The sequence below is a fragment of the Alligator mississippiensis genome, chromosome 8 (genome assembly GCF_030867095.1).
Source record: "Alligator mississippiensis isolate rAllMis1 chromosome 8, rAllMis1, whole genome shotgun sequence".
NCBI classification, from domain to species: domain Eukaryota; kingdom Metazoa; phylum Chordata; order Crocodylia; family Alligatoridae; genus Alligator; species Alligator mississippiensis.
In genome coordinates, this window is record NC_081831.1 from 76,921,602 (window position 1) to 76,993,690 (window position 72,089).

The 72,089-nt window shown below is 41.6% G+C and overlaps 1 long non-coding RNA gene across 1 annotated transcript; it reads right to left on the bottom strand.

Moving 5' to 3' along the window:
* Positions 1-2,830: 2,830 nt before the first annotated feature.
* Positions 2,831-45,724, bottom strand: LOC106739298 (uncharacterized). The gene is made up of 4 exons (XR_002091864.2): positions 45,661-45,724; positions 26,473-26,580; positions 8,507-8,590; positions 2,831-3,046 (listed from the first exon to the last, which is right to left on the bottom strand). It is a non-coding gene; the product is annotated as an uncharacterized LOC106739298 (long non-coding RNA).
* Positions 45,725-72,089: the final 26,365 nt, after the last annotated feature.

Sequence of the window (72,089 nt, forward strand, 5' to 3'; positions counted from 1 at the left end):
ATTGGAACTTGGCTTCTTCCCTACTGTTGAGCTTTACTGCAAAAGCAGCAGAGGAAACCGTATTTCCAGAAAGACTTTTTTATTCTGGGGTTTTCCCAGAACGCCGGCAGTGCCTGATGGACATCCTTTGGGTTGGGTGAGGGACTTGAGAGCTCTCCTATTTCTACCTTCATATAGCAACAGTCTGTGCTTTTCACTTCGGAGAAAATGAAATGGGCACTATCAGTGACTTCCTCGGTTTTGGTTCCTTTGTTGCATTGCTTGATTTGCCCTGCTCTCCTCACCGCACACACTCCCTGACTGCCTACGATCGGAGCTCTGCAATGCCATTCAAGCATGGAAGAATCAAACCAGCAAATGTTTTTGCCCTCACTGGTCCTCCTGGGAGCAGTACAGATAGCTTTTGAAGTGGGCAGATTCGGTGACTTTTTCTTCACTGACACTGCCTGCTGCTTCTGGTCCCCTTGATGCCCATGAAAAATAAGTTGTCTATATTCCTCTGTTTGATTTGTGACGTTTTCAGGCTGGCTAAGCTTGCTATTAACACAGTCTGGCTCCTTAGAGCCTAGAGGAGGAAGGACAATTTCAGTAAATAACGTACTGAAATGCTGAAAAAAAAAATAAAAATTACCAGGTTTCCAGACTTGCCTTCAAAAAAGGAAACCCTGCTGGGAATTCTGAGTATACAGAGCTACAAGTCTTTCTGGCATTGCTCCACTATATCATGATTTGGGTGAGAAAAGAAAGTTCCTTGTATTTAGATGATCAAGAGGAGGTATTCAGCAACAGTACCGCTAAGCCACCATCATGACCACTTCTCCTTCAGCAGGAACGGAGCAGCTAAAGAAACACATGAACACAGACAGTGCAGAGGGTCCCAGTCTAATAAGAAAAATTTTTACATTGGTAGGTGGCACCTGCATAAAAATACTGTAAATACTAGCTCAGGAGAAAGCTAGACCCTGATCCTACAGTCATTTCCACGTATGCCAAAGGGCTGTTACTAATGCTAATTGAGCATCAGGTGGGCAAAAGGACCTAACGGCATAGGTCCAACAGCGTTATCAAAGTCAAGAAAAAAATCCAGTCTTCCTCCCAAAATTGCAGTGCTCTGCATGGAACCGTTAATCAACATGGGGAGAAGAACACAAAACACCGTGGACCTAAAGCTGCTTCATACTAAAACCACTTTGCCCTGTTATATTGATGTCAAGACCCTTTTACACAACTAAGGGTGTAAAGTGAGCAGCACTTAAATAAGAAAGTGTCCCCCCTTGTGCATGTAGTCTCCTCTAATGTGTTCAAGTCCTTAGCACAGACTTACTTATATCTTCTGTCTTAGGAGTCCTTGTGTGAAGGCCTGGAAACTGAGAAACAATAGTGTCTGGCTGAATGTGGGCTCTCTGTATATATATTGAAGCATGGACGAATCTGTATATATCTGCTGGGCCATGTAGCACCTAGAAATCTCTGGGTGTTTTAGCTCAGATATAGCATTATTTTCCCCAGTATATTTTTTCCAAAACAAGTATACTGAGGCTACATTCAGTAGTCATGCAGGACTGCTGATAATTACCAAATGCAGTTGTGACTGAACGTAAAAGCAATTTTAGCCGATGAGTATAATACGTTTGTTAAGAAAGAAAAGAATATACAAAAATAACCAGAAGTTCTTCTTTTTTGTTTGATATAGACAAGAGCAACAATTAGCATTTATGCTGGGAATAAAATAACAACAGATAAATGCCTGCAGTACTAGAGATTAGCTGAGCTTTGCAAAAGAAGTTTGAATAGTCATCTAATATATTCTAATGCACAAATGAAGCAGATGGTGCACTGTTTATACAGTGTATATTAATGGTTGCACAAGTCAAAGAAATTACCAACCACATATTAGAAAAATCTCTCCTCTCCTGTTATTTACTTCTGAGCAGTGCTGTACAAAACTAAAAAGTCAGAGAACAATGTAGATACTTTGGCACAGGGGGGCCCTTGGCTTTTTGTGTGTGTGTGGTTTTTTTGTTCTTTTGCATTTTGTTTGTACAGTTCACAGAACGATGGAGCTCTAGCTCACGGACTTCATTACTTCCAAGCCTCCTGTTCAAGGTGCACTCATTAGTCCCACCAGTTCAGAGCTTCTCTCAGCTTATCTGATGCTGCTTTGTGGGGCACCAGATGGTCTTTGATGGTCTTCCCTTTTAAAACCACAAATGAGAGCTTGTGGTCCTAAAGCTGCCCTTTGTGCCTTTGAAACTCTCCACTTTTGTTTCTGAGTTTCATCATTTTCAACACTGAGCCGCCTCCATTTTCCCTACCAACTTCCAGGATACAAATAGCAACCTGAAACCATCTTTTCTTTGCTACATGAATGTAGCTGCAAGCACAAATTAAGGACAAGGCAGAAAGCTTTCTAAACAGTAACCCCAAAAGATTACAATTTTCAAGACCCTTAATACATTGCTCCAAAGAGCTGTGGTTCAAGACAGTCTTTCCCAGGAGCCCACAATCTCCTTCAGCCACAGGAAAGAGGATATGGATAAAGAGAGATTTAATAGCCAAAGGACATTCATGTTTTCTGAAAAATGACTATCGTGTTGTTCACTGCCTAAGGAGATGCTTGCCTTGCTTTTTAACCAAATGTATAGCACTTCATTGGCATAAAGCTTCACTTCCATTTAGAGGACTTTTGCTAAATATTTGAATGGGCACAGCATCATCAATGGTCGGAGAAGAGAAACCATTTTGGAGACATTTTGTACAAGGTTTTGATACAATGATTTGTCTTAATATCCACATCTGAGAGAAGTTACTTATCCTATTACTCTAACTTTGATCCTATATATCTTACTTTTCGTGTTTCCATCAGATCAGGAATGAGCTTTAGCCACGTTGGTTGGTAGAAGTGGCAATTTTATATCCATTCTTGGTCTTATCTCAGGTTGCTTTGCCGGTCCTTGTTTCAAGGGAGTTTTTGGACTTGCAGGAGGTTGTAGAGATAACTCTGGAACTATCACGTGTTGTGTTCTTCTGTCTCTCTCTCCCTATCCTTAAAAATAAAGAGTCATCATAAGGCACTTAAAATAAAACATTGATTTTGCAAATTGCACCCTCTGGTCTGCATTGATTCCTAGCATGACTCATAAGAGCACAAAAACTGCCATTTAATGGTCAGTCCGTCTTGCCCAATACCCTTTGTTACACAGTGGGAGAGAGAGAATGATAAAAGGAAGAGTGAACAGGGTATGACCAGGGGTCCCCCTCCCCCATTCCTCTCCCATGTGTAGCATTTACGGTCTAGGAAACTTTGCTTCAGAGGCTGTACCCCTAACTCTCATGTTCAATAGCTATTGATGCCTCTTTCCTCCAAGAATTTGTCCAATCCCTTTTTGCATCTGGTTAAATGGTTAGCTTCCTCAATGTCTTGCAGCAACAAGTTCCACACTTTAATGACATGCTGTGTGAAAAGGAAATGATTTTGGTTAAACATACTACCTATTAGTTTCATTTTATGACCCCTATGAAATCAATTAATGGAGTGAATTTAGTTGACTAATTCTGAAATTGTTTGACCTAAGTCTATGATTACTCAAGGGGCCTACTTTTGGCCCAATCAAAAATAGGAGACAGAGACAAGCACTTAAATTTTGTACCTCTTGCAAATAAACGTAAGTTTTATCCACTTTGCACATTCAATTTATTTACATAACTCTTTCAAATTACATGCATTCTAGGCAGTTTATTCATTTTATAGTTTCATTATGGAGATTTTCTGGCTTTTTGAACCCATAAAACTGACTTAAAAGTCTCCGATGATCTGCTTTTAAGCAGGCTTAGTTAGTAAAATTATAAAAGGACTGGTAGTGCAGTAAGGGGTTAAGGAAATAAATACATCTCTTAGCTTAGTTTAGAAGTAAGATCTGCTGAGCCCTAGCTTAAAGAAAATTAGGTAATGAGACATTAATTTAGCCCAGAGATTGGCTACCGTATTAATTTTGTGTATATTTTAAGTTCCATTCTGGCTACAACATTTTGCATCTCATGGTACAGGACTGTTTCAGGCTTCCGATTTTCCTAAAGATAGCTAGGTGCCAGGAGCATCAGCAATGATGGGCTGCATTCAAAGTCCTTTTACTGGGTTGACATTTGGTTGAAAAGCAATGAAGCCATTAAGAGGAGGAACTGCCTGCATTTAGTTTATCTAGTCCAGTGCTGTACAGCTACATGAGTCATACTGCATTAACTTGGTAACTGTGGGTTTCTTGCACCTTAAGTGCAAAGCTAACAAGCTATCGTCATACATCTTGGAACTGGTGAAGAAAAGAGGGATTCTGGGAGGAGTTAGAACCATTCTGAGGACATAATACATTCATCACAAAGTGCATTTGTGATGACACCATGTAGTTAGCTATTTTTGAGCTATTTTCCAAAAAAAAAAAAAAAAGAATGAAGTTGGTGAATACATTTTCTTAAAGACAGTAATAATAATGGAACTGTTGCCAGAAAGATACAAGATGGTTTGACAATAATAATGGTGCTTTCCTGAAGTACAGGCAGGAAGTTGTGTGATTTATTATATATATTATGGACAAGAAATGAGGGGTTATAAAACCACTACTCTTTAATCCCCCATGTACTGGCTACTACATCAGCAGCCTGTGTGCTTTGCTGGGGTGGAAGTGGACTGCATAAGGAGTGGCAAAGTCATGAATCTGCCTCCCACATCATACTAATCAGCAGAGGTGAGCCGGCACAGCTGAAGATATGATCTTCTGTGGTTAAGGGGAACTGGAAGACTTGTTCCTGGGGCAATTCCCTCAGCACTGCTTTCCGAGGCTGAGCACCTAAATCTGGGTACTTAATAATAAAATACCCTTCCCATGTTGTAGTAAGAGCAAAGGGTGAAGGACATTTACCTAAAGGAAGTGGTGGGGGTTAGTATTAGCCCATGGTTCTAGGTATCTTCAGTGTTGGTCACTATAGGTGCTTCATAACAGCAGCATCATATGTATTGCTTATGTACACAAGGGCAAATATGGGGGGGGGAGGGACAGACTTCAGTGCAATGGCTCTAGATTTCCCTCAGGGTGAATGAGAAATAGAATAGACAATACTGTCCTAGTATTTTCATTATCAGTTCCATTACTGGACCAAATTATAAAAAAAAATCAGCAGCACTACCTTGATATTTAAGGTCTTGGTAAGGTATTACATTAAATCCTTTATTACTAAGTCTCCAAATTAGGTTGGTCTGCTTTTATATGAAAAAATGAGAACTCTCCTCATTCTTCTATGGCTGGACATTCAAACACATTATTGCAGACGATCAGTTTGCACCAACTCCCTTCTGTGTTATCTTTCATGCTTTTTTTCTCTTCAGATTCTCTCAAAGGCTGCTACTCTTTTCCCCCTTCCTCTTCTTTTCCCCTGTCCCCTGACTAGCTTCCCTTTCATAGTCCTTGCTTTCCCCTTTATTCTCTACTGATCTCCCCTCCACTCACCAATGCCAAAAAGAAAAAGAAAACTGTAGAATTAACATAACACTGGTGACATCATATTGCTCTGCTCACTCTGCTAGTGTGTTACACATCCCATTCCCCTATAAACTCCTCGGGGCAAGCACTGTTTCCTACTCTGTCGGCTTATCTATACAAGATGCTCAGTAACGTAGCTCATCCCTATGGTGAAGTAGCATCAGCAGTCACAAACCATGAAGCCAATGCTAGTGTGCAGTAGGGTTGGAAACAACCCGTGTGCCGCCGGGACTGCACGGTATTTACTAAATCGCTAAATGACTGCACAGTAACAACAGCACAGCTGGGCACACGTATAGACGATCCCTGTGAATAACAGGTGCCTAGCACAGTGGGATCCAAATCCTGGTTAATCTTTAGGCATTTGGGTAATAAAAATTACTATGTAGAAAAAGGAGAAGAAGCCACAGCTTTTTTTCTGTTTTGTATTCTGAATGAAAGAAATCATACAAAGCTTGTTTTTCCAGTCTAATAACATCCAAATGTTTCAGTCAGGATTATTAATTCCTAGAATTAATTAATTTTATCTCCATTCTCAAAAGTGAGAGTTCTGAGTTGAACTATATGAACTCTTATCAGGAAACTTTATAACATATTACTTGGAACAAAATTGTTACAAATAAAAAAAAAATTGGATTATTTCCAAATGGCTATCATTAGTTTGGAAAATGAAAATGGAAACAATGGGGACTCAAGTGTCATCTGTTTGGAACTCAGTTTTGAAATTAAGTAATAAATTAGAGGCCCAAGGTGACATGGTTGTTACATTAATGCAAGAAAATAAATCATTAAGAAGTAAACTAGTTTAGTTTAATAATAAAAAGGTGTGAGCATGAATTATATATGAGTTAGGGGTTGAAACAAAGTCTTCACCCTCTAGATAATTGGAATCTGAGTATCTTGTCTTGAGATTTTTTCAACAAATCCAGCTGCTAGGCTAGGGACAGAAGTTATGGGACTTACACCATAAACTGGTATAAGTAATTGAAAACTGGTTCAAATCTGCAACACAACAGAAGTTCCATGCACATAAACTGATCTTGGCCATTGTGAAAGTAATTTAAGATAAACCTGGAGGGATGTACTATCAGACCTAACTTATTTAGGTTCAATCTGTTTATTGAATTTCTGTTCCAGATCCCCTCCAGATTCAAGTTCAGTTTCAGTCCCCCAGCATCCCAGGATGCTTTTCACCTCCCCCAATACTCTCCCCTCCTCACAGGGTAGGCAAGCTAGCCTCAGCTCAAGCTGTCTGCTCCAGTGGAGCAGGGAGGCATGCTCTAGCACACCCCGCCTTCTGGCCTGAGCCACTGCAGGCATGCGGCTGCATTTCCAGAATCAAAAGTGAATGTCTGTTCACTTGCTTATTGGTTCAATCTACGCAACTGAGGTTAACTTGGAGAAATTGAATGAATTAAGCTTTGGGCTTTTTGACTGCCTGTACTTAGCCTATAAGTATACTTTTTTAGGACTTTGGATCCCTGAATTATTGAAAAACAATTTTAAATACATATGCATGCATTTAAACATCTAGTTTCATTCTTTTTCAGTTTCTGATGCCCCCTCTCCATGTTACACTTAGGATGTGATTAACCATTTAATCATGTCTTTACTTGTGACCTCACTATACACCAAACCAATTAAGAGCATGATAAAACAAGCAATAAGTTACAAAGTTATTCAGCAAAGACTGAGGAATAACTTTGTAGCTTGTTCTAATTGTACCATTAATTGAACGTGTGGCCCTGTGCCTGGGAGCCCCATCAACTGAGTGACTCCCAGACACAGGGGTGTACCGCCTGCTGTTAGCCGCATCTGATGAGGCTCATAGTGGGGGAAGAATAAGTATCTGATCCAGGTATACCTACTTTAGACCACAGTCTGTTACTCTTATTCAAAGTATGCAGGGATTTACTGAGTTCTGCTGGTTTCACTGGAACCACTCATGGATTGTAAGTGACGGTGACTACGTGGATCAGTTCCTGGCCTAGTGTGAGAAACAGCCTAGTGTGTCATTTCAGTGGGATTTTTCAGGAGCAAGAATAGCAGATTTTGACCCTGTCAAAGTAGTTTCATTGAAACCATGGTCAGATCCAAGCATGTTCCATGCAGCAAAATTATTTTCTCAGACTATCATTCAAAACCTATGGCCAAACATATATTGGATATTACACATCTGCCCTCTTTTCCTTCATTTCCTGCCTATTTGTTCTTCTTTGCATACCAACGTCCACTGGCCATCCTTGATAGTCATTTAAGAACAGTCAATAATCAGGTGTTTTGGGCACTCACTGAGATGTTGGAGCCACCCCCATCACCTCTTGTGCTCCCTTTGCCCAACAGTTTGGAGATATACTGTACATGTAATGATTCTCTACCTTAATAGATACAGATCTGTAATATGATGCAACATATTTTACTAAATCAAGAAAAAACGGGGGAGGGAGAAGATGGGGAAGTTTTGTTATGGCAGTTAACTTCAGGTGTAGAAAACAGAGATATGTCAATCGTGACTAGAGAAAACACCTCCCCACTGACATATTATTATTTGCTCTCTTAACATTGTTTTTTTTAATGGCTGACTTCTAAGAAATATGAAAACTGACAGAACATCATAATTTCAGGGTCACATTTCCAAGAGGTCCTCAACATAAGCCCTTATTTTGTGCATTATGTACATATAAATGCTGTGTGTTCAAACAGCTGAAAGCAAAGTCAAAGTTTTTAGAAATGACAAAGTAATAAGACACCACTGGCCGGTTTTTCAGTCCTGGTGTTACTGTCAGTAAGGGAGTATATGTGATATAGTGATGGTAGGGAAATCTCAGAAAACTCATGGAAGAGACCAGGGCAGGGGCTGAAAATACTTGGAAGCTTCTGGGGCATACAGACCCAAGCATCGGCTCAATGGTATCATGTGCCAGACTATCAATGGGCTCTGGAAATATAATCAGTAGAGAAATAAAAATCCACACCTTATAATATCCATGGATGTGGTGGATCAATCCTCTCTTGGTTACACTTCTGCACATGCATGTAACACTCAATGGGACACCCACCTGGAGGTAACAGAACAGAATTTCATTTGCCATGTGCAGTGGTCAATGGAAAGCCTCTATTGGATTTTATAAAACTTTAAACACCCCAATGTGAAGTGTGTGTGTGTGTGTGTGTGTGTGTGTGTACTCAAACAGTCTTCCCAAGCAAAGAAGTCTTTTGAACAAACCAAATCCTGTTACCTTGTCCCCTACACAAAGAGGGGAGCCCCCTTCTCTTCAGCCCCTCCTTGCAGCATGTTCTTCCACTCATAGCTTGCTTCTTCCTCCTCTGTTAAAGCTCCCAAAGGGACACTCCCTGCTTATCCAAACACCCTGCAGCTGGGCTTTCTAAACACAGCTGACTGCTCCTTCTTAAAAAAATAGACCACCCTGTTATGTTGTAATTCATTTAAACCTTTGTATTCTCCTAAAGTGTTGTTCTTTCCATCCAAGGAAAAGGGAGGATATCTACTGATTCTTTTATGCTGCAGAGAATTGTATACATTGTGAGTAGTCCCACTGAAATCATGTGCAAGGTTTGCAAGATCATGGTATAAATCAATGTATTCCCTCTGTTTTTGATCACAGGGCCAAAATCTGCATGGTGGTAAATGATCAAAGGGAACAGAGTGTGCGGAGTACTTCACAGAAGAGACTAGAACTTTTGCTCCATTGAACCCTGAGTTATTAGGTGTAATATCCTTCCTTTGGAAATATTTGCTGGCAGGAGATTAGAGGAACTGAGTGAGTGATTAAGAAATGCAGGCACCTCTGATTCGGATTTGCTAAGCTTGAGTGATAAATAATCAGGGTTGTACACAGGGTGACATACACATCGTGCTTGGATGGTTGGTAAGAAAAGTAGCAGGATGAACACTGAAACTTCTGTAAAACTCAGAGAATCGCTGTCAGTGTCTTTTTTCCAACATGAATAAGAAAAAGCAGGAAGCACACCAATGAAATGAAGGAGGAGGAGAAATAGCAGTAAGAGTGAAAACATACTGGGTGTCTACATATATGCTGAGAGGCTGCTCTGACACGCTGTAATTACAATGCATCAGAGCAGACTTGATTAATCAAGTTTGCTGGAGTGTGGTAATTACCGCACTCCAACAGACTCCAGCAGCATGTGTATCAGCATCCCTGCACTGAAAAATGGCAGCGGGGGCACTTTAACTAAAGCTTCTCAAACAAGCTTTAGTTAAAGTGACTCTGTCACTATTTTTCAGCACAGGGATGCTGATACACATCACACTTCAGGTGCTTTAATTAGCGTGGCTTTCGGAGCCATGCTAATTAAAGTGCATCCCTTCCCCCCCCACACTCCTGGAGCACATCTATAAATGTCCATTGTTAACAGTATTTGGCTCTTAATCTACCAGGCAGGATTTACAGAAACTCACATGTTCTTTACTGCATCCAGATTTTATGAACCTACGTCAAACTGCTGTGTCAAAAATATAGCATATCATAGGCACATAAACATTGGCTATTTTCTGGGTTCTGTTTGAGAAAAGGGGCATGCATAACTTCTCCTGCTCTAAATAATAAGTAGGTGGCAGCCATATTCATTTTCTGGGACAATTATTCTTCACTATACTTCTTCCTAAATTAGTCTTAAAGGCTATGTACAGACATTGAAAAAGCCCAGAGTGGAATTGATCTAAGTTACGTGGTTTTCTGTAAGCAGGGTAGTTTAGTTTAGTAGTGAACTGAACACACTTTTGCCTTTTGGTGGCCAGGAAAATCTTAGGCTGGGTTCTGCCATTTTTAAATCAGTCTATGTGTGTCAGACTTCTGTTCTGTTATGGGTATAGACTGGTTTCTGATCACTTTTACTGGTAAAGGTGTCGTGGGTGTATCTGATCAAAGTGAGTCTGTTCTGATAATGGGGGGAGGACGAAGGGCAGGGCAAAGAGTTTATAGGGACAAGCATTTTACATGATGTATTCTGATTGGTCAACTCGGCTCTTGTCATTAGCTGGGAACAGGGCCTCTACTGGAGTCTACTCTCTTCCTGCCAGCTTATCCAGAAATAGGTATGGCAGAGTTGGGAGTAACCTCTGTTGCCATTTGTCCCAGGATTTTTTTTTTGATGACCCTGACAACTCCAAGTAGCCACACAGAAGTGTGTCGTCTCTTGAGGTTTATCCAAAACTGGTTCAAGGTGGCTTACCTCTAGCTTAAATTTTCATCATAGGAAGGTGTGCATCAGAGGAAGAAATAACCCTTCACAAAGTCCTTGACAGTTCCATGGGGAACTCAGATAACACCTATTTTGCACTGAGTAACCCCACTGGGTGCATCACATGTGCACTTTGCTGTGGAGTGGACTAATTAGCTCTGCAGTAAAGTGTCACAATCTACATGTGTGCTTGTATTAGGGCGCAGTAAACTAATTAACTCCATCATATGATAGTACTGACAGAGACAATACTATCATATGGCACAGTAATGGAGTGCAAGCAAATGCATGTGTAGACGGTGACTGCTGGGCACAAATTGCACCCAGTCAGCCCAGCCAGCCAGAACCAGCCCCCTGGCTTCTGCCAGCTCCTCCACTACCAACACTGCCATCTGGAGGCTGGGCTGACCCCCTGTACCCCTTGCCAGCCTGGGTCTGTTGGGCCTCATGCAAATTGTTGCTGTCCTGGGCACACATGTAGGTGCTGCAACCAGGAACAGTATACTCTGGCTCAACTGGCTCTGGTGTTTATTGTGTCACGTAGATGCACCCACTGAGACTACTGGGATTGCTTGTGAAATAAGGTACTCCAGCCTGCATAGAGGTATTCCATTCCGCTCCTTTGGAAAATAACAACATGTTCTTTTTCCCTGGCACACATAAATGTAATTTAGCAAAGAAATTATAATGTAGTACCTAGACTTAGTCATCCTTTGACATCTGTTTTTAGATCAATACTTTTAAGTCAGCTTCCAGTAACTGAAACTATGTCAAAAGGGTGCTGCTTCATCTAAGAAGAGCTTGCAGCAGGCATGCCTGAGATCAGAATTGCCTTCATTAGTCACTATTGCATATACATTTATATTACCCACATTCTATTAAGGTTCATGTTTCCTTCCAGAACCAAAACATTCAGCACATACCAGTCTCTTTTCAAAACTGTCCTTGGGGAAAAATCATAGAAATCCCACATGAGCAGTTTTTCAATTATCTTAATTAATGGAAGAGGGAAAGCAGCATTCACAACAATGTGACACAATGTCCTGCCTAGTTAAAACTCCCACAAGGCCAAAGCCTAGTGAACCTTTTAACATCAGCATCCCAACTGATGGCCATGGAGCCAACACAATTAGGTCAACTTGTTGCAATGGACATTGTGTCTGTTTAAGGATCAGAAGTCAAAACAAAAGGCCTACTCCTGATAGAAGCTAAACATGTCTTGCATGGCACACACTGCCTACTACTTGTATCAAGTCCAGTCACATTTGCAAGCATTTTGGCCTTGATCTTGCACCCACTGAAGGCAGGCTCCTACCTTTCACTGAAGGATTAAATCCTTGGTCTGACCTTTCAAAGACCTGTTCAACACCTTGTCTATTTCTCAAGGGTAAGACCAATCCGAACCCTATTTTTAAAAGACTGTTTCTTTAATAACTAATAAAGTGGCCTAGGGTAATATATGAAATACATGGCAAAAGCTTGCTGGTGCGTTGCCCAACATTTCACAGTGGTACATTTGTTGTGTATGTTCATAAATAAATAGCCATTCATTTCCATCTCAGAAGGAGATTAGCTTTAATTAGGTTTCATTTGAAATTAAAGTACAAACAGCCTCAAAGCTATTTTAATCTTACAAGAATATTTTCTTGCCATATTTTTCATATACTATCCTCTGCAGCATTAATGAGATTGCTGCATGGTGAGAACATAAATAAGGCACAATTGGTAATAATAGACCAAAGAGAATCCAATCTTACATGGAAATATTATGAAACAAATAGTTAAAATTTTATGGACTTTACATGCATCTCTTCTCTTAAAAGAAGTGGATTTCTGTATAAATATGCACTGTAAGTAGGTTGTAAATGGCAACCTATTATATTTTCTTTGCTTATATGTCCAGACATTCTTTGTAAGATTCACTGTGCATTGAAATGATATGTAAATTTGTTATTTGGCCTTATCCGTGACTGTATATAATTAGAAAAAAATGTTTTGAGGTTTTGCCTGAAGTGGTAAAATACATCATGCTATCCTCTTAAGAATGTTCTCGTACTCTCAGCAGACATTGAGAGTAAAGCATTAGATGTCCTTGTTTTAAAAGTCTTACCGCATAAAAGACATCAACAAGAACCCCATTCAGCTATGGATGAAAAAAGGTAAAAACTATGCAGGAAACTCATCTTAACAATGACAGGTGGGATTTATGAGAGAGGCTTTTTGGTGTGATATCGTTTATTGGACAAACTGCATGGTTGAAGTAAAGTTAGACAAGTTTTTAAATGCCAGACATTCTTCATCAAGTCCTGCACTTGAAAGCTTGTCTAACTTTATCCCAACTATGCAGTTGATGTAATAAAAGATATCACCCCAAGAAATCCTTGGACCATCACAGGTACAACATCACTCTAGCACTACCATAGCTGGAATTTATAAACTCAGCGTATTAGACAGCCCAATTGCATTTGCTTTGATCTCTCCATTACCTCATCACCCCTATTGCTCACCCTGCGCGCACAGGCTGAGCCCCACCTCTTACCTTTCCCTATGAGCCCCCATTTCCTGGGAAGCTATGTACACCTTCCTCATAAAAGGATCCAATCACATTACAGCTTTGTAAGAAAGCACAGACAACTGGTATTAGATATTAACCAGCAAACTTAAAAAACCTGGAGATGGTGAAGTTTTAAAGGAACTTTTCGCAGGAGACAGTTCTTTCATTTTAAAGATCCCATACAATTACAGCTCTAATGGTAAGCTGTTAACTCATCAACATTGTTCATATATCAGAAGAAGACCATCTCCTGGCCACAGACTAAATATTTACTAGGGCTGTGCGAAGCTTCGGGTGGTGATTCAATTTGGAGGAGATTCAGCCCGATTCAGTGGCCAAATCTCCGAATCCCAATCGAATCACAAGACCATTCTAAAAGTGCTCTGGGTGGAGGGGGGCGATCTCCGCTGCCCCCCACTGCCCCATTCTGTGGGGGGGGGTGCTCTGCACAAGCCCCCTGACCCTCCCTCACTCCCTCACCCCCCCATGCGTGCCCTGCCTGGGCCAGCTCCATCCCTTTAAGAAAAAAAAACCTGAGAAAAGCCCCCGGACTCACGACTCCTGCAGCAGCCTCAGGGCATTATGGGGCTCCTGCAGAACCCCCCCATGTGGTATGGGGCACTGGGGGAAGCGGGGATTGCCTCCCACCAGCAGGAACGTTGAGTCAGAGAATTTTTCATTTCTTTTTCTTAAAGGGCCAGAGCTGGCCTGGGCAGGGCACCTGTGGTGGGGCTGGGGGAGCAACAGGGGGGTCACGAGGCTCGTGCAGAGCCCCCCCCATCCAGCATGGGGCAGTTGGGGGCAGCGAGGATCACCGTCCCCTGAATTGGCCTAATCTGAATCAGTGTTGGGAAATGGCAGGTGTAAAATAATCTAACAGGTGAAGCAGAGTCAAAGAACGAGCTCGTGCCATGTGTCTGTCGGCATTTGCACAGACATACGTGCCATTGAGCTTCAAGCAACTTAAAAATATGCCAAATATTCTCTGTATGGCAAAGGTGTGCAAATAGCAGAAGCCTTTGTTTTCAGAGAGCTTGTATCAATTTGTCACTAGTCATGGGCTCAGGCTAAAAACGCTGAGAATAGGCAGGGAAGAGAGGCTATATAATTGAATGTGTCGACTAAGTATCAAATGCCAGGTACATACTTTGCTCTGTACCAGGGGGTTCCTGATACAATCTAACATGCTTTGGTACACATTAGGGGTGTGTGAAATGGGCCATATTCAATTTGGATTTGGCCTGAATTGGGGGCAGTGATTCGATAAGTTGCTTCAGATCACTGTCCCACTTTGATTTGGCCAAAACCGAATCTGAAGATTCCATGCTGATTTAGAGAATCAGTGAATTGGCCACAGACACAGCTTTAAATGTTTTTTCCACATACTTTGAGGTACCAAGCATGGCTGTGATGGCGGGGCAGATAGAGCATCCCACCAGAGCGTGGCGGGGAGGGAGGCCCTGTGTGCTCAGCAGCAAAACTAGAAGTGGACCAGAAGTACTTCCAGTTTACTTCTGGGTTCACTGCCAAGCATTCTGGGGGGCCCCAGGTGCCGCCCAGACCCAGGAGGCTCCAGTTGCCGAGCCATGCTCCCTGGCAGACCCAGAAGTGGGCTGGAAGTGCTTCTGCAACCAATGACAAAGTTATAAGCATTTACATGATTCCCTATTATAGCCTATGGGCAAAATGTCGAAACTCGTTGAAACAGCGAAACAGTTTCAATGAAGCGAAATGGGACAGCACTTCAAAATGAAATGAAATGATGAAATGAAACACTTTCCCTTCAAAATGGCTAACAGACATTGAAATGAAATGATGGTGTTTCGCACAGCCCTACTATCTATCTTTAGATATAGATATATATATATAGAGAGAGAGAGAGAGAGAGAGAGAGAGAAAGAGTGATGCAACAGCCCTAATGCAATACACCAGGAAGAAGGCCATGAGATCACAGTTACTTATATCATCAATGCATTTGATCCGTACAATACATTGCATATCCTGCAACTGAGAGTGTGTAGAGACCCCCAGAAGTCACTGAGTCTCTCTGTAGGCAGAGAAGGTAGCCTGCATGCTATTAGAATCCTGTACTGACAAAGGGTGATGGAATGGTTAAATTGGCATACCCTTAAATTTGAGTTTTATTTCCCCAGTAGTCTAACACCGCTCGAGTTCCTTAACCTACGGGACCTGGTACAAAATCTATGCATTTCTTGCATAAAGAATGCAAATAAAGTATACATCACTTTTCTGGTTTTGCTGTTGCTATTTTAAGATCTTCTGAGTTAAGCCTATCTGTCTCACTCACGTTATTTTCTGCCCCGCTCTTTTTTTTTTTTTTTTTGGCCCTCTGGCCTTCATTTAGTGTCCCTCACATATTGCACAGGTTATTGTCTGCAGATTTCAGTCTTGACTGGCTAGGGACAATAGAAATTGGATCATTTAAAAAAAATTGAGAAAATAAATAATGTCATGCTTCCTGTGTTTCATTGCTGTCTTGCCAAGCTTGTAATCTATGCAAATGCAGAAGTTACTTCTATGGAGAAACCTAGTTGGGCTGGGATCCAAGAGGGATAATCCACAGCACAGCTAAGCAGCACTTTGTTTCATTTTGCTGCTTCCTTTCTATCCCTCCTGCTTTTATTTGAGTGCATAGTGGGTGAGGGTAGGAGCATGCGTGTCACTGGCTGAAGTTATAGTTCTTTCAGGCCCCCACAATGCATGTTAATGAGAAAATACTCTAGTCCAAGCTCAGACAGTATTTTTAGTTAGTGTATTTTTGGACCAAACATCTGACCTATATTTTTAAAGACAGCAAGTTTCCCCAATTGCCAAAAGCTATTTTTATGGTGCCCACTGGCCCAAAATGAGTCAGGTAGTTTAATCTCAGTTCAGTTCTGGTAGTTAAAGCATTGCTAAGGCAGACGTCTGCAGTTAACTATAACATAACAACCTTGCAAGTGTCTATTTTCTTTATTTAAACTTTACAAGCTAAAATGAGGGGGGGATTTTTTTGCAGAAAAAGCCTTTAAGAGAAGACATAAAAGATGAATGCTGACACTACTGAACTCCTTTATGATCCTTTCCTTAGTGATGCAAGGGAAAGATGCTTGCATGATAACAGATCCATAATGTCAGAATCCAATGATTATGGCTCAAATGAGGAACTGAAGCAGCCAACCGAGGAGCGTTCAGAAGTGCTGGTCTTGTTTTTTTCAAGTATGAAGACAGGAGAAGACTATAAAAAACAACAGTAATACTTGCCACAAGGATATCTCAGCTCATGGATGGCAGCCAGCCAATTAGGGCCTGGGGAATTGTATTGAGTTATACAACCTAGGGAAGAAAAGCAAGCCATAGGGCACAGAAAAAAAGGTTGCCTGCTTTGTATTGCAGGTGCCTTATGTTGAAGATTTGACAGGTGCATAGCAAGCCCTTTCTGTACACCATTCCCAGACTACAAAGAAATGTTTCAAAGTTTGGGAACATTTCTTTGGCTTTCAGAGCAGACAATTCAGGAAGATGAAAATGGAAGTAAATGGGCAAGCGACAGAAACATTTTTATTAGCATTGTTGAAAACTGGCCATTAGCTTATTCATAATTAAGCCATAATTTTCTTACCATGAAAATTGTACGGGATACCATTTTCAAAAGCACTTAAGTGACTTAGGCTCTCAGGGCACCTGTACGTGTTCCAGGGTTGGGTGGTATGGGGGGCTGTAAGTGAGCCACTCCAATTAAAATGCCTGCTGTGCCTTCTGTATTCAGCTTCCTATGTTTCAAAATGGCAGTGGGGGCACTTTAGCTAATGCTTGTTCAACAAGCTTTAGTTAAAGGGCCTCTACCACCATTTTGCAGCATGGGGATACTGAATGCATGAGACACTGCAGCACAGAGTAATTAATTGAGTCGTCGGTGATGCGTTCTAATCAGAATGTGTCAAAGTGCCCTTAATTTCCACTAGTTCAGTAGACCAGAGTCAATGATCCTGAGTGACTTAGGTGCTTCTATGGAGTGATAATTTGGGTGCTTTTGGAAATATTATCCTCTTTCTTTAAACTAGAGCTGGTTGAATATTTTCTGACACTTTTTTTAGTTGAGCATAAGTAGATTTTATGCTTTAAATGAGAATAAAATGTTTAAACGCTTTATGATAACATTGTGCACAGCAATAAAGGCAATGGTTGTATATCAAAAAAACAACCTGAAATGCCCTAAGCAGGTGAAGTAATTCTTCAGCTTCTCAACTCCTTTGGAATAATCCATGAGACAAAAAGTGGTGGCACTTTTCACCAGAGATAGACTCACGTAAATCAACATCTGGGATACATCATTACTTTCCATTTTAGTGCTTTACCATAGTACCAGTCATATCCTTTGCTGTCCTAAATTCTCATCAAAAAGTTCATTTAATTTTTATTACCTGTCAGTGCATTCTCAGGAGGATGGGGCAGCATCTGTTTAAATAATATGCCAAAGTCTTTACATCAAAGGTACTTAACTGATACTACAGGTAGAAATCCCATAGAAGGTGGGCAAATAGACAGGGAGATGCCTCATCAATGGAGGGACAGAACATTAAAATGATTTTCTCTCTCTGAAAATGCAGTTATGTCTATCTACCTTTGTCCTATATGTGGTTGGTATGTGGTTGCACAGGGCTACAAAAATTGGTTTCTTCTGCAGCAAAGTATTTTCTGCTTTTTACTACTACTTCTACTACCATTATATTGTTGCTCAAATGTAATAAGATCTGATGTGCCTCATCCAGGGCTCAGCGAACTCATTTTGCTTAATATTTAATGGAAACCACAATCACGAATCGTAACTGAAAATCTCAGGTGTGACAGCTTGTCTCCTTCCCATTGACTTTATCATCATTGGGCTTCTATTCTGCTGTGGTAAATAGGCAGGAAAAAATGAAGGATAAAATGGTTCGAATGAAAAAAAATGGACTATAGGAAAGGGAACAATGAGGCTGATAAATATACCATCATCATTCCATTGATGGGGCTGATGCTCATCCTAGCATAGCTTTTGATTTAATGTGGGGCTTCTATTATGCTTAATACACTAAACAGCTCAGAAAGTCAGGGGAAGGCAGAGTATGACTGCAAAGGTTTAGCACCATCATTCACTTCCACGGAAATTTCCAAATGAGTTCCCATTTCCTTTTCTCGCGTTCTAGTTCAGAAAAAGTTTAGCATATTACTTTGTGCATTATTTATATATACACTGCAAACGTTTTATCACCTTCACTTCACATTTTGAAATTCCTTTTGGGAAAAAACGGTCTTTATGGGACTGACATATAAAAAGTATTGCACCATAACCTTCCCTCCAAGGTCTTCAAAACTGTTTTTCTCCCATAACTTTGACTCACCAAGGAATGAGCTCTCAGATACTTGAACTGCATGATGATCTCATTTGATTCCACTTTCAATAATATGATTTTGGATATTACCATTGTTTTTGAAGGACTCCAATTACAGTATTTCCCAACGACTGCACAAAAAGCTCCCCTGTGACACCTGAGTTGTATGAATTTTATTTTTTCATAACTCAATAAAGGCAATAAAATCTTTTTCCTAGATTCTGGGCAGAAGCAAATAGTCATTCAAATGTGGAAGGTATTCTTGTCGTCTGTCTTCTATGGAAGTGCTAAGCCGCTGGTATATATACTTTCTTATAAAATCCAAGATCCTTCTACTGCCATCCTTTCACTGAGCTGAAAGAAGCAGTCCCTTTCATATCTTACTCCTCTCAACTAGAGCTCTTTGAGAATTTGTCAATCACACATATCGCATTAGAAAATTCCAAGCCAGAAACCAAAGCTTTTCATTGAAACATAATGACTTGGAGGAAGTTTTCTTTGGTAAAAATGTTTAGGTTCAGGACAGGATGTCTGGTCCAAAGCAGAGGATTGCACCGCACTTCCCAAGGGAGAGTTCTTTGAGACCTGAACTACAAAGACTCATTTTGTCCTGTTTTCCGTAGTTAGTTGTGGTTATTGCCCTGATTTTTAAAAAAGACTCAATTTATAATTCCTCCACCACATATAAATGTCCCACTCACCTGAGAGGCAGAGGGACCAAAATTCAAGCCCTTGCTCTTCAACAATCAGAATAGAGACTTTGACCCTGTATCTTTTGCATGTCAGGTAAGTGTCATACCTTAGGTTCTTGGCTATTCTAGGGAGTGCCTTCCTCTCCATTTTCATAACTCATTTTTAAAGGAACATTGGAAAAAAACCTAGGCTGTACTCCAATGTAACATGAACTGAGGGTACACACTTCAAAATACTTCACAAAACAGAATTTTGCATTTCTGCCGGGCTCTAGTCGCAACAGCTCTTAAGTAGCAAAGTTCTCTTATTTCCATTGTACAAGTAGAGAGTAGAAGGATTAAAGGCCAGATCCAAAATAGGACTTAGGTGCCTAATTTCTTCCTGAAAGGTAACTAAGTCCAAGTGAGTGCTTCAGAAAGCCCCACTTAACCATTTAGGAAACTAATAGGCCATAGGGGAACAAGCAAAAACTGGAGATGGTGCTTGATATTCACTTGCTCTGCAGGCCCACGACTACTGCCATCTTGATGAGGCCAAACATTTAGGTGTCCGAACCCATTCGGGGTTTTCAGCTGTGACAGCCCTGCCCCTAAGTCCATGGAGAGGTCCAACCCAGAAGGCACACGCATACACAACGCCTAATGCCCATTGACAGCATTGAGTTCAGCACCCACAGCTACTCTGGTGCTGGAGCCAGTGGTTATCACCTTCTGCATAATGGCCTACCGCCTTTCTGGCATGTGCTCAGAAAGTGGGAGCCCCGTTCTAGGCCCCATGCAGACTGAGGATAAACATATTCATATCTCCCACCCATTAGGAGAGTGCCCTAATAATCAAACAGAAATCAGGCTGAAAGGGGGCACCCTTCCACCACTCAGCCAAGAATAGAAGAGTTACAGGAACAGAAGAAAAGTAAACAAGAGGCAGCATGCCCCTGCGGCCACGTGGTAATGGGACTCCCCTAGGAGGGAAGCCCCGGTTCTTGTCTCTGCTGCCCAGGCTGTTTATTCATTTTACATTAGATTCAGCTAAAAAAGCAGAAATAAGCTTAGTAGCATTGACTGGCATCCAGGTTTCCCCATCTAAACTCTGGATTCCAAACCACCATGAGCAGGGTAGAAAAATATGGGTTAGCCCCTGAGGCATAAATTAAAATTAAACCTTTGCTACTCAACGCAATCAGTAAATGTCCCGCATTCTCTATACTTTCCATTTCCTCTGATTGATACCAAATGTCTATCCTAATCCATCAGCCATCTGGAGCTTACCTTTCTCCCTACCCTCTCCTTTGCTTCTCCCTTCTCTTATCAGAACTTTTTTTCCTCTCTACACTTTCTAATAGGTCTGCAGTTCCTCTCTCTGGGTTTGTAACAAGACCCACCTCCCAAGCCACATCTGGATGAGCACAGATTTTGTTTCCCCAGGGACAAGTAGCAGCAGCACACTTTGTGCCGCTGCTACTTGTCCCCAGGGAACGCCTGTGCCACATGCCCTCTGGCACGTGGCAGGTTACTCAAGGTGGGGCAGGGGAGGCTGGGGTCAGTTCCCTTGTCTGAGGTCCTGGGGGCCTCAGGGAGCTGCAGCGGTGTGCTGCCCCAAACCAGCCTCCTTTGGTTTGGGGCAGCACACACTGCTGCTGTGTGCACTGTCCCTCTTTTTTTTTGGTGTGGGTTTTTTGACCCCAGGTTCTCCCAGTGTCAACCCCCACCCCATGCCGCAAGGTAGCAGTGTAGGGGTCTGTGGTGCCACATACCACACGTCCATCGCCATCTGGACGCAGCCCTAGAGACAGAAGCTACGTCTGCCTCGCCTTTCCCAATGATAGTTTCCCCAACCCCTGAGCCCCCTTGCCTTTGCTTAGCCCATGTCAATTGTTGGCTAAATGTGGCTCAGGACCTTCCAGATCTTCTCTCTCAGAGGAGCTGGTGAGCGAGGGAGCCAATGAAGCTTAACTGCCTACACAAGAAACTATTTGCCAAGTCATTCATTCCCTTGCTTCAAGGCAGCAGCAGAAATGCTTCTAACTGTGAGTAAAGGAGAAGTATTTAGCTCCTGCCACTCTTCTCTGTCCTGGTATCCCCTGGATCCTGTCCCTCACTCTCTCTTCTTGTTTTCCTTCCCACCAACTGATAAAAAAGAAAGGAGAGATGCTGTTAGCATCATTACCGTAGCTCAATTTCTCCCCTTCTGGCAGCAACGTCCCCCTGGGGTGCTGGCTGTGATGGGTGCTCATATTTTGAACCTGGGATCAGCGACTCAATTGAAGCCTTTACGCCTGCTGTTTGGTTAGAGGTGAGGTTGCTTGTCCCGATTCTAAATACTTGTCCTCCCTATGAACAGCAGTGCTTCATGCGCAGCAAGTGCAACCACTCCATTGTTGATTAAAGCTTCCATGCCTTAAAAAACCCCCAGCATATTTTTGCCATCGCCCGCCATGCCTAGCAGAAGTCAGAATGCGGCCAGACAAAAGAAAACCAGAAACAGTTCAAGTGCCACACACAGAGATGCTAATTCACCACAAATAATGAAGAGGAGCATTCAACTCCATACAAAAGCTAATGCTGTCATGTAAGATGGAGTCACTGAACCACAGAAAAACTGTGCATAATTTATATACATTATAGATTTTCCCGAGACGTAGAGAGAGCAAATCTATGTTGGATGCAAACAAACCAGGAGCAAAAAGGAGTGAAGACATAGGGGAGCATTGTCGAGAAAGTTAAACAAAATAGGCCCAGATCTTCAGCTGAGGTAAGTGGGTGCAGATGTACAAAAGTTAAGCTACAAGAATTTACATTTGCTGAGAATCTGACCTGTTTCCTTTTCCCCTATTTTTCCCCTTTCATCAACAAGACTTTTTTATGTTTGATGCCTTGTGACATTAAATCACAAGATGTGACTCATCAAAAATTGAATAAAAGTTTCTGTTCAATGACTTGTTTATAATGTGGAGAAGCAGTGTTCTGAAATTGGTTTTGCATTATTCTTGTGAGCTGAGCCCTTGGAAGAGCTCTTTGTCTTTGTTAAGACAGAGGTGGATAAGAGCAATCAAATTAACTTGAATCATTAATATTTTAATTTCCAAAAATGCAACCGTCTCAAAATACACACGTGAATTGCATGCATTTGAATTTTTAATAGATTTAATTCCATTCAGGAATGGAAATGAAGCTTTCGGTTTCAGAGAGCGCCAGCGAAGATTTTTACTCGCAAAGTAAATTAAGAAAATGAAATGGTGACTGTTTCACAGGACAACTAATTTTAAAATGTAATGTTAGATACATTTGTACTGGCCATGAAAAGGAGAATACAAATCAACAGAATGTATACAGTTCTTTCAAATTCTAAATTGTTGTGTCTTGCAATTAAGTTTTTACATTGATGTACAGGACATGCCTTCCAGCTCTTGGAGTTAATTGCATTACTTATTATTTCTGACAGAAATGACACTTGACTTGGATATTTAAATTTCCCCAACGCTCCACAAGAGACTGCAGAAATTAACAACTGACCAAGCGCACCCGAGGACAGACTTCCATCTTTTTGTCACTGACTTCCACACCCCAACTGCTTAAATAACGTGTCAACTCCTTTTAGGCTTACACTTTCACTGGTTCAGGAGCAGGGGCTCACCTATGCATTAGTTTCATACCCCAAATTTCTACTGATTTCTTAGTACACCTGAAACAGGAAGGGGCTTGATTCTGCACAGCTTACATATATATCCCCATGGACCTGAAAAGGGAAGACCTCAGGCCTGCTAATATTGGTAGTGACAGACTCATTTGTGTATATAAGGCATGGCAAGAACTTGCAATCATGTCATTAAAACCTGTATGTACCATCTGTCGGATGAGTCAAATTTGGTGGGCAAGCTTCTGTGGAGTTGTCTGTATTTCATAGGGTTTTAATGAATGTCTGGTGCAGTACACAAATTAAGGACCCTAGGCAAGAAGACCTTTGAATTCAAATTATCATTAACACTGTACCAGAAAGAAAAGAAAAGAGATCCATTAGCTAAATATTTTTAAGTTGTATCCACCTGCAAACCCTCTCATCCAATTCTCATAATGTATTTCTACTGCATCATACTACACTTTTATAGATGGAATTAATAACATTGTGCCATATGATTTGTCAAAAAAATAAAGAATAGAAGATGATATATTACGTATGGGGACGTATCTTTTTCTATGACATTTCTGTCCTTGCACATTACATACTGATTACATTTTAGCCCTTCTTCAGGAGCTATAATGACAGCAAAGCTAGATGATCTCCTTTAAACAGGGGACTGAAAATATATCATATTGGTTTCCTTTATCACCGTCATCATCATAGGTTATTATCAAGGCTATGATTCTGCCACAGTCATTTTTACCGTGTTTTGTATTTTCTCCTCTGAGTGGCATGCTGGATCTCAAGAATCAATTTCTGCATATTCAGTGTGTCTGCGACCATCACAAAAAAAAAATAAAAAATCATAGCCTTTATTATTTGTACCGTTGTCAACCCCAAGGTCCCAATTGTGGGCTAACAACACACTCTGCTAAGTGTTATACAAGCATAGGGCAAAGAGAGGCCCTGCTTCAAAGAGCTTACAATCTGTGTGACATCTGCGCAGAGGCCAAGATTTCAGTGGGAGTGAGACTGCTCAGTGGTTTTGAAGATCCGGCTATTTATTTAGGTGCTGAAATAAAGATTTAGGAATGTAGCTTAAAGCTCCTCATCTTTCAAAGTGTACTTTAAAAGTTCTATTATGTCACAAGTTTCACTGGCAAAATTCAAGCAGTGCTCATATTACACTCCAATCAAGACCAGAAGGTTGTGTATGTATAAGCCTTCCCCCCCACACATCTTAAACTCTCCCCACCTAGTACTAAAACAGGGTCAAGAGTGATAAGAAAGGATGCCCCATGTAACAGGATTGCTAGAGCTGACCCACCATTTCAGATAATCCTACGCAGGGCAGATGTGGATGATGTGATACAGTCAGTTGAATCACCTCCCCTCCTTTCCTGTGGTCCATTCTTCATGGTTCTTTGACCAGACTGATGTCCTCAACTACTGGTTTTGCTCTCTCCTTTTTCATTTCTGCTAGGCCCCAGCCTAAAAACAGTCATGACCCCCTTTTCCCTTCTTCTCCTTTTGAAGGTCATTGAGCGTGCTGTTGACTAACATTGTCTGGAGTATCTTGCCTTAGCTCCATCCTAGACTTCTGATTACCAATCCAACTAGAAAACTGTTTCTCAACTTGTCTCTCCAGCACTGAGCACAAAATGCAGGCTCCATGTCTGACTGGGGTTTCAAAGGCTATCACAATAAATAACCTTTTTAATGTTAAACACTAACACTGACTTACTTTGCAGAGGAGGAAAAACCAATCACCGATGGAAAATTAAAAGTGCCAGGCAGTTATAATAGCATCTATAGCAGGGGTGGGCAATTATTTGGGCTGGAGGGACTCTTAAGGAGTTTTGGTTTTGGTGAGCTGTTGAGGGCCAGGGTATGGAGGGGGGTGATGACCCAGCCTTGGCTCCCCCATCTTGGGTTTATACCACCTGGCACGGTAGCAGGAGAGCGGGGCGAGAAAGTCAGAGACACATCAACTGATCCTATCTTCACCACTGTTGGGTGTGCTGGACGGAGTGGGCAGGTGGGCATAGTCTCTATGGAGGCCAGCCCAGGACCCCTGCAGGCAGGGCACGCTCAGCTGGGCAGATGATATGGGGCCAAGCGGGGCTGGGGAGCAGTGTCCGGGAGCAGGACTAGTAGGCAGGACCATCCACCCAGCCAGGTGTACCCTGCCTGTGGGGTCCCTGCTCCAGTCTCCATGGGGACCCAACCCACCCACTCCTCCCAGTGCCTCCAGTGGTGGGTAAAGGGTGGACAGGCCAGGATGCCTGAACAGATGGCTGGACCTGGCGGTGGAGACACTGGCAGCAGCAGCTGGAAGTGGGAGTGCAGAGTGAACCACTATCATGGGGGCTTCTGGGAAGCTGAGTCCAACTACATTGCTGCTCCGCTCCAACCAGTACCTGGCCCCATGGATTACAGCTCCCAGTGTGCCCAAGAGCCATGCACAGGGATAGGGCTGCGCTCTGTGCCAGGTGGCACCTCTGTACCTGGGGGTGGCAGGACTAGCCACATGAACTTGGGATACCCTCCATGTAAGGGCCAGGTGGGACTGAAGCACCCACTGCAGGCTGGATAGAATCACTTGGTGGGTCAGATCCAGACCATAAGCTATATTTTGCCCGCCCCTAATTTATAGAAAAATCTACCAAAGTAAAGTACAGAGAACATAGACTGAGAAAGAGAGAGAGAGAGAGATGATAAAAAATTATTAAAATAAAATAAAATAACATAAAATAACCAGAAAAATACTTATAGGAATTTGGATATCAGAAGCTTTTGGCATAATTAGCAAGACAGCATATGGGCACCATGACTGTCTCAGAGGTACCAATAGTACAGAAACTCCAAGGCAAGTTCTCTGAGGAGCTTGAAGATCTTTTTCCGAATGCTATCCCATCTACAGCAATGATACTGTGTGATTAATACCCAAGAAACATTAGGATCCCTGTTTAACAGGAACCATTCTTTATACAGAAGCAATAACATTAGGCTTGATTGAAAAATTATTAGGAAAAATAATTCTTTTTATGGTATTCTCTGCTTCCTGGATAGTAAATAATTGTCTCCTATCATAGGATTTTTGCCCTATTATATGCTTCAGTAATTCAATCTGCTTTATAGCATTTTCCAAATCTTTGCACTAAGCTATGAAATTCTACCTTCCAGAGATCCCTGTGGTTGAGAGTTTTTTTCTTTGGTAATACTGAAGTGCATATACTCGATTTAAAATGCAGATAGATTACATAGCTCAAGATGCCCACACCTTAATAGATATTCTGCCCTGAGTAAAAAGCAACCAGCTGGGCACACTCTATGCTTATTTATCCCCATGCAACCCCACTGACTTAACCAAAATTGAATCACTGCTAATCAAGAATGATATTTGGTTTATCAGCATGTAAACTGAGTCTAAAGGAGCACATATCTTCATAAAACTGATTTAGTAAAACAGCCTTACTCAAAAGATGGGTGACTGTCAGTCCTCTGTCCCACATCCATTACATTCCTCTTGGGATTTACACAGCTGTAAATGAAGATCCAGTTTGTTTGAAAGAGATGTGCACAACTGCAAGGAAGGAAGAGATGAAAAAACAGAAATCAGAGTGGATCAGCTGTTCATGACACTGTCTTTTCAGAGTTTTCTAGTGATCAATCAAAGTTATACCTATTATGTAAAGACGTGTCTCCAAGGGTCACATACATACATGCAAGCAATAGTTATGCCAGACATGATTTTTTTTTTTTAACCAGAGCCTGGTAAATGTACTTAACTATGTGACTCTTTTTAGTGCTAAGATTTTAGAGGACAATATTGCATTATCTTTCCTGTGGCTTTTATAAGCCCAAACCCTCAAAATAATGCTAAATACTGGGTCCTGGATACATAGGTTATACAGGCCAATTCTTAGCTGCAATGAGGCCCTTTTATACTACTTCAGCAGTGGAAAAAAACTTTAAAGTGCACTTTGATACAGACTCTAAGGCAGGTATATATTGTACCTCTCTCAGAGTAGTGTGGAGGGGCCTTGTTTTAAATGAAAATGCACATCACTGACATTTTATTCCAGAAATGCATGGAAAGCCTTGCATCTTCAGATGGCTCATGAACAGGGCAGCTCCTCCCTGAGCATACTTAAATCCCCAATGATCTCTGAAGGCTTAGGGAGATCCAGGTAGTTGAAAGCCCTAACAGTCTCCCTAAGTGCCCTTTTGCACCATTTCAACAGCCTTGATTATTTGAAGGACAGGAGTAATCTGCTGCCGGGCTAGAACTTTTTGATGGCTCATATAGAGCCCGTAATATATAACTGTCCAAAAAAAGGACAAAAATGTTACAGGTCGTTACATAACTTAATCTTGTCAGGTCCAAGTGGGTTAAATACTCTGACATTTGCAACAGCCACATTTTGTTTGTTTGCTCATTCATTTGCTTTGTTTCTTTTCTATGTATCCTGACCCCAGGATAACAGATAAGTAAAGTGCCTCCGTCGGGGAAGTCAGACAGGCCAGAAAACATCGATAATCTAACTCAACATCTAAATGGAAGGTGAAAAGATTAATAAAAAATGGATGAACTGTTAGCAAAGCTTTTTCAAGCTTTTAGAAGCATTTGGAAACTAGGAAATTATTATCATCCCCCTAGAAAACATGTTTTCTCTTTCAATTTAATGTTGCAGGGTTTTGTCTTGTGCTTCCCTATGTACTGAACCATTAAACAGCAAAGCAATGCAAACAAACAATGTAAAAAGGCACTATATTGTCTGAGTTATTTTTGTATTAAAAGGAAGTCTCTTCAAGGAGTTTTTGGATTTAATAAGAGTTTCCTCAGGTTTTCTTCTTGGAAATCATCTAGTTCTTCCTCAGACAGCATGACCTAAATCTTTCCAGAGTGCACACAGGGGAGTATATTGTGTCACAGCCAAGACTGCATTAGAAAAAAAAAAAAATCAAATCACTGTTGGCCAATCCAATAAAAATAGCTAATTTTTAAACCTCTCTCTCAAAATCAAAGGCCAATAAATGTCAGCATTGGCCGTGAAACCCCGGGGAAAAAGTCATGGCTGATGGGCCATTGAATTATTCTCTAGGTTTCTTCCAACAAAGCTACCCACGAACAATGTAACTAAGATAGTTTTAAGAAAAGAAGTGAGAGTGACTAAACAAGTGTATCCGAACCACATCCCAGGAAAGGCTATGAGCCAATGGAAGCAACGTCACTAACTGATACTCCTCCAGCCCGTGAAGTGCTCTGATTTGGTGGGTGGGTGGAGATTAGCAAAACAATTCATTCCTAAGAGAGCTGTTTCTGCCTTTTTAGTAATAGCTAATGCTTCTATGTAGGTGTCTTGCTGCAAACGAAGTATATTTTTCTTAAGTAATGGATGGTATGGATGCTGAGGTAAATAGTAGATTAGACAGAGGGCTGGTTTCTATTGTACAAGTCCATTTTCTATGTTAATAAACTAAAAACCACTGACATATTACAGGTGCGTGTGTGGGTGGGTGGGTGTGCGCACGTGCGTGTGTGTATGCAAAGGGTGCCTTGCATGTACATGTGGATCTCTCACCTTCCCATAGAGGTGGGTGATTAAGCTATCTGAATAACACATCATCGATTTTTTTCTCCAGGTCCTGTGGACACCTGCTGGTCCAGGAACCAGAACAGAATAAGACAATGGGATGTGGTAGAGATATGTACTGTTCACTTTTATGGCCCTGCAGGGATCCTAAGGGCAAGAAAAAGGAAAATTGGGCTGCATCATCTATTCCAGGGACCCTCTCTCTCCGGAAAGATGGTCCTATAACTCACATGGAACTGTATCACCAGGAGCCAGAACTACATCCCAGAGATATATAGCCTCTGTATACGCACCTCATTGTCACCCACGGACCCATAGTGGTGTGTGTGTACATCCCATTCTGTAAATCAAGGGGGGAACTATGTCAAATGATTTTTCACAGGAATCTCTTTGCTCCTGCCCCAACCAAGCTCCTTCCCTTCAGCTTCTCATCTGTATTTCAAGCCTATCCTATTGGCAGAGACATAGCTTCTTGAGCCAAGAAGCCAGTGTACTGCAACCTGAAGTCTGTATCATGCAACAGCACTTCATTTTAGACTCTTACCATGGACCCAGCTGCAGTGATATCAGATATGCTGTTCCCATTAAATACTTAAGTAGGTGGCAACTCTGTGCTTAATTAGAAGCAGCCAGCCTCACATATCCTTCTGTCAGATATTCTCCAAAGACATCTGAACCGAGGATGCAGGTCTCAGAAATAAAAGTTCAGAGCAAATGTTTTATTTGGGCCAGAAATGTCAATTACTTAACAATTCTCCTTTCCAAGTGCAGTTGTCAAATGAATCTTCCCTCAGCTACACGTCTATGAAACCCAGATGCTAGTTACTTTAAATCAAGAGTGTATCTTCTTTATAGGGATGTAACCTCCTCCATCGTGCTATGTTAGTGTCAGGTTGTGATATATGTGACACGTTATAGCAAAACTGATGTGAGGCCTTATGTACTGTCACCAAAAATGTTTTCACAATGCAGCTGTCTTAGATGATGAAACTGTTTGGAAGAGTGAACAATTCAACCAGTATTTCTAAGTATTCATGGGTTTACGCTAGAGAGACAAGTTCTTCTGTTTCCTAAAGCCCTGGTAGGGACAGGATACACCTCCTAATTCCTGTGACAAATTTAAGAGCAGGAGGGTTTAAAAGAGGCAGCTTGCAAGAGAAGTTTTAAACATGTAACGACTCGGATATATAGGCTAAGTACAGACAGTCAAAAGGACTGAGGCCGGATTGATTCAATCTTCGCAGGTTTCTCTAAGATTGAACCAATAAGCAAGTGAACAGACGTTCATTTTTGATTCTCGAAATGCAGCCACATGCCTGCAGTGAGTCAAGCCAGACACCAGGGGGCACTAAAGTGCTTCTCCCTGCTCAGCTGGAGCAGACAGCAGGGCCAAGACTAGCCTACACACCCTGTGAGGGGGAGCGTAGGGGAGGTGCCGAACATCCTCGGATGCTGGTGGACTATGAGTTAACTTGAGTCAGGGACAGAAGTTCAATAAACCAATTCAACCTAAATCAGTGAAGTCTGATACTACATCCATCCAGGTTTGTCTTAAACTGGTTTTGGCCATTTTGAAAGTTGTTTATGTGCACTGAACTTCTGTTGTGTTACAGATTTGAACCGGCTGCCAATCACTTGCACCGGTTTGTGTGTCATTTCTGTCCCTAGCCATAAAGACCATTACCAGCTCTGATAGGAGGGCTACACAATGGTTAAGGACTGGATTAAGAATAAGATCTGGGTTCAAACCCCTGGTGTTCCACAGACTTTCTGTGGGACCTTGGGCAAGCCATCTAGTTGCCCTGTTCCCCATCCTATAACATGGGGAAATCAGTATTTATCAGTCTCACAGGGGTGCTGCAATGGTAAATTCTAGCCTTGTTCAAGCATTTTAGATGCTTCAGCTTTCCATTGGAAGGGACTGTTTCATTAAAATCTAAATACTTCCTGGGAACCAGTCAATGTTTATGAGCTTTTTGTTTTTACTGGGAAACAGATCAAAATGATTAATTATTGAAATGAAATTATATAATAATAATGTCAAAACATTTTGCTTAAGGTTAAAGTATAATTTCATGTTTTTGCTTCATTATAACATATTATTCTAATATTATATATAATGCTAAATATAGTTAATATAATGTATTGTGCTACTTGAACATTATTGAGATTAAGCTATTCACAATGAAAATAATTCAACATTGCCAAAAATCAAGCTGGAACCTGGAATCATTCAAACATGTTTTTTTTTTATTATTATTATTTCTTTTTCTCAAGAAATTTCAAGCGGCCTTTGTTCTGAATTGGAACGAAAACACATTTCAGATTTTCAAAATCCCCCATGGAGCAGAAATGCTAGTGTCTGAGCAAGTCTAATAAATACAGGGAAACAGAATCCAAACATCTCTCCCAGACCATAGATTTTATTATGGTAAAACAAATTAGCAGAAAAATTAGCGGCACTTTTCAATAGTGCCATCTTATCTCTTATCCAAAGCACTTCAGTTTCAACTGTTGCACTCACTCACAGGGAGTAATATTTGGTGCGATATTATTATTGTAAGAGCAGTCTCGCTGGAGTCAACGGGAGCACATGGCTTTCAGCCTGTCAAAGCCCAAACACCAAACGTTATGAACACCAACACAAAATATAACACCAAATATGATGAAAATGCAAAATGAACCATTATGCTTGGATGATGCCCAATTAGCCACCCTATGATCCTCTTATAAGCCCACTTTTGCTTTCTTTCCAGGGTGGTTTGCCTCTCCCTTGGGCAAAGTTCCCTTCAGGGATTACCTTCTTTTTTCTTCTTCCATTTCCTACAGTGGGCTAAAAAGCTTCTGAGAGCCTGCTGCTGACCTCCCTTCTATCCTCCTCTCTTCATACTCACCCTTGGTTGCTAGCCTGGCCCAGAGATGCTCTTTAACCTCCTCTTTAGCAGGAGGGAGTGACTGTGCTGTCCCAAGGGACATGAACAGTTATTTACACAGGAAGTTAAAATTGCTGTAGGACTCATTCTTCTAGTGTAAATGACTCTAAGATCCAGAGGAACTGAGTGCAACTCTACAACAGGAGAAATGAAACAACAGCAACCAACATTTCCAAGTGAAGATAAATACCAAATTTCACACTCCAAATGTAACTCCATTTGATAATATGGAAAAAAAAAAATCTAAAGTCAAGAAAGCTCGAAAGACAACAATGTAAGTGGCCTGCATACAGTATTTGTTCTTAGAAGTGCAGAGTCAAGGCGATGACACTTGTGGCTGCCCAGTGTTTCTGGGGGTCAGGATGGAGAATGGCAGCAGGCCTTTGTATGGAAGCATCACAGACTGAAAAGCCCACACAGTTTATATGAGAATGAACTGGGCTCAGCAGAGGGACTCTTTCATCAAGCATCCACTTCTGGTGAAATGCATTCCTATCCCTGACATGAATCCCCTGCAAGTTCTGCCTGAAGCACTTAAGTGCAAGTTAGTATTTTGGTGACCTGTTGCATTTCACCTCAGGATACATCCTGCTCCCAATAATCATATGCAAAACTCATGCTGACTTCAAAGGAAGAGACACCATTAGGGGTCTGTGCCTAATCCGAATTTTTTCCGATCGGAATATCTCCCTTGGCTTCAGTGGCTTTTAGATTAATGGTTATACTCTTGAATCATGCTCCTAGTCATGCTTAAAGCTCTATCCTTTTTCTTCTTCCCCTTTCCTTTCCATTATTTTAGGAATATTGGCATTTTTTATAATTGCATTTTCTTAAATAAATTGTTACCAATGGGGATAATGGTTCTGCTTCTCCATTGTTTTTAAACGTAAGATAACTATACCATGTGTACAACCAATATAGCAATCAGGCACCCCATAAATACTAGAGCAGTAATGGTAAATAGTAACAAATGTTTACTTACAGGAAATATAATTGCTTTATTTGCAAACTCCTTTACAAACAAATCACTCAGAAAGGCCACATTTCTATTCCATCCTGGCTCTGCAAACATTGAAACTTACATTTTAAAGTTAAATTTTAATTGGATTTCCTCTTACAAATGCACCAAAAATATCCACGTTACTTTTTATTTAATTTACTCTGATCATGCTTAGAGTCCCCAAGCTTTCCATCAGCACAGTCAACATTACTCTTGGTCAATAGAGGGTATCTTTATTTATTATATCACTTTGCGCATCACTCTCTCCTAATAGGAACTTTGCAATGACTTCGGGTTTGAAAATGATCCAGGTTAACTCTTCGGTTGCCCTCTTCATATCAGGACCTGAATGTTTTCTATTGAAAAATAGCAGGACCCTTGCACTTAGCTAAGACAATGGCATTAGCTTCTCCTGGCTTACATTATTCATCTACAGTCTGGCTATGCAGCCCATTATGAATGTTAAGAAGATAAGCTTTATTTACAAAAATCCCAGATGAAAATAAGGAAAGCCAATTGCCAGAGCCTGTGTAGCCCACTGTCAGCAGTCAGAAAGACCCTTCATGCACTGCATGTCCATGCCATGAGTAATGCAACAATCTTCTGGTTACTTTCTTTCCAGGTGAAGTCTTTTTATTAAAATACATCACTATAAACTTGGTGAAGCAGAGAGGCGGTGTCACCTAGTGGCTTGATATGGGACTAGATGAACAGGAGATCTTTCCAAATTGTTTTGTGGATGCCTTCATCAAGGTACCACACCCTCAGGTGCTGGGTAACTTTCAATGAGACACTTAACCTCAGCATCCCATTCTGCCTGATGCAAGTGAGCAAAGTAGTGAGGAGAAGAGAGGATAGAAAACTGCTCTCAGGCTTACATGCCTTTGGAAAGGGCCAACAGCACCCATGATTGACAGTGTCATACTAGTCTTCAGCAACCTCTCAGAGGCAAGGAAGATTGTCTTCCGTGATTGTCTTATCTGTGTGTCCGAAGATGGCTGATGAGGCCTATCTGGGATCGACAGACTCTACTGCAACTAGGCCATGTGTTTCCGTGTGTGGTGGGAGGCACTGAATTTTTTATTTGGTCCATGGCACACTTTTGCCGCTCCCGCTTTTCTATCTCCTGTTGTTGTCATGAGGTTTCAAAGTACTGAGATCCCTGCAGCAGACTCTTCTTCCATTTGGGGTGGTCATGGGCAAATGTCTCACACAAATTGAAATCAGTGTTGCATTTTTGTTTAAGCTGGCCTTGAGGATATCCCTGAAGTGCTTTTTCTGCCCTCTGCTTGAGTGTAGGCATTGGCTGATCTAGGAGAATAAAACTTGCTTTGGAAGTCCACAGCCAATCATCTGGATGACATGGCCCAATTAAGTTGATGTTAGATGATCACAATACTCATGCTTGCTTGCAGGAGGATGCTAACATTGCTGTCTATCTTCCCACTGGATTCAGAGGATCTTCCACAGGCAGTGTTGATGGTACTTCTCTAACAACTTTAGATGTTGCCTGTATGTTGTCCACATCTCAGCTCTGTATAGCAAGGTAGGGATCATGACTGCTTGATAAGCCAGGAGCTTGGTTTCAGATCAGATGTCACGATCTTCTAACACCCGTTTCTTCAGGTGTCCAAAGGCTGCACTTTCACATTTGAGGCGATTTTGGATTTCTTCATCAATGTCAGCCTTCTGCAAGAGATGGCCTCCAAGGTGCGGGAAATAAACAATGTTCTCCGGTTGCACCTTGGATGTGGATTACTGAAACTGGGGACTGTTCATTAGGAGCTTGATGGTGAAGGACCTTAGTCTTGTGAACACTGTCAATCCCATTTTCTTGTATGCATTGGTAAAGCCATTGATGGCTGCCTGAAGGTCTGTTTCTGAGTGAGCACACACTACAGCATCATCAGCATACTGGAGCTCAATGACTGAGGCTGGGGTGGCCCTGGTTTTGACCTGGAGTTGGCTGAGGCTAAACAGCTTACCATCCCTATTTGGTAATTTAGCTCCACTCCAGCTGGAAGCTTGTTGATGGTCAGATGTAGCATCACGGCAAGGAGTATTGAGAAAAGTATTGGAGTAACAATGCAGCCTCAGGGTTTTCATACAACCTCAAAGGTAGGATTTGCTAGTAAAAACCAATGCCGTCTCCCCAGTCTCAGCTCAGTTACTTGAATATAAATTGGCGTGCTCATCCCTATTGGTTCCCAAGCATCATATAATGTGCTGAACTAGGCACTAGGTTAATACCAAACAAACAAAAATACAGCTCCAGCAAGTTGTATGCATCAGGGCAGCATGACCTGTTTAGTTCTACTTTGTAGAGATCACTGGGGTTGTTTTTCCTCATTTGGCTTGAATCACCACGGGGATGTAGATTTGTCTGCATTCAGAAGCAGAATTTGGGCCACATTTCAACTGAAACGATTCAGGACAAGTAAAACTGAAGTACTGGTCAACCCATGTGTGTATGCATGTGTTTGTGCTTCATAGTTTCCTTGTCCATATCGTACAATAAATTCATTTTTAAAATGTTAACAAGATGATTCACCTCTGATAAACAGACTTGGATGAGCCTGAAAAACAGCAATGACATCCCATACAAATTAATTAAGTTACATGCTATTAATTACCATTTCTTAGTGTATGAGTCAACAGACTTTTAGAGCCAAGGAGTAAGTGACTCTGCTGTGTATAATCATACTCATGGTTTATATTTAAGGCTTATTCAGGTGCGCATATGAACTGATACAGTGCTCTGGAAAAATAACCTAACAGCAATGTGCTTATAAGATAGGTCCATTTAGGAGAGCAATAGATTGCAGTCAATACTGAAATGCTTCGATGGACTTTGAAAGGACCCAAGTCAATGTACTGCAGACAAATGAATCTGAAGTATGAACTTAAGGTCTGAGAGAAACCTACCATTATTCCCATTAGAAGCATTCACAATGATTGTTCCAGCCTGAAAATGAGGGAGAAAAAGCAGAGAGGTGCATTTCACTGCCTAAAAACAAGCTATTTGCCATCTTCCACTAGTGAATTGCTGCATTCCCAGGTCTGTGCAACAGCAGCTCCCTGCTATCATAGCTACCATCTACTTTCATAGCTATACCATAGCTTAGTGCCCCAGTTCTTAATAACAATGACTTTGTGTGGGAGGGAAGTACTATTTGGAAGTGGGGAACCAAGGGCTTTAGCCATATATCCAGGTTTGCGATGAAGCAGGGGAATGAACCCAGCTCTCTCAAATCCCCAGGCTAACCTCCATATAACTGGAGCATCCCAGCTCTCTACAGCAAGCTGTCCTTTCTCCCCCAAAAGTACTACTACCACTGATGAGAAAAGACATCTTTTCCCTCTCCCTCTACTTTGGTTTCCTGTCCTGGATCGGCTACTGCTACTGGATAGGGAATGGCAAAGTACAGATTTAGTAAAAGAAAATAAATGTGTCATTAAGTATGAGTGCGTGCATGTTTAGAATCTGAATAAAGGGCACATCATCTAGAAAAACTGTGGTTTTGAAAAACAGAAATGACAATTAACTGCCATGCCAACAACACAGCCCCTCTTTGTGTTGGTGAGTCTTCACATGAGTAATAGGGCTGTGTGAAGCTTCGGTAGCTGATTCAATTGGACAAGATTCGGCCTGATTCAGCCACCAAATCTCTGAATCCAAATCAAAATTGGGAGACCAAGTAAAAGCTCGAAATTGATTTGAAGCATCTGCATTGATTCGGGAAAAGCTTCAGAAAAGCTTCAGCCAATTCAGAGATTTAGCCATAGACTAAACAGGCAAGAAACAGCTGCCTCCAGCTGGTAAGTCTGTTGGGGTTGGAGGAGAGGGGAGGGAAATGGCATGGGGGAGGGAGGGATTGGGGCTGGGGCTGGGGCTGGGACAAACTGCCCAGCCGGGGTGGGGGTAGGCATGTTACTTGGAGAGGGAGGTGGGGAGCACAGGATGCAGGCACAGCAGCCCTGGGAGCAAGGGCTCTGCCCTACTGCCACTTGCCAAGCCGGGGTGGGAGGGAGGCAGGTTGTGGGCACGGCTCACTCCAGGCAGAAGGGGGCAAGTGGCAACAGGGCATAGTCCCCGCTTCCAGTGCTACCATGCCCACATCCCGTGCACCTCCACGCTGGCTCACAAATGGCAACAGGGCAGAGCCCCCACTCCCAGTGCTGATATGGGTGCAGCAGTGCTGGGAGCAGGGGCTATGCCCTGCTGCCGCCTGGAGTGAGCTGCACCTGCATTGCACCCCTGCCCCCGCTGTGTTGGCTGGGGAAGCAGCAGCAGGGCATAGCCCCTGTGACTCCCCCTGCTGAGGCAGAGGCAGGCACAGCCAAAGGAGCCACAGGAGAAGCCCCCATGGCTGCCCTGCCCAGCCCCATCCCCAACCCAGCCCAGCCTCCTGGCACTTTAAAATGAAAAAAATAAATAAATAAAAAGCCCCTTACTTACTGGCTCTGACAGCAGCAATTGGGACCTCTGGGCACTTATAGCAGAGCCCTCTCATGTAGCGTGGGGCAGAGGGATTGCTCTCCCCCACACCTGGTACCTGCATGACAGCTGCCCCATGGCATGGGTGTAGTGCAGCACAGCAGGGCGCCGTGCACTGTCTGGGAGCTGGGGTGGCTTCACCTGTCAGCCAGAGTCCAGCACTGCTCAGCCCCAGCAGCCCCAACTCCCAGACTGTGCGATGCAACAGCGCTGGGGGGGGGGGCTCTGCCATGAGTGCCCAGGGGCCCCAATTGCCGCTGCTGCAGCTGATGAGTATGGGGATTTTTTTTTTTAAGTGCTGGGACTATTCTGGGATGGGCAGGGGAGGGGATGGGCAGAGCAGCCGTGGGGCCTTCTCCCACGGCTCCCCCCTCCCGGGGAGAGGCAGGCACAGCCGGAGGGGCTTCCCGGCTGTGCCTGCCTCTCCCCGGCCAATCTGAATCACTGAATCTCTCCAAATCAGTGCCAAATCTTCCAAAGCCAATTCGTCCGAATCGATTCAGGACAGTGATCCAAATCTCCAAATCGAATCACTGTCCTCCAAATCGGCCGAATCCAAATGGAATACTTCCCTATTCACACAGGCCTAATGAGTCGCCCTGTGGATTTTGTGCATGAGTGCTAGCTTCAGAGGCAGGGTAAACTGAAGCACAAGAAGCAGTGCTAAATCAGAGCCCTTTGATATGCACAAATGCTAAGAAAAAAGAGAGAGAGAGAGATCTAAAGTGAACTTTGGCAAACCCAAACCTGCATCAGGGATTTAACCAACCCAACCTCCACACACGTGCTCCCAGATTGAGAACATGTAAATCAAGTTGTAGCCTGGAGCAAAATTTGGCAGCTAAATCATAACTCCTCCCTCGCCTCCCTCCTGAAAAACAGAGTATTATAATGAAAACCCTAACAGACCCTGAAGTGCAGAAACATGAACAGCACTTCTACAATATTAAAAAAAAGTTTCAAACAGCTACTTTAAAAACAGAGTAATAGCCAAACAGCATAAACTTGACATCAAACCCAAAGCACAGAAGCATTTTACTGAGAGAGAGCAAATTCATCATCCTGGCAGTCAGTAATTTTATAAAAGCTCTTATTCTCATTATGCCTTTTAGTGTTTTAACTGAAGAAAAATAGGAACAGTTTTAATATTTTCCCGGCAGATTGAAGTTGGTTTAAGAGTGGCTGACCAGATGGAAGAGACTTACTTTTAAAGTATTGAGCTTTGCTTCTGATCCCCCCCCAGCACAAAGAAGAGAGGAAAGCACTTCTGCAAACCCCAAGCCTTCCTCATGAAAACAGTTTTAATGAGGAAAACAGTAATCTCTCTCTCTCTCTCTCTCTCTCAAGTGATTTTAAAATGTATTGCTGTTACTGCTGAGATCACCATAAGAAAAACACCTGGAATGTGTTTCATACGGTCCAAGAGCTGACTGTGAAAGAAATAATCTTTGAAGATGAGGTGAGTAAAAGGGAAAGCTTGCCGTATGTGGCAACGGCAATCTGCTCTGCAGTGAGATATTAGAAGCCGCAGTTCAGCAATAGCTTAAATAGAACAAATGTAATCAATATTTCATGAGCTAAACTTCCAGCAACTTCCATCAATGTGGAAAGCATTTGCTGTCTTATATTATCATAGGAAAATAGGGCAGGAAGGGAAGGGACCTTCTGAGATCATGCAGTCCAACCCCCCGCCAGTGGCAGGATCAAACCATCCTATACAGGTCCATTGTCTAACCTATTAGTAAAACTACATACCCAACCCTGACATAAGCACAAGGTATAACATAGGTAAGGCAGGAGACAAAGTTGTTAAAATGTGCTCAAGAGATCCAAGGAAGAGGGCTATGCCCCACACTAGAGAGGACGGCAAAAATCACCACAGTCTCCACCAATCTGACCATGGAGTAAAATTCCTTCCTGACCCCAAATGGGGTGATCGGTCTGACCCTGAGAAGAGGTGCAAGACCCTCCTGTCAGGCTCTTCTGGGTTTAAGGCCCAGTAGGAGTATTGGTATACCCCAGTCAAAATCCCTACTCATAGCTGCAGCCAATGCCCAATGCTAATAAGGAAGTAAAAAAAACCAAGCAAACAAACACAAAGAAAAACCCTGGAAAGAAGCAACAGGAAGGGGAAAAAAATCCTTTCCTGGCCCAATGTGACCTATAAGCCTGGGAAATACCTATAGTAGAGCACAGGCAGACCTACCCCTATGTCATCCCTGACCAGTGCTTGTCCAACCTCTTCTTGAACACCTCCAGTGATGGAGACTCCACAACCTCCCTATGTAGTCTGTCCCACTGCCTTCACTGAAGAAGTTTCTCCTGATATCCAGAGTCAACCTACTGTAGCATGCTCACCTTTCAGAGCTTGGGTTGAGTTCCAGGCTTGAGATCCTGCTGTTTTGATTGGTGGAGCCCATCCACCAATCAGGAGGCAGCAAGAGAAATAAAGTCATGTCCCTTTCCTGAGGGGAGGGGGAGAAGAGCTCTCTCGGACCTGATTGAAGACTAAACTGTCAGGTCCGGAGGAGCCCAGCAGTGCAGAAGAGTCCTGGAGAGGTGCTCCAGCAGAGGAGACCCCATCAAGCTGTGCCCTGACCACCACTACCCGAGGGAGCGTGAGTCACTGGGCCCTTGGGTCGCACAGGGAAAAGACGTTTGGGGTGGGCAAACCCAGAGAAGGGGCTGGGTGAGCAGCCCCCTGCCTAGTCAAGGCCCTAAGGGGAGTGGCCCCTGGTGCTTCCTGGAGACCCCGCAAGAGACCCCATTGGGAGGAGGACTATCTCTTGCCATGGGCCAGGGACTATATTAAGGAAAAGATGTTATTAAGATTGTTCCCATTTGCACCTTATATTTTGTAATTGAAATGTTGTATTGTGTTGATGCTGCTGAAATTGTTTCATTGTGATAAGTAAATAGTGTTATGTAGGGTATGACCTTGGTTATTGGTCACTGTGTAAATGTATGTATATGATATTTAGTTTTATGATTATGTGTATTATAATTCAGTAAGTTGTATATAGTTAAGAAATGTGGGCTTGCACTAACTCTATAGAGGAAAAAGGGAACTGCTTGAAATTCTGGCATCCTTCTCACAGCACCCCCTCCTGCCTACCCATCCCATCCAATTGAGAATAGGGCACACCCTTGGGTGTACCTGGGTTACACTACTTTGCTGCAGGTTAAAGCCATTAGTGTTTCTTGCTTCTTTATGACAGTCCTTCAGATATTTGAAGATTGCCATCATGTCCCCTCTTAAGCATTTTTTGTGTAATCTGGACAGCCTTCGACCTCTCCTCATACACCTTGCTTCCAAGTCCTTCTTCATTTTTGTTGCCTGCCTCTGGACCCTCTCTAATTTCTCCATGTCCTTTTAAAAATGTGGACCCCAAAACTGCACTAAATACTCTATGAGAGGCCTAACCAGTGCTGAGGAAAGAGGCAGTATCTCCTCCTGTGTTTTGCATCTATTGCTACAACCCAAAATCGCATTCACCTTCTGGGCAACTACATCACCTTGTGGATTCCGATTGAATCTTTGAGCCACCAAACCCCCCAAATCCTTATCTGTATTGCTGCCATCCAGCCAGGTGGCACCCATTTTGTAATTTTTTTATACTATTGTTCCCAAGGTAACACAAGGATAAGTGCTGGAATTTAAACAATCCAGGCTCTCTTTCTTGCTAGAGTTTATAGCTATGCAGGGACACACCTTTTGACTACTTCCATGAGAAAAAAAGGTCAATATAGAAAATAGTATTGGCAAAGTTAGTAAACTGCTTTGTTCCTTTGTGTCAGCAGTGCTGTCTTGTTGGAGGCCCTGCTTTGTGTTTTAAAGGCTATATAAAAACTAGTGTGCTTGGATGCTTCCTGTAAAAAAAACAGTATCCAGTGACACCTCTCACAAAGAGGGGTTTTAGCTTCAGGGGCCTGGCTAGACTCTGACTACGTTATTTATATTCCTCATGTACTTTCCAATGAATGCAGTTCTTTATGTTTGACCCCGAGCTACTGATTAGCATCTCTAGACATGCGGCCATGTTAGGTTGCAGGAAACTAATAAACTCCCTTGTGCCCTAGCCAGCCCCTCCATAGCACTTTGAGCCAGGTCAGAGTAGCCCCAGGGTGACAGGCTGACCCCTGGGGTCCCCTGCCAGGCAGGGCTGCTCCAACCTGGTTCAACATGCTGCAGTCCCAAGTGCACGTTCAAACAGCATACCTGGGAGCAATAAACTCTGGTGTGATATGCACCAGAGTTTATTGCTGCAAATTAGTTACACGTGTAGATGGTCCCACTGTGCTCAACCAAAATGTTGACTAAATTTCACTGTAGTGGGTGAAAGGGAGGATGAAGGATTCCTATCTATATGGAGCAGATATCAGTAACCTAATTGGTACCTAATCTTCTTTCTACCTACTGTTGATTACATCCCTCTAGTTCTTCCTTTGCTTGAATATCACTGCAAGTTCAGGAAGATTGACCGCTGAGAAGCACAGCCAAACTTGAGATAAAGCCCAAGAACAAATACCAGAAATATAACTCCCAGTTCTATAGTTAAGCGCTAAAAGCATTACCCTGATTTCTGCCCTGACCTTTGTTTAAGCTGATGGGTGTTAAAAAAATTAGCAATAAATGATGAAGAATAGATATTACTGCCTATTATAACTGCAGTGGAATAAAACAGGGATTATATAACTACATACAGTCCTACCTGTGTTTGTTTTCATGAGACAAGAGACCATTACAGGAAACAGTATTGGGGACTTAAACAGATGCTACTCTCCCCTTCGTGTCAGTACTGATTCCAGCCACCGAGCATGTTTGAGAGTCATTGGTCTTGATGCCTAAATATTAAAGCTGGATGAGAAACAGATTTTCTGTTTCGTAAGAAATGCCATAATGTGAAGAGGAAAAAATCCGGGGCAAGACAGAACAACAGCAATTCTGAGTCAAGCAAAATGCTCTGTTTTGATACAATCAAATCTTTCCAGTTTGATTGCGTATTTTTTTATACTTTAAAAATAATGTCAAGAATGTTTTGGCATTACTGAGCTGCTTCACTTAATTCTTTCCCAAAATGCATTTTGTTGAACGTGATGTATGTTGAATTATTTAGAGTTTTGTCTCATTGAAAAATACTGTTTTCAGGAAAGTATTTTGAGAAAATATGTATGGTCAAATCTATTGAATTCAGACCTAGGACTTTAGGCACACAATTTGGAAAATCTCTGGTAGTGTATTTTCTGTTGAACATTTGGAAAGCCAGAAGGTTGGAAACTTTTTTCTTTTATCTTTCTTTCTCCTCATTTGTCCCCATCCATCTGCACAACCCCCCTGCAAGGCTGCAAACTTCCACTTGGCTTTGAAACTCTGGCTGTGGGTTATCTAAATACACTGCTCAAAGCTCTAGGTGATAGGAGTCATTTCAGAGCCTCAGACAATAGCATAGCTATCTACTGGTCCTCGCTATTTGAGTTAATATAAATATGCATGGCATAATATGACCCGTTTGCCCTCAGAGTCAGACTACACTGCAGGCACATGCTGTGTGTGGCAGCAGTCAGATAGAAACCTCTGGGCCAAACTCCGTATGGATGGCAATGATGGCATAACCTACTCAGAAAATGAGGGCAACTCAAATCAGGGGAACTCACATTAGCTTGGCTATGAAAGAGGAATACAAATGACACTCAGAAAAGGAGTTTTAGGAAGAAAGGTGCAGCAGGTGACATGAAGTGAATCGGATCCTTTCTTTTATACCCTGCAGAGTATGGCTTCTATATGGTGACAATTCTCCTTACACAGGAGGTTGGGAAGTTGTCCCATTGCAGCGCATACACTGCTAGCACAAAGCTGGAAAGCACTGGCTCAAGTCACATTTTACAGTTGACACAGTGATGTCAGAGTGGCTAAACAAGGGCATTTTTCATCTTAAAAAATGAGGTTTCATTTAATCCTTAGTTGCAGCTGCCCTTAAGGATTTCAGAAATAATATATAAAAATAATAGAACATTTGAGAGCATAACTGAATATTTTACCTCTTCTGTTATGTCATAGCAGAACATGTCAGCACTACTACACATTATGCACTTAAAGTGACATGGCACGAAATAAATGTAAAAATAATGTAAAGATGAAATGGCCTGTAAAATAAAATTTGAAATGACATTTCAGAATCCCACGCTCAACATTTCCCATAGACATACAGTCAGCTCTCCATTTGTCTCACTTTGGCAGACAGCACGTTAGACAGAACCACCACACCGCATAATGGGCCATTTTATAGGTAGTTTCATTAATGCTGCCACTGCGATGAACCTTCCAGATTACAGCGCTACCACTGAGGCTGCTTTTGGCCCCGGCTTGCTGCTCTGGCACTTGCACTGGCTGCAGGCCAGATCCAGATGGGTGCTGCAAGCCTCTTTATGGTGCCACTAACCGTACCCCTTGCTAAACAGTGCACAGTGCTGCTAATTTGCAGTGTCAGGGCAATATTTGCAACCAGGATTTCCTGGTAGCAAATAAAACCCCAAAGAAAAAAGGGGTGCAAGACCCGTCAGAGTGGCCTGTGCCAAGACAGGGGTCCCACTTCCCCTCTCCCCATGCTGCAGAGCCCCTGCACTGAGGCACCCTGTGCTCCAGCCAGCCACTCCCTGGCTGGCTGAGGTGCCGTGTGCCTCAAGACGGGGAAGCAGGCAGCCTTTCACAATCATCATCACTTTTTTATTTGAGGTTTTTTTGCTACCAGGAAATCCCAGGGCTGCCTGCTCCCCCATCTCCACATGCCACTCCCTGGCTGGCTGGGGCACAGGGTGCCTGAGTGTGGGCGCTGCCTGCTGCAAACGCATGCCCCTGCTCATGTGGATGTGACCACGAGGTTACTTTTCAAATACTGGGTTACTAAGGACGGTATTCAAATCCACGGAGAGCACTTCTTTTCAAAGGCACTGGCTGTTGTCAGGAATGGTACACGGCCATTTACCTGCCAAACTTCCTAGGCCTTTTCTCACCTGCAAGCTGCCTCAAACCAGAGAGAGGCATTCTTGATCTGGAAGTCTTTAAGAGATAACGGTCAAGTCAACATCTTCTGAAGACAAATAAAGGCTGGGGAACAGTTGGAGAGGGGGGAAAGGAAAGTTGAAAATAAGGAACGGGGACCATAAAATTAGGAACAGTAAATGAGAAATGGTAGAAAAGAGGCAGACAAGTATTTCAGGGTCTCCCAAAAGTCTTTACAAAGTGGGGGCTGGTCCATTATTAGCAGTTGCTTGTCTTTAACTCCTTCACCTAACTTCCAGTATGAGATGCTGTAGATGAAAGATATAGGAACGACATTATTGCCAAATATCTGGGTGCATCATGAATTTGCTAGAAACTAATCTATATACCCCTTAAAATGCCACTGTTCTGGCTTGTCACGTCATTTTTGACAGGCTGCTGTTATAGGGGACAGAGACTACTAGGAGCATCCTGTTCCTCAGGCACTGCATTTGTGCTTTAGCATTAAAAAATCCATTAGGAACAAGCAGAGAAGTTAAGCAGGCTTTCCAGTTTTCATTTTATTTCCTATTATGCAATGTCTTTAACAATAATGTTTCTGAGACAAGTTCATTCATCCATTGCATGCACTAAATCACACATTTATACTTATTTGGAACAAGAGTCACTGAAATTACTCTGTACTGATGTTTTCCTGTTGGAAAATCTCTGCATGTCTTATTTGGTACAGTCAGTTCACAAGAACAAGGGAACCATAGGAGGGTAATGTAGCAGGTTATATTGCTGCAGCCTTTCCACACCTTACTCTTTCCAAACGCTCCCCATTCCCCTGTAACATGCTAGGGCTCCAGGGGTGGCCATGTTGCCCCTTGGTAGTCACCCTGCTCTTTTATGTCCCTGGTCCCTTTCTGCTCTCCTACCATGACTTGATGCAAATAACTACCTAGAAAAGGGAGCCCTTGGGACCCCTGAGTGAGATCTCACCCGCTCCTGAGCCTAGGTCTCATTTCTCAGCACTTTAAGGGCTTACTACATGGCTTCAACCACCCCTTACACCATGCCCATGCCTCACCAGTGTCATGGCTTGCTATTGAGCGGTCTCTCTCTGCCTACACCTGCATACTTCACCCATCTGGCTATTCCCACATGTGACCCTGGGTCCCTGACCCTGATCCCACCTCTCCTGAAGCAGTGGGATCCTTGCCACGACTCTGCCTTTCTTCAAGCCGTGGGTCCCGGACCTTGTTGGTCTCTGGCTGTGTCCCTCCTAAGTCCCTCTTCTCAGGCTCTGGCCCCACTTCTAGGCCAGTTGAGATTTGTGGGCTATTCTGGCTGTGCTCCAGCTGTGGCCCATCCTTGACCTTTGGCCCTTCCTGGGCCCTGGCCCTGCTCCTAGGCCGGTTGAGACCTGCAGGCTCCCTGGCCCTGCTGACCCGTCCTGGGCAATGAGTCCCTGACTCTGCCTCTCACCCCTTCTGGGGTGCCCATCCCTGACCCTCCTCGTTCTCACAACCGTGCAGCTGTGGTTCTGCTCTTTGCCCTTGCCTCCTACCTCTGGGGCCCTGACCCCACTTCTGAGCCAGCTGAGAGCATCACTGCCCCTTGTCTCAATCCCCAGACCACAAGTCTGCTTACCCTGGCTTAGGTGTTTGCCAGCAGCCTGGCTGCAGCCCTGCTCTTCAGGAGTTGTTCACATCTCAGCTGCCAGGATCAGACTATTGCCCCAGCACTGGCTCTGGGCTTATATCCTGTAAGCACAGACCCCTTTTAGGTCAGATGACGCTTGACTGCCTCTTGCAGCACCTGCAGACTCCTCCATCTTCAGTCTGCCTTCTCTTAAAGAGGCAGGAACACCAAGCCTCCTGCGACGCCACACTTCCACCCCACTTTTTTTTTTTAAACACAAGAAGGAGCCTGTCTTCTACATCTACTGCATAGTCAAGTGAAACTAAACAGCTGGTCATTTGCACAAAATGCCGACTCTAACAAAACTGCTCACAAAGGCAAATGGTCAGTATTTCCCTGTGTATACATTATAGTTGATCTCATATATCTCAGAGGAAATCCTGATGCTATTGAAATCAACAGCAATTTTGCCTGGCTATATCCTGTAGCTGTTAAGGGAACCTATTTATAGCACATGATAACATTCAAATGTATAAACCACTGCACATTTAAGAAGGCCAAAGCCCTTTACAAGCATCACTTAAAAATAGCACATCCAGTTCTATAAAAAGGTTGGTGGGGGAGGGCTACTAGGGGACAGTTGAATCCAGGGGAGCTGTTTTCCTAAACCACAGCAAGCAAAGGTAAAGTGCACTAATGAGTGAAGCTAGACCACACCGACTTACCTCCCTATGGGCACATCTACACCAGACACTTACTGTGGAGCTGCCTAATTAGCTCCATAGTAAAGCCTCAGCATCTACACATGCAGCCCTATTAGGCTGCAGTTAGCTAATTAACTCTGCTATAGTTGAGTACTTGTAAACACAAGTACTATCCTATAGCGGAGATTTTAGTGCAAAACTATGCATATATAGGGGCTGATAAGGCTGGCTGAGGCACAAGGGTGCTTCAGTGTGGGGGCTGCCTGCTGACTAGCACCACACTGGAGCACCCTTGTGTCCCAGCCAGCCCCTCCGCAGCGCGTTGAGCTGGGTGGGAGCAGGCCCGAGCTGGCAGGCTGACCCCCAGCACCACCTGCCAGCCAGGGCTGATCTGACCTAGCTCAATGTGCTGCAGTCCCAGAACATGTGTAAACACAGCCCCCAGGAGCAATAAACTCCAGCATGAAATGCACCAAAGTTTATTGTGTCACATTAATTTCACATGTAGACAAGCCCTGTTTCATCCAGGGGTTAAATACTATGTTTTAATTTCATTGCCTATGAGTTTGGAGAGGACAAACAAAAGTTATCCTGGATTAGCTGATAAATGCTTCCAGACAGGAAGTCCTGCACCATTTACACCAATATAACATTATGTGTTTTTATGCCTCAAGTGTCACAACACTCTCATGCAATAGGTATCAATGCTTTCATTTTGTAGCTGAAACAAATAGAACTAAGAGTTTAAGCGATTTACTGAAATCCTGTAGGGAGTCAGTGGGAAATCTGGACATAGATGTCTTGAGCACACATCATGACCCAGCTCCCAACCTAGGAGAACATTTAAACAAGTGCTTAAAATAAATAGGACTATTCGTACACTCAGCAATGAGAATGTGCTTCCATATTTTGCTGAATCGGGACCCAAAAAGTACACATTTATTGGCGGTCACTCATGAAACAGAGTACATTCTCACTTGTTCTAGAGGAGACGCTAATGGATTTATTTCAGGTTTATGCCCATTTCATTGCACTCCCTTCTTCTGAATAATTTTTTAATGCATGAGACTGGAATCTGGCCTTAAGACTTTATCTTTTCTGAACATAAGACTAATTTCTTTTATGATGATCTGATTTGCCAGAGTGAAGGTCATCTCCACACAATTGCTGAAGGCCTCTCAATGAAGGCTTTTATGGCCGCAACAGGAGCACAGCAGAAGCAAATTAAACGATGTCAATAAAGGCTACATTGATTCTCCATGCATGGGCTACTCAAGAGCATTAGCCTGAGGATTTTTTATGACTGAATTTCAAGTTTATTGAAAATGGTCATTAGTGAACCAAAAATTCCCATCCATATGATTTTCATCTGCAATTACTCAGGTACACAAATCCCACATGCCAAAGAGCACTGTTTGCATATTGACTGTAGCTTGACGTTAACCCTTTCATCATCTACCATCCTGCATTGCACCATCACCATCTTTGATGGATTCTATCACTAGGGGGATCAACAGATTGTCATTATAAAGCTCATCGCACCTCATAAATGGTCAGAAATGGATTTGGGGTTAGAAATTGGCAAATCTTCCTGAAAAAAACAGGTGAAAGTTTCAGCATGGTATTGAATCATTGGGCAATATAGTATTAAGAGAGTCTGAGGTAATTTTTAATGTTTCATTGGAAAGTGCTTCTTTCTGTGATCAAAGACTTTGGCCCATTCTCTAAGATAGGGCTGTTAAACACACCTGGGAACCCCAGATGGATTTGGATGACGGGACTCTTGGTCACCTAGATCTGGACTGTGAGTAGCCGGTGAGTAACCATTTAAACCCAGCAGTGGTGGCACAGGTTATCATAACTGTTGCTTACCCCACTATGCAGCCAATATGTGTCCCCAGCACAGCTCCACAGTTGGGAATTTGGCAAAAGACCATGCCGTCTCTGGGAGCTCCATAGGTTGGATGTAACCCTCAGGCCACATCCTGCACACCCCTGCTCTAAAACATGTTTGGAGATGAATAGGGAGAATCACCTTTGATGTCAACTGGAATTGTCAGAGTTAATAATTTCCTACAGCTTTAAAAAGTGTAAGACTGAATATGTTGACTTGAGGCACAGCACAGAGCAAGAAATGTTGTTGAGGTGCGCCAGCACACCAAGGGGCACAGAAAGTACTTGGCCTCAAACAGAAAGCTTGACAGAATCTGAGATCCTTAATGCACAAAATACATGAAAAACCTTTTCAGTCCTAGGTGTGTGTGAGAGAAAGAGAAAGAAACGGAGGCAATTTGATCTACAGAGTCAGTCCTGCAAGGGTCTGAACACCTTGGTTCTGATTTGGCGAAGCCCAACAGTAACTATGTGGCTAAGTTTGCATTGAAGTTAATGAAGTTAGCCACATAACTTTGCTTAAAGTTAAGTATGTGCTTAAGTGCTTTGGGTCCAGAGTACTCAACAATTTGAAGGATCAAGCCCAGTGCATGTGGAATGATCATATCTTGAAACCCCCATCAAGAACTATTTTACACATAGTTTCTTTTCATTGTTATCAATAAGGACACAAGCAGATGCAAGTTGCAGCCAGTGTGAGTAAAGATGGAGGAATTGGGTACAACTTTTTGGAAGCACAGGAAATAGTAAAACCTGGATTTTTCAAAGAAGTCTGAGTGAACTAGATACCCAGTTCCCACTGCACTTCTGTAGGAGCTAACTTCCTACCACTCTCTGTTTTATGGGATGCTTTATTTCTTTTCTTTATTTGTTGTCAGATCCAACCAAACCTGGGGAAAATGTCAGTTGGAATAGACTTTCTTAATTCAATCTCTCATAAAACAGACAAAATTGACTGTCAGGATTGACTTTTCTCATTTCATGTTACTGACTGTGCCATTTACTTCTTAATGGGAAACTTTATGGCTAAAGTTTATTATGCAGCAACATTTCAAAACTTTAGCTTTGATTTTGTTGCCTTTATATTTACTAAGCAAGCCCAACAGTCACTAAAATATTTGTAGTTTAACAACACTAATAAATTGGTAACATTTTTTTTTTAAACTTCACCCTTGAAGAAAATCCCTATGGAAATTAATGGGAACACCACCAGCAGAACAGCATCGTCTGAAAGCATGTACAATTTAATAGGGAATGATAACATTTCTACCTTTAACCCACTCTACTGTAGTCTTGCTTTTAAATTCTGCATGGCGATTAAAGAATATAAAAGTCATTTTATTCTATTAAAGCCCATGATCCATGAATCATTTCCCAAACAAAGTTTCACTTTAAACAAAACAGGATTTTCCCACTAAGCAAGTTTTGTCAATGAAAGCACCCAATCAAGTCTCATTTCCAATGTCATATCCTGTAAAAATCTTTATGAAATGCTGTAATCCCTCCTTTAAAACATGGCCTGTTTCTATCATTAACACCTCATTAAAAAAATCCCCCAAATACTTATTTCTGTAAAGTTACTTTATAGATTATGATAGGAAAACAAATGCATCTGTTCCTATGGTAAGTGACTTTCAAGTATCTATTAAGTGAACTTGCAAATGTCTATTAAAATAGCTATTAAATATTGATTATGACGTGTGGCATGCAGCAGCAATGTCCTACCCTGTGAAATACTGAGCAAGCCCTTGGGCTACAAGCGCATCCTGGGAGTACTCCTATGTGTAAATTAAATCTGTGCTTATATTCTTTCCTGGACCAGGGAAGCTGGCAAGGAGGCTTTTGCAGACAGCAGGGTAGATTAGCAGGGGTTGGCAAGACTACTGTTAACATGCAACTGTGGGGATAACTCCAATGACACAAACCCCATGTGTGAATGTGGAAGAAACTACGAGACTTCAGACCCCTTACTTGTATATAGGGGAACCATGCACCAATGAGGACCTCGTTAAGACTACAGATAGAGCAATAGAGCATGGAGCAATAGTACATGCCCATTTTTGGACCCAAATTCCAACCTGGTCCAGAAGACATGAGAAGATGACGACTAAATCTGAGACATATAGCATTAGCCTATGTGCTACAAATCTACCCTGCCTAATTATTTATTTATTTATTTATTTATTTATTTTTTGCAAACACCTCTCTGTCATCTTCCCTGAGCCAGGAAAGAATAGAAGCATGGATTTAAATTTACACATGTGAGTAGTGTAGAGTTATCAACCTACGGATTCAACGCCCATTGAAGTCTAAGTGTGATTTTTCTATTTGACTTGAGCAGGCAATTCAGGGAATTGGGACTGAATTGAAAACTACAAGCGAAAAGACATGGTAAATCACTAATAATACCTATAGCTATTCAGCCACCATTGTTTTTGATATGTTTTGGCAGTGACAGAACAGCAGGCAAACTTTCTGATGTGCTCCAGTCATGAGGGAAAGAGGAGAAAAGGTTAAACTACAGCCTTTCCCCTTTATTTATTCCTTTTGTTCAAATTTCCCTTTTTATGACAGCATTAAAACCCAGCAATAAAGCCCCAAAGATAATAGCTTCCTCCAGAGCAATATGAGGCATGTCAAAATAATATCATTTCCTGAGACCTTTAAATTATCTTTACAGAAAACTACCAATAACTCAGGAAGCCAAACCCATGTGAGGATTCATTTTGAAAATACTGTCATGCCATCTATATCTAAATCTTTTAGACTAGGCTCAAAAGTTACAGCAAAGCGGGACGGTGTGGTGCCTAAGAAGCTAAAAATAAAAGGAAAAGACCATGACTGGGAAAGATAGCACTGTCTTGGGTTATGATGTTTACAGTCCTCGACTTTTTTCTGTATTATTATTATGCCCTCTTGTGGAATTTCTAGTTCATTGCAAAACCTTCCTACAGCAGCTCGTGAAGCATGCACAAGGCTAATAATATACCAAGTATATTATTTATACATGAAGTGACTAATTTAATATTGATATACACGCATGTATAATTTGCATGTTGTTATATCCGTATAAACACATGTATGTCTGTTAAATAGAGCTGTGTGTGTATACATGTAAGTATGACATTCGTATAAAAAACTAACTAAACTCACTAGTTCAGCCGTAAGATCCTTTGTGCATAAGTAAATATAGTGATATGCCAAGTCAAAGGGCAAACGTAATGGAAAGGGGCAACTATACATTCAGTTTTCATTCGGATTTATCATATGCTGTTTAGTTCTAATGATTAGATAATGCTCTATAGCTGAGATAAGAGGAGCTGGGACTTCTGGGGCAAATTTAGCTAAAATAATAGTCACAATAAAAAGATACTTTGATATAGTGTCACTTATAAAATCTTGGCTGCTCTTACCTCTCAAATCTGAGTTTACTAAAATGTGGATTAGTAATAATCTACTCTAAAAGCAGTTTGAAATCTCAGATTAACTGCTACCATCTGTGACAGGACATTGATCACATAACTCTGTTGTATGGCTTTTGCTTTATTTATTAGAAATGTATTTTGTTCTAATCTTTCCTCCTCTTTTTAATAAATATATAGGCATTCATAAACTCAGATGCATGATCTCTTTTTAAAAAAAAAAGTTGTTTTTTTTTTTTAAAGGAATGAAGGTCAATATTTTAAGATCTGTGCTTAATGATATGCACTGCAACCCATAGCCAATACCTTAAAATAACTTAATTGTTATCTTATTGGCTGTATATGATCATCTGTGGGGAAAAATATCAGTCCGATTTTATTTAGGGGCATTATTCTAGAATTGGACATCTATTCTGATGTGCCTTAGTGTTACAGTGTTAGCCTAAACTTTTAAACAAATAAGAATTGAGTTCAAAAAGTCCATGTAAGTACAGTATTTTTTAAGGAAATATGCACTTTTTATGACAGCTGCTTTCTGATTGGCCACCCACAGTATAGCTCTATTCTTTGCACCAGGTAGAAAGATTTCAGTTAATAATTCTGCAGCGAGCAACCGTCACTCCACAGTACAAATATCTATCAGTTAGACTGTATACATCTACTTCAATTATGGGTACAAAAGAAATATAGTTACAGCAATAAGACATTTAAGACAGAACATGCTATTTCATTGTCAAGGTCTTTTTAATAGATTAGGTATTCTCAGGTGAGGTGGATTTTGTCTCTTCAGAGACTTTGATCTAAACAATTCCTGAAGTATGTTTCAGGAATGGAGATGAAAACTCATCAGCTATGCATCAAGGCAAAACAAAAATGCACTTCAATTGTTCATCTGCTATATAGTTAATGTGATAACTTGTTGATGGTTTTTCCAGTATTGAGGATAAGTTATTAAGTAATGAAACAGGATGATTGAATTAGGCTAATTGCTTGCTTTAAAACAGCATCTGTATACAGATCTTCTGGCCTTGGTAGGATGAATTGTACAATGGTATTAGAATTTTATATCATGGTCTTTGAAATCACGTTACCTGGAGACACACTCAGCAAAACGGTGATAACTGATACTAGATAACAGAAAGTGTGTCCTTGCTACTCCAGGGATCCTTGCTGAAGTGCGTTGTAGGGTTTATCAAGCCAAAAATGGAGTTGTTCAAATTACGCACTGCAGACATTATCCCAAGCACAAGAACTATGAGTCTGGGGCTAAGCAGCCCTAAGGAAGGGACCTTAGGAGCAGCCATGGCTGAAGAGAAAGTTTAAGCTGTTTTGCATTGACTTGTTAAAGTAGAAGTCCAGAAACTGGAGGAGGCCTGAGCTTACACCTGTTGTGGTGCTAATTTTTTTTAAGCACATAGACACACTCACTCCTTTCCTCTTACTCCCAAGCTCTTTAAATGCACAGTGTGGTTGTCGAGTGTTTGGGCCTTTGCATACACCACGAAATTGGCCTTTAGAGTGGCTTATGTGCCCTTTCGCACCATTTTAATGGTGTTGCTTGGAGGCATATTGTGCTTTAAATGACTTTGGTACGTAGCAAGGTAAAGCTCCTCCAAGGTGTTTTAGTTCGCTACCTAACAAAGTGCAACAGTGCACGGGGTGCTGGAATCCAACAGGGTGCTTCCCTCTATGGCTGTTTTTGTTTTTGTTTTTTTTTTGGGGGGGGGGGGGGGAAGGGCTGTTGCTTCCTTCTGCAAACAACAGAAACAAGGCACGGAGGTGTCTGATGATCTGCCTAAGGAGATCTGTGCAGAGCTGTGGATTGGTTAATCACAGAACTGTGATTCAACCCCTGAGCCCCATTTCCTTCCCATGCTCCCTGCACCTTATTGCTCACCAGTTGAATGATGTTGTTCTTTCTGTGTCATTTGCAGGCAACAGAAGATCGCCGTGCCAATCCAGTACCTATTGCCTCCTTCATCCTCTAACAAAAAATTAAATTTATTCTCTTTAAGCCGGGCTAAATTCTAGTCTGCATCTTGCCAGAGGGAACCAATCAAAGCCAGTTTGACTGGATTACACTCACAACCCTGACAACAGGATTTGGCCCTGTATTTTTATAGTGGCAATAGACTGGGCCCTAAAGAACAGGCTGATCCTACCTCTAGCTACAGGGAAGCTTAGTAGTGCAGTTTGCCATCTATAAAGTGTACCATGGTTCTCCTTCTATAAAAAAAAATAGCTGAGGTTCAGTTTAGCTTGCCTGCTAGCACCTTCCAGAAATTGAAATTAGTGCTTGTACAATTATTTTGGTCCTTCCTGTGGTATTTACTGCAAATTGTGTTTCATCTCAGATCTTCATCTTTTCATAAACAATATAAGTTTGTATCTCCATGCATACCCACTTAAACTTTAATTTATATGCTCTAGATAAAATCCCATACTACAGCTAATGCTCTGCCTTCACCATAAGTTGTTTACTTATATCCTAGCTAATTTGAAACCAATTTATCACATTTGTCAAAGGGGGCTTTCTGCTAAATCCAAACAAGAATCAACCTGCAATGAAATTATGAGCTAGCAGAATTAAACATATAAACCCGTTGTTCTTGGAAATGATTGCAAAACAGAGTTGTGCAGTGCTATCCTTTCCAGACACAGGGCACTTAAAATGCAAGGCAGCTCAGTCCTGAAACATTGCTTGTGATCTGGATGCTGGCCTGTCAAAGTAACTTTAATCAGAAAGGGATAAAAGTCCCCTTTGCAAATATTATCTTTACAACCTACATCCAACCTGGAATCATGGGCAAGTAATAAATCCTGTTGCTTCTGCCTAATTATATTTTTTATTTTGCACTACCTTGGCACTACCAGGGTGAAGGGGAAGAGGAAGACCGAAGATGAGATGAAGAGAGACATGAGAGAGAAGGAGTTGGAAGAAGAACAAGATACATATGACCAAAGCCAGTGGAGAACCAGGATCCTCAACAGCAACCCTGTTTAGATGGGACAAGTGAGGGAAGAAGAAGATGATTAAATTATTGGGGTCCCATTATGCCTTCAAGCGTAACCCTGATCCAATTATATCATCTCCATAATTTCTTGCAATTGTCTGTCTAGAAGGCACTGAGGAAAGAAGACCTGCTACAGGTAGTGCATAGAAGGAGGAAGAGATTGCAGAATTGGATGAAAAATGAGTTAAGGAAAAAAGGGATATTACTTACCTATTTTATCTTATGACAGTAATAAGAGCCACAGCAGATACTATCCTTGCTGTGTGGTAGGGATACAGGTCCTTTCTATGTGGTAGGAACACATCTAGCCACCAGCAATACAAGTCAGAAAATTAAAAAATAACCATGCCTTTATCAGCACTACCGGGAGACGCAACTTCATTGTAACTATGAACTAGCATAGGTTTTTGTATTTGAGCCTCACACTTAAATCATTACTATTAGGTATACAGAAAATTTATTCTAAGGCTATATATCATGTAGTTGTCTGAGATTCTAATTCTTTTTACAATCAACCAAGTCTTCAGACTCAAAAGGGAACAATATTTTAATCTTTGCTAGCACAATCGTGTTGGTCATGCTTAGCATGGGTAATTCTATTTTGGTCAAATTGTGCATTTACAGTTAAACAGGAGAAATCATGAACTCTGAGATTCTGCAAATCAGAGTTTCCAGAACATTTTTTAAAACAGATAATCACCTTTTTTCTAAAAAAAGATTCATGATAATATCAACGAAATAATACATTATTAAACAAGTGAGATAAGACATATTCTTCATTTGCAAATTTTCATGTTAAGGAAACCGTTTGTAAAGGTGCAACTTTCTTTGCCAAGTATAGAAAAGCCTTGGCCAAAATAAATCAGCAACAGCCCTATTCACCTTTTCATTTTGAGAAAGAAGACTTCTATTGTTAAAAAAATGTATTTGGGAGCTTTGTAAAGTTTAATAAAATGTGGCTTGTCCATTTCCTTTCACTGCACTGAAAACAATTCACAATATGAACCCCCATTACAATACACAGGAGTTCTTCTGGTGTTCTTATATGTAGCAGACCTTCCATTTATGTGTTTTAAGTGTGTTAATGATATCTGCCTCCATCCAGGGCTTGTTGTTAAAAGGTCTCCAACTCTAGCATCAAAATCAGTTCTTCTGGTGAGTTTTTGTTTTGTTTTGTTTTGTTTTGCTTTGAATGGATCCAAGCTTTATCCTAGGCATCATTAAGTGCTTGTACAAATGTAAAGATTCACTACTGAAAAGCAGCACGTAGACAGCTCTAACACTTGTGTGCCAATCCAAGAACAAGAGACTGATGATAAAGATTGGCTTTCAGAAACCAGAATTCATTTTTTTCCCTGTTATTGTTTCAGTTAGGGTGATTTCAACATTTACAGAACAAAGCAACTGGAATTGGAAATTATTATTTGGAGACTGTTTTAAAACAAAAAAATGGAAAGAAAGGGGGGAAAACAGTAAAGAAAAAACATGCATGTTTTATTTGGCCAACTGTCAAGTACAAATAGAACAGGTGAATGATAGGTTGGGGTATAGAAGCTGACTTCACAAAGAGGATAGATTAAAAAAGATGACAAAAGTGGAATTCCCACCGTAATCATAGGCACCAAAACAAAAGCAAGCAACCTATGTATGCACTTAAGAATACAGCAGTAAAATTGCCCTGCCAAAGCTAACCTGTGCATGTAAGGGGACAGAAACAGGCATAGAAAGAAATGCAAGAAATATTCTGGGTTTCTAACAATGGAAATGCTTATAGGATACTGTACCTTGAAAGTCTCTGCCTGGCCTATCTGGCTGGTCACTGTGTTATACACACTTAAGTTATCCACTGTGCACTGCTTGGAAAGCAAACTCAGTTGTTAAATTTCCCTTTTTTTCCTTAACTCATTTTTCATCCAATTCTGCAATCTCTTCCTACTTCTATGCTCTACCTGTAGCATGGCTTCTTTCCTCAGTGCCTTCTAGATAGAAAATTTCAAGAAATTAGGGAAATGATATAATTGGATCAGTTTTACGACTGAAGGCATAATGGGACCCCAACAATTTAATCATCTTCTTCTTCCCTCACTTGTTCCATCTAAACAGGGTCACTGTTGAGGATCCTGGTTCTCCACTGGCTTTGGTCATATGGATCTTCTTCTTCTTCCAACTCCTTCTCTCTCATGTCTCTCTCCATCTCATCTTCAGTCTTCCTCTTCCCCTTCACCCTGGTAGTGCCATTCTGGTAACTTCCTTTCCCACATATTCTTCTGGATTCCTTTGAACATGCCCATACCATACCATACCATACCATACCATACCATACCAGTCTTCTCTCTTGTACTTTCTTAGATGCCTCCACTACCTTCACTGATCTTCTAATGTATGTATTCCTCTCTTTATCTATCTTTGTCACAGAGGGGCATGGGGCTGCAACCTAGCTGGACCAGCATCAGGCAGGAACCTCCTCCATGGCCCAGCAGGCAGGACCTGGCACAGGAGGGTATAGTGAGGTGGCGACACTTGGTGCTGCTGCCATGAATGCCACGAATGCCACCCTGCCATGGCCACCAAGATGAGGCACCCCCTGCCCACTCAGTAGCAGCAAGGGGGCACAACTCTGCACCACTGCAGCCACCATGCCTCACCTTTGCAGTCATGGCAGCACAGCTGGCACAGGGCTCCTGGCAGCAGGCTGCCAGGCAGGCATGGAGCACCTCACCTTGGAGGCTATGGCAGCATTATTTTATTATAAAGAATGAGGCACTAGTAGGCTTCCAAACTGCTTTACAATTGTAAATATATCAATAAAACATCGTGTTCAACTCATATCTCTATATATGGTGGTATTTCATTTTAATTGAGGAAAAACATGGACTTAGGGGTTTTTAATTAGAGAATAGGGGATTTTTTTTATCACAGAATATGGATTCTTTAACAGAGAAAGCAGGATCTCTGATCATTAGATTAAATTAGAAATGATAAAATTAGTCATTGATAATTGCATAATTTGAAAGTAATTATCTACAAGAGCTTCTGCAATGGTACATTGGCAACTATAGGCTAAACACTTTTTTCATAACCCGGAGGGTTAAATCTATTGCTTTTTGTAAAATAATTAAATAAAGTATCTTGGATTACTCATATATCACTGTCAACCAATTTAGGAGTCAAAAGTCTTTCAAGTCCCCCCTCTTGCCCCCCTTCCTCCCCCCTGCAATCATTATATTATTGGGTACATAAAAAGAAGCTATTATTTCTGAAGGCCAAAAGAATACGAAGAACATGCTGTGCTTGCTGAAAAGCTAGAATTTCTATGTAATTAATTAAACCTAGCATAACTTCAGGTATAAATGAGCATAGCTTTTCTGTTGGGTATGTAATGACCTAAGCATCTAAAAATCTGTAGTCTAGTTTCAGCCAAGGCCAGAATCTGTAGTGTTTTTGGTGTAGCAGCAAGTGTTCAGAGGGATGGGCTGAGTACTAGGTACTGAGGAGTTCTCATCCTAGTTCTACCATCAATTTTGTTTGTGGAAGCAAGCCTTTACCTTCATTTACCAAGAAACCACCAAAATGATACATATTAGTATGCCCATTAATACACATCATTTATTAGCATACTTTATAATTGAAAGCCAATCCAATTGCTCTACATTTTGATAAGGAGGAAAGTTTGTTTAAAGAGATAAGGATTTGTTTTTGTCTTTTAATACACTAAAAGAGTCTCCATGAAATGTTTCTTCCCCAAAAATACTTTAAACTCCAGCTTAGTGCAACTTTTCCCTGTAAATCACGTGGCTTGGGATTTAGAGGCAATTTGATGTCCAAGAGATACAATGATATTTTCAGAGACTGCATAATTTCACACGGAAGCAGAATGTGACAATCATTCTCCTGAGTGCTGATTCGAAACACTGAAGCGACTGTGTGGATAATTATAATAAATTGCTGTATGCTAGCTAGTATTATCTCCAGTAAAGCAATCATGTCATGAGCATCAGATAATTTTTAAATTGTGTTTAAATGAAGATTGAACAAAGATGGGGGGAAAAAATCAAGAAAAGGTAAATGAGTCAGCTCATAATTTTTAAAAAAACTAAAGAACTTAATTAAAATACTACTTTTTTTAGAAGTAATTTCAAGCTAAAAGATTATGTTATTATCTTTTTAAATACAAAGTCCACAAATAGTCTTTTGAATCCAAGATAAACTGTGAAAAAACGATTGGTAGCAATGCATGACCATTTAAGGATCTTACCTAAATATGAAAACATTGAGTGCTGATCCAAAAGAAAAAAATCCATAGAAAACTGATATGTAACCCTGTAAGTTGATATGAAGTGCGTTAAACTTTGTAACACATCTGGTCTTGTTTTAGCCAAAGCAGTGAGGTGTAGAGACCTCTCCATGCTTTAAAACTCTGTTGCTGTTTATCAAGTTTAAAATTACAAACCTGCATTCTTGAGAAAAAAAATACCTAAGAAAAGGCAAGCATCAGAGGTAATAGATTGAATTAGATTGGATTACCCCATCCAGATGCCTGTCCAGGATAGTAGAGCAACAGAGCAGAGGAACCTAGAAATATTGGCTAATCACAAATTGACCAGGAAGCATCAATGCGATACAGCTGTGAAAAAGACTAATGCAGTTCTCCAGTGTGTTTTTGTGAGGTTAAATAGGGAGAGTTTTATTTTAATAGATATTATCAGGTAGAATTGAAGTGGAGGGGTGCTGAAATATCTTGCCTTTCCTATTGAAGAGAGTCTTAATACACATTAGCCCGTGTGTACTGACAAACACCGTGGTCACCGAGGCCAAACTGAGCCGTACGCACAAAAACATGCCTTCTAAACTATTTCTGCTTATGTGATTTCTCATCACGTGGATATGACTCTACTTCTCAGGAGAATCTATCTTATGAGACAGATTTAAAGAGCACAGATTGTCTAGCTTAGCAAAACAAAGGCTGAGGGGGGATATGATTAATCTTTATAAATACATTTGCAGGTTTAATATCAGGGAAGGCAAAGAGCTATTTAAGCTAAATAACCATATTGGCACAATATCAAATGGCTACAAACTGGCTATGAATACGTTTAGACTAGATTAGACCATGCTTTCCAATGGTGAGAGGAATGAAGAGTTGGAATGCTTTTCCATACAAGAGTGGCGGGGGACAGGAATATGAACTACTTCTGGATGGAGCTCAAAATATTATGGAAAGTTTATGTTAGAATAGAGGTGTTCCTGAGTATTAATCAGAGCATGTGATACCTGGATCCAAGCATCTGGTATTTCCCAGGAGGGATAGAGTACCCTGGCAGAGTACCCTCTGCATTGGAGGTGTCTGGCATCCCAAACTGTAGGGCTTCTTTTGACCATCTGTAGGGGCCAAGAATAATGTTTTTATCTCCCACCAATGTATTATTTTCTTTCTGCTTTGTAACTCACTTTCCTCTGCAGCATTCAGTGTTGTCCATTGCCAAAGATGGGATGCACTATTCTCTGAAAAGCAAAGCAAAATTCTCAAGTACCCGGCTGGTGGATTTTGCTCACACGCTTAGGGTCAAGCCAATTTATTGATTTGGATCACTGTCCTGATTTGATTCAGCCGAATCCGAATCTGAAGATTCGATGCTGATTTGGAGAATCATCGATTCGGCCATAGACACAGCTTTAAACGTTTTTTCTACACACCTTGAGGTACCAGGCACAGCTCATAAATGCTGTGATAGTGGGGCCGATAAAGCGTCTCACAGGAGCGTGGGGGAGCCTCCCCGTGTGCTCAGCAGTGAACCTGGAAGTACTTCCAGTCCACTTGAAGGTCTGCCGGGGAGCGCGCAGGGGGGTCCCCACAGCTTGGCGATCAGCTTTGGGGAGACCCCCCCGTGGGGGGACCCAGGAGACACCAGTCACCAAGCCTGTGCTTCTGGTCCACTTCCAGGTCCACTGCCAGGTGTGCTGGGGAGGCCCCCACGCTCCTGTGGGACCAGAATCTCCACTGAATCGAATCAGGAACCAAAGCTTTGCACAGCCCTATGTACTGATGCTGTACCTTTACCTCCCTATCACTAAGTTTACTTTGTTTCCACTTTTGTTCACATTCCCTCTTGAAAACCAGGCCAGCTCATGGCTTACTTTTGCCAAGCCTCTTACAATACTTCCAAAACTTGTATCTTTCCTTCCAATTTGAATCGTTTCCATGTGGGCCACTAATATTGTTTCCCTAAGAAGATGCTGGCTCCATTTTCCCCTTAGACTTACTTCCTGTGGGATTTTACATACTGATTCTCTGAGTTTAATGAAGGTTGCCTTCTTCAAGTCTGTTACCTTTGTTCTGCTGGTCTATCCCCTTCCTGTCCCCAAAATTATGAACTATTTTACTTCACGAACACTGTCCCCCAAGTTGTTTTTCACCTTCACATTGTCAGCCAGCTTCTCCCTGTTGATGAAAACCATGCCTGAAAGAAAGCCTCCCCTGCATTTGCTTTCTCCATCTCCTGCAATAAAACTGTCCAAGACACATTCAGAAAATTTGGGGTCCTGTTACATTAGTTTCCCAACAGAAGTCTGGGTAGTTAATATACCTGCCTCTGCTAAACCCCCTCCCTGCCCGCTTTGCCTCAGAGGGTTATGCTGGCCGGTCTCTGGTCATGTCCCCACCCCTACCGCTGCACCAGGCAGACCTTGACTCAGGTCCATGCCGTTGGGACAGGGAGGGGGAATTAAACTCCCTCACTGGCCAGTTCACTTGAGGCTACTGCTGGGGCTGGCCATGCCCCCTCCTTTCCAGCAGCACAGCTTCCCTGCAGCCGAGGGTTTGCTCTAGCATCCCCCAGCTTCTGGCCCGAGCTAACGCAGACATATGCCTGCATTTCCCGAGTCAAAAGTGAATGTCTATTCACTTGCAAGTTGGTTCAGTCTACATAGGTTAGACTAACCTGCAAAGATTGAATCAATTCAGGCTCTGGCTTTTTGAATGTCTGTCCCTAGCTCAAGTTCTCAGCTTTGGTTGACTGAATTGATCACAAGCTGAATCCACCTGTTCTTCCTGGTTTGATAGTTGGGAGTAGACATCTCCCCTTCCTAGGGAATTGCCTTGCCCTCTCCTTTTGTCTACACCCAAAGACTTTCAGTTTCAATATCTCCTGCTACAATGTGGAACTCGGAGCAGCTGTATACACCCTCAATTTGCAAGACAACACTTTTTCCTTCCCCTGCCCCCGACTGTCCCTCCTAAATACGCTGTATTCTCTACCAATAATCCAATCCCACATTTTTTTCCACCACAGCTCCAGACTTCAATAAAGGTGTTTTCCAGCATTTTCACATGAATGACCCAAAAGCAATGAACCAGAAGGGAAATCTGCAGGATCAATGATCTAAGAGCAGAATCAAGGCAAACTAAAATAGAACAAACACGCGTATAATATTGTGACACGAACATTGTGACCGTTATGTGGAACCAAGTTGGCCACATTGTGCCTTTATAAAACTGCATTTTAATTGATCTTTGCTTCCACACTTTTTTTTTTTTAAACGACACTTCTTACTCGGCAATTAACATTAAATTACTGAAATGTTACATTTGTTTTTCTTGTAATTCTACCACGTGCTCTTTCACTCCCTGTTGCTGGAACTTCATTGTAATTGTAGGGAGTCACATGTGTGGGTGTGGGTGTGTGCGAGTGAGTGAGTGCATGCATGCACAAATTCCCATGCATATATGCACATGCTTAATTCACTCCACTGAATTCACACATTGTGCCTAGGTGTCAGTCTTTCTGGGTGTCTCTTGCTGATAAATGAGGTTCTCTCTGCGTGTTTTCTTTTTCCTGTCATGCAGTATTTATTTTTTTTTACTTCCCTTTATGTTACAATAAGCTGCTGATGTATAGTGCTTTACATAGCTTTCTCAGGAAGTTGCAATAATGATTTGAAGCTTTTCCTTTTACAGCAGAAAAAAAGCATGAAGAAAAATGACAGCCCTTAAGATTGTTTTACTGTTGCCATACTGCAAGACTTATGGAAATTAGGAATGGCAGGGGGAACCACTTTTCTTCTGCATTGGGTACAATCATCGTCCATTTGCCACTACCCCAAAAACAGATCCCAACAATCCTGCTCATACATCATCTTCATCTTAAGAAGATGCCTACTGCTAGGCAGTGTACATTTATATATTATTCACCTGAATAATCTAATTCATTGCTATTTTCACTTTTGCCTGTAGAGGGCAATACATAATAAGAAATGTTTGGTCTCTCCTCTGTTTCTCTAATCTATAAAAGCTGCAAGCCAATGAGGGATTTTACAAAGTCAACTAGAAGCCCAGTATGCAAATTATAGCCTTTTACTTTGAGTCTGTATGCAAGTGAACCAAGATGCTACCTGTTTGCTCCTGATTGAAAACTAACTAAATATATATTTTGATTTCTGAAGTGTTTCACTCATGTTAATGTACACAGACTCATAATTTACACATTGAGCAAATGTATCGTTCTCTGCACGTCCTAACATAATTACAAACAGTGTGATCGCACACCCCTGAGTATCATAATGTGATGTGCTATTAATAATTTATAAAATAAAAGGTTGGTATTGTCCACTAGAGGGAGTAAATAATGAAGAATGCATCGTGCAAAATTCTAAATAAAAGAGTAGACATTGTCTTAAAATAATTCAAGCCCTAAGATAATATAGTTTGTATTTGTCTACTAGTTAGACTGAGATATATTATAATGCCTTCCCAGCTGAACATGGGTTCTTGTCTTAACAAATGTTACAAAATATCATTACACTGGAAGGCTTAGTCTGAGAGGGCATATCTACACGTGTAGGTTTGCACTCCTAAACGTAATGCACTTTTGTTAAAGGTGCATTAAGGTGATTTAGGTGCACATCTACACATATACGTGTGAATGCTCATTAAGGCACATTAAATTTAGGTTGGCATAGCTAAGTCACATTAGTCGACATGTAACTGCATTAATCCGCATTAAGAGTCTACACGTGGGTTAATGCGACTTAGCTATGCCAGCTTAAATTTGGTATTTTAATTAAGCAGGCATCAAATTTAGGCAGGGTTATCTTTAAATTGCCATTTTTAAATTGCCTTAAGGGCACACATACATGGACACATGCCCTTAATGCACCTAAAAAATGGCAACTTTAGGCTAATCCCACTTAAGAGGGCTACATGTAGACAAGCTCAGAAGAAAGAAAAAGTGATGGTGGAGAGACTGATCAAGAATGATGAAGGCAGCAAACAGGTCACAAAAAAACAGGAATTTTCTGTTTGGTTTGATTAAAATACCTTGGTGAGAATAGTTTCAGTGATGTGGCAGGGGGAAGAGATCAGACTGGTGGGGAGGAGGGGAGGAGAAATTCAGTGGCTTGGAAGAAAGTCTGTGTATCAGCAATAAACAGTATTCTAAGAATTTTGGAGACCACGGCCAGAAATGCATATGGTAATGTATGGAGAGGAATACGTGAACCAATAAAGTATGCTACAGCCTGACAGAAAAAAAAAAGAATGCTCCAAAAAGTCTCTAACCTCACTTCATCCACCCTATTCACTTTGTCTGGTACCCCAAGAAACATCAGCTCACTTTGTAATAGTTAGGGTATCGGCCAGAACTGTTAAATCTCAGAGCCTGATATATTCAGATTAGAGTCAAAGATTTAAATCCACATGCCTCTGTTGTATTATTTCTGCTACAGAAAGGCATTTTTTGAACTATTTTAAATGTGCTAAATATATGTTTTCTGCTACTGTAAGGCATCATTAAAAATGAAAAGATGCAAACATTTTTTTAATGTTTCTAAGACATTTTGCCCTGAAAGATATATGGCAATTGCATCATATGTATTAGGATCATATGGGGTTAATAAGCAATTAATGACTCATAGTTGCATCATTGAAATAACACACTGCTTCCAAGTTATAGCCATGATATCTTCATACTAACACAATGCAATAATAAAGTGCTCTATCTCATGTATGAATATTTAGAGTCACACACCTTTAAATAATGTTTAGGTTGCTACATTCCTATGGTCTTCAACTGGTGCTAAGGATTTTTTGAAAAAAAACAAGTGCATTAAATTATGCTATTTGTGTGTACTTATGGTTATATACACATGCACTGATCCACATGCATTGCAAGCATCAAGATATCATATACTTTCTAAAGTGCTTTGCTCTAAGCTTAATATACTTCTATATTGAGGTATTTGGTATTGGAATAGCTTTTGACACATTTTAGAACAGATTTCCTGTCAGAAAGCTTTGCTCTTACATTCCTAACCTAGCTTTTCTGCATGACCCAAGCAAAACCCCATGAAGCAAATCTTCCTGGATCTTCCTCTAAATCCCACTAGCTGTAGCCAGGAGGATTTTCTCTTTAATGTCTTTGCATGAAAAAATGTATGAATATTAATAGGTGAAAGAAGGAAATGAAATTCAGTGTGATAATTCTGTATTGGTAATGATTGCTTCAAGTGAAAATACAATATGCAAATATGAAACTATTAAAAACAATAAAACATAAGTCTATTACTGAATTGTAGCAAGGGGTGGGGGTGTGGGTGGGGGAGATATTTCTGTGTCCACAGATTGAAACATCAGGGCTAAATACAGACAGTAAAAAAGCCAAAGGCTGAATTGATTCAGTCTTTGCATGTCAGTCTAAGATGCAGAGATTAAACTGAGAAACAAGTGGACACACATTTATTTTTGATTCAGGAAATGCAGCCACATGCCTGCAGGGCTCAGGTCAGAAGCCAGGGGGCACTACAGCACGGCTCTCTGGCATGTAGCCAGCATGGGCTGTGTGTTCACTTCTTCTTCCTGATGCCCCTGAGGTCTCTGGGATTTGCAGGCCAGAATCACAGTAGCAGGACACTGCAGGGCTGCACATCATTTCCTCCTCCTATTTCCAGGTATCTCTGGGATTTGTAGTCTACAGTCAAGCCAGCAGTAAGTTTAAGTAAGTTTGGCAGCAGGGCAGACCTGTACTAACGGAAAGGTGACTTTAACCCTCCTCCCTGGCCCAAGACTGCAGCTGGGGTTTTCCTGGGGGAGGGGCAGTCCTTGCCTCTCCACCCTACCCTTCTCTGATGAAGTAGACAGCACAGCACAGCTCAGGGATGGAAAGCATGCTGGAATGCTGTGGGGTTCTTACTGAACTTGAACCAGGAAGGGGTCTGATGGGACAGAAGTTTCATATACCATTTTGACCCAAATCAGTTAAGATTGATACTACATTCAATCAGTTTTTTCTTAAATCAGTTTCATCCATTTTCAAATGGGTTTATATGCACTGAGCTTCTCTTCTGTTACAGGTTTAAACCATTTTTTGATCACTTAAACTGATTGTAAGGTCACACCCCCGAACGTGAAGGTGCCGATGTGGTTTGTGCAAGGGGTACCTCCCTGAATTCATCTGGCATGCCTTGATTTTAAAAAGAGAGGAGGGACCTATGACATTAAGGGTACCTTTGTGTGCACTCTCATGTTGCAGGGACTCCTGGGGCTCCTCTTCCTCTACACCCCATCCACATACCTGCTGAGATCACGATGGTGACTGTAGCTCTGCTCTCAGGCTACCTGGATCAGACTCCGACGGCACATCTCTGGATTCCGGTGATGCCTGGTCCCCAAGCAGATTAAGGCAATAGGTCATCTGGGGTGAGCTTATACATACTGTGGGGCTTTAATCTGCCTTTAGGAGAAACTAAATTAATTCAGGCATTTATCCAGATCAATAAAGTCCAAAACTCACTCCAGGACAGCACCAATTAATCAATTTTGATGTCTTCCTGAGCTAACAAAGCCCTGATTAAGTCATGGGGTTCTTCTCCTCGTTCAATAGTCAATTAATGGAATAAAGAAAGCTAAACATCAATGAATTCTGCTCACTTAGTCAATTCTGGAGTGGTTCCTCAGTTCGGGGTCTTTAAGTCTGTGGCCCATTATAAGTCACTGACTCTTAACAAAAAATAACAGTTAACTCTCAAGGAAAACAAAAATGGCAGGGTCTTCACCATGCCCAGATCTCTGGGCTCCTACAGCTGCCCAACTCACATGCTCTGCTCTTGGGGTCTTGGTGCCTTGGTCCATGAGGCATCTCTCCTAAAGTGGCTCACTGTTGGAGGCTAGCTGGAAACCCTTCTGGGTCTCCAGGATGTGGAGACAGCTCTGCTCCCCTTTGACTTTGGAGCCTTCAGGAGGGTTTTCTCAGCAGGGCTCTGTTCTCTGCCTTGGTGCAGCTCCACTTCTCCTTTTCTGCTCATGCCAGGTCATAGGGTTGTGACATTACTCTCTGCATGCCACCCAACCTGCATGGAGCAGGTGCTAATAAATCACTGCAGCAGTGTTACTCACCACTTCATTGTCATTGCCTTTGCACCAGTGGGTAGGCACTGCCCATCTCTTACCCTTACCAGGCCTCTGGTGGCTGGTTTTGCCTCCAAGAACCTTCTCTCACCCAGACCAGAAAACCCAGCTTGGCCCACTGTTATACCAGTTTATGTATAACTTCTGTCCCTACCCCAGAAGTGACTTCAATTCCTGCTCAAGCTCAATGATATGTATCCTCTAGCATAGGAATATTTGTACTCACATTCACAAGGTTGAGAATGGTTGCATATAGTTACCAAGAATATATTTAAATAGTATTATTCTTCAAAGATTTCTTATGGTGTCATATAGTTATCAGATTTCACCAGGCTATGTGTTGGGCAACATTCGTCTGTAAGGTTTCTACTGCCAGGATGCTCTTTAGAGGATTATTTACATAATTCATTGTCTCTCTCTTAAGTCAGTATCTGCCTTTGTTAGGAAGCTTTTCAACCAATGATACAGCCCTTCTTTTAGGAAAACAAATAGATGTTCGCAAGTAATAATTACAGGCTCTACACTTCCTAGCTGTAGATTATATGATAGGTCACAAAAATTTGTGCATGAAGTGGTATCATCTCAATATCTACCCTGGTGCCAAATATTTGCATAGGGGCAGTGTGTTGTGTTCAAAATTTGTTTAAACACAAAACTTTAAAAAACCCCATTACATTCTTACCTTCTTGGTCTGGTTCCATCTTGATCCAAGTCACTACAGCCCATTTTCCTTGAAGTCAGCTTTTTAAAATCCTGTGACTTTTGGAAATAAGAATTTTATCTCATAGCATTTTGAAAGGTACATATTGTATTTACTTGACTAGAAAGTGTCCTTGATTATATGATGACCCCCAATAATAAGATTCTATACATAGAACATTTATACATTTGTTACATTTTTCCAGGTATGGAATCTAATTGTTGGAGGTTTGCCTTGAATTTGCCCCCTCCCTCCCGCCCCCCATTACAGCAGGAAAAATAAATCTGGGGGAGTCAGGTAGCCTTTTGCCCTCTGCTTCCCCCCAGCTTTTTCCCCTGGCAGCCCCTTCCACTTTTTCTTACTGTCAGACCCTGCAAACTCTGAGCACATTGAAGTCAGGAGCAAATTTGAAAACTATAACCTTGAAATTAAATATGACTCTAGCAATTTGCATATAGTACCCACACATTTAGTTGTTCCAGAATTGGTGCATGTTACATTTTTTTGAAACTGCTTGAAGTTTTAGCATAGGTACTCTATAGACACATTTTTGAACAGCACTTTGGCACCCATTTACATGCAGTCTATTGCACTGCTGGCAGGCACCCCTATGAGAATTTACTATAGCCTCTCAATGGAGAAATCTCAGCTACACATTTTATGGTAATAGGGTATTGTTCTTGGACTTTCCTTATAGCTTGCTAGTATGGCCTTTTGGCTGGGGACAAGCAAGACAAGGGGGCATCTGAAACCCAAGACTGATGACTCTGGGTTGTAGGATACTTGCCAGTGGTCGGTACCACATGGCAGCTCTGCTTAGTTGATGGAATTTGGAACTGATTTGCCCAATTTGACTTGAGACACATTTTTTAAAAAATGCGGTAGGTTCCCATCAGCATGCTTGCCCAATGTGGGCCATGTGTTTTATAGTCATGTCCAGTGTTGGCTGGATTTAACCGACTTCCTAGTTGGTTTCCATTGGCAGGTACATGTTGCTTTTGGCAGCAACTTAATGATAGACAACATATTTAGTGAGATTTCCTTGTATGCAATTATAAGACAAGGGGCCTTTCCCCCATGTCAAATGGATGTGGGAAGGAAACCTCATCCTGTATTTAAGTAAATACAGTAATAATTCATCTAAAATTGAGGGACGTTTGTCTTGCATCTAGTAGATCAGACTGGGACTGAAGACTTGTTTTCATTCCCCTACTTTGCCAGAGAGTCCCTGTATAGTCTTGGGGAAACCATTTAAATTAGTTCACTTTCCCAACCTTTGAAATGGGAATAATATCTCCCTAGTTGATATAGGTGTTGTGAGAAAAAAAAAATAATAGTGATTTTGAGATGCTGACATAATATGGCAATGAAGGCCATCTAACAACCTAGAAATAACAAGTAAACAGGTCCAAAAAACCTGTTTTGTCTCATCTCATAAAGTAGAAAAATAGTTAGGACTGGGTTTGAAATCCCATTCCCTTTTCATAACAATCTTGAATCAGAAATCACAGAAGACAGTTAGTTTTCATGCCAAGGCAAATCCTTCTTTCTTTTGTAGAACAATTGATGTGATGGTATTTTTCAAAGGAGTTAGTGATTGCTCAAGGATCAGACTTTCACTATTCACTGTAAATCTGCTGTCCGGAACAAAATGGTCACATTGCAGATTGTTTAATAATGAGGGTGTTTTTCTCCTGCAGACTTGCACTGAATGTTTCGCTCATTAACTCCACTCTCTCAGGATACACCTGTTCGATTGACATGGGTCCCTGCCACTTATCTCTGTATGCCTATCTCTGAAGAACAACATAGCTGTTTTCGGCACAAAGCCTAGCAGTTTAGGACAGAAAGGGGACCTACCACATTCCTTAATTCCTTAGCAGCCTGCAGTATACATTTTACCTAAGAGAAGGCATCAACAATAACATGCCCTCTAGCATTAAGCTAGGCAGGGGTTCATTACTAACGCAGTGGCAAAATGCCTGTCATTGAACTCACCAAGACCACTTCAGACAAAGTTCTGCAGCCCCAGGTGGTATACAGATGCAGGCTTAATTCCTCCTTTGAACATTCAGATGTTGAAATAAGGCACTTGGCAAGATGGACTGGAGAAAATTCACATTGCTTCTATTCTAAGGAAGCTCCCAGTTCCCGCTGATCATACTAAAGCTGTTGTCTGGATGCAAAAGTAACCCTGAAACAAAGCCAAAGGAAAAAACACTTACAACATATGACCCAGGAAAGCAGATACATGGAGATCAGTAAGATTACTCACATGCCTAAGTGTTGGACTAAAGCCTGTACTACTATAGGGTTTTTGGTTGTAGCCGGGATGTTTTAAGGACATAGGAAGGCAAGGTTTTCTGGGTAGATGCGATCACATCTATCCAAATAACCTTGCCTGCCTATGTACTGCTATAGGACACACACATAAAGCATTCAACAAGGTTTCAATATTGTCTAAATCTTTGGTTACTAATAGTCTGTCAACATGTCTTTATGGATTATTTTCAGTTTTTTCTTGCTAGTTTTATGATGCTGTCCAAATTGTTGGACATACCATAACCTGTAGATATCAATTGAGTTCCTTTGAATAAGATTTAGGAAGGCATGAAACTACGATCAATAAAACCACAGGAATACATTTTCTTCTGTTTCTCCAGAAATAATTAAAGTATCAATAAATCAAATCTGGGGAGAGTTCATTACTCAGAAAACAGAAGGATAGCATCCAACATTTGGACCCACCATACAAGCCATTTTGAGGTCAGATCAATGGTGTGCTCTCATGCATTTTGGCTGGATGTTGAGAGGATAAAGTCAGAAATCTGGGGGTTTCCACTTGGTTAATCCAAGGTAGCTATGAAGCTCTAACCCAGATTCAAACAGTTTTCAGTTTCAGGTATGACTGAACCCAGTGTTTGGTTTCAGTCTATAACTACCAGTCTCCCAGTTTGGTTTCAGTCTATAATGACTAATAAGAAAGACATGTTCCTACTTAAGATGAAGAAAGATACATATCCATAAGGGTCTAGAGTTGTGGCGGCTGATTTCATATTAAGGCGAGAGAAGTCTTAAAGATAGGGCACAGGGTCGAGGTTATGAACACAATGCTCAAAAACCAACATAACGTAAACCCAAACTTGCATCTGTCTATTCAGATAATTTGACCTAGTTGTATTTACATGTTTCCTTGTGCAAGAACAGTCAGTTCAGTCTTTATATTTTTTTAAATAAATACCCATAGCATTGCAATATTTATGTATCTCTGATAAGTTCTTACTTCATTCTTCTTTGCTGTACAGGTTATAATGACTGTGAATTTTCCAATGAAAAAATGTGAGCGCCTTATAACTTAGATGTAAACCCAAGAATGTGCATGCCTTCAGCCTTGACAAGAGAGCCTAGATTCAAGTGGCATTCTATGGGTTGTGAAAAATGGCACATTTTATATGCCATACCATGCTCAGTCAAAGGCCATACTACCTATAATCTATTTTTCTCAATTTCCCCTCTTGACCACAAAGCTGTGAGGCTTCATGTAGGTATTTTCTCGTAATAGTGTTCACGCTTTATGAAATCAAAGGATTACATTGTGTTTAGATTAACTGTGTCAGCTTGCACTTCTCTGTGCAAAAAAGTATGCTGTCTGAGGTATAAAGAAGTACAATCCATTTAACCTAGGGGTGAGGTGATCTTTCACAGGTAGCTCTTGGAGAACCAACATAACACCTCCCTGAATTGTGTGCGTGATTGATTTGGAAAATGACCAAAGCACAATGCACAGGCATTTTAAGACCTTGACTGACTACAAGCAACACATGGAGCGATCTGTTTTGAACTTCCTGCTTGAAAAACCCTTGACTCAACCAAGAGCAAAACATCTCCAAGAAAACGTTAATATTCAATCATCAGGTGAATCTCTCTAGTTGTGATGTGACTTGTGGCGATTGACTCATATGTTTTGATGGCTCTTTACTGAAATGTGTGTATTCTTGTTTCCATCATCTCTATATAACCTGACATTAGAGATGAAGTTTTAATCAACCCATTGGGAACTTGAACTGGGCATAGGGAGTGGAACGAACAATGAAAACTGGTTTATATTTTTCATCTATATTTAGTTTCAAAATACATTTTTCAACCAGTTCCAGATGGAACATGCGTGGAAGAGTTTTGGTTGGGGTTTTCTTCCCCCCCAACAATATGATCTCATTGCTGAATCTCTTTTAAGTAGCTATTGATGAAGTGCTGTAGCCATATTTCTCCACCAGCAGGTCATGATGCTCAGCACGGTCATAAAGGCAA